General features: G+C 66.5%; 6 protein-coding genes and 1 pseudogene across 16 annotated transcripts in view; 5 read left to right on the forward strand and 2 right to left on the reverse strand.

Annotated features, from left to right (window-relative positions):
- Positions 1-10,621: 10,621 nt before the first annotated feature.
- Positions 10,622-20,412, reverse strand: RXRB (retinoid X receptor beta). Of its 7 annotated transcripts, none has more exons than XM_065563921.1 (10): positions 20,224-20,412; positions 18,699-18,916; positions 18,074-18,227; positions 16,973-17,152; positions 15,460-15,623; positions 15,076-15,205; positions 14,046-14,211; positions 13,728-13,819; positions 12,721-12,826; positions 10,622-12,144 (listed from the first exon to the last, which is right to left on the reverse strand). In XM_065563921.1, the coding sequence occupies exons 1-10, from the start codon at positions 20,240-20,242 to the stop codon at positions 11,997-11,999; spliced, it is 1,377 nt and encodes a 458-aa protein (XP_065419993.1). In that variant the 5' UTR covers positions 20,243-20,412; the 3' UTR covers positions 10,622-11,996. The 7 variants fall into 7 exon arrangements, with proteins under 7 accessions (XP_065419993.1, XP_065419995.1, XP_065419994.1 ...); XM_065563923.1 differs by having other exon boundaries at positions 14,079-14,211; positions 18,714-18,916; positions 20,224-20,411; XM_065563922.1 differs by having other exon boundaries at positions 14,079-14,211; positions 20,224-20,409.
- Positions 20,413-20,925: 513 nt separating this feature from the next.
- On the forward strand, positions 20,926-27,394 carry SLC39A7 (solute carrier family 39 member 7). Of its 3 annotated transcripts, none has more exons than XM_065563928.1 (8): positions 20,926-21,066; positions 22,377-22,899; positions 23,003-23,171; positions 23,411-23,494; positions 23,845-23,982; positions 24,739-24,891; positions 25,061-25,257; positions 25,559-27,394. In XM_065563928.1, the coding sequence occupies exons 2-8, from the start codon at positions 22,390-22,392 to the stop codon at positions 25,808-25,810; spliced, it is 1,503 nt and encodes a 500-aa protein (XP_065420000.1). In that variant the 5' UTR covers positions 20,926-21,066; positions 22,377-22,389; the 3' UTR covers positions 25,811-27,394. The 3 variants fall into 3 exon arrangements, with proteins under 3 accessions (XP_065420000.1, XP_065420001.1, XP_065420002.1); XM_065563929.1 differs by having other exon boundaries at positions 24,757-24,891; XM_065563930.1 differs by lacking the exon at positions 23,411-23,494.
- Positions 27,395-27,871: 477 nt separating this feature from the next.
- Positions 27,872-31,979, forward strand: HSD17B8 (hydroxysteroid 17-beta dehydrogenase 8). Of its 2 annotated transcripts, XM_065563948.1 has the most exons (9): positions 27,872-27,989; positions 28,594-28,796; positions 29,256-29,372; positions 29,457-29,552; positions 29,744-29,829; positions 30,201-30,285; positions 30,944-30,986; positions 31,216-31,290; positions 31,788-31,979. In XM_065563948.1, the coding sequence occupies exons 1-9, from the start codon at positions 27,944-27,946 to the stop codon at positions 31,802-31,804; spliced, it is 768 nt and encodes a 255-aa protein (XP_065420020.1). In that variant the 5' UTR covers positions 27,872-27,943; the 3' UTR covers positions 31,805-31,979. The 2 variants fall into 2 exon arrangements, with proteins under 2 accessions (XP_065420020.1, XP_065420021.1); XM_065563949.1 differs by lacking the exon at positions 30,944-30,986.
- Positions 31,980-39,146: 7,167 nt separating this feature from the next.
- On the forward strand, positions 39,147-45,994 carry RING1 (ring finger protein 1). Its single transcript, XM_065563933.1, has 7 exons — positions 39,147-39,291; positions 42,624-42,727; positions 43,073-43,233; positions 43,909-44,124; positions 44,536-44,841; positions 45,194-45,362; positions 45,555-45,994. The coding sequence occupies exons 1-7, from the start codon at positions 39,216-39,218 to the stop codon at positions 45,654-45,656; spliced, it is 1,134 nt and encodes a 377-aa protein (XP_065420005.1). The 5' UTR covers positions 39,147-39,215; the 3' UTR covers positions 45,657-45,994.
- Positions 45,995-46,442: 448 nt separating this feature from the next.
- On the reverse strand, positions 46,443-59,302 carry VPS52 (VPS52 subunit of GARP complex). The gene is made up of 20 exons (XM_065563914.1): positions 59,143-59,302; positions 57,380-57,464; positions 57,085-57,137; positions 56,926-57,001; positions 56,571-56,638; positions 56,200-56,375; positions 54,450-54,600; positions 54,057-54,157; positions 53,656-53,788; positions 53,311-53,368; positions 53,013-53,146; positions 52,584-52,739; positions 51,947-52,065; positions 51,260-51,383; positions 50,884-50,979; positions 50,538-50,645; positions 49,623-49,688; positions 48,101-48,212; positions 47,754-47,872; positions 46,443-46,987 (listed from the first exon to the last, which is right to left on the reverse strand). The coding sequence occupies exons 1-20, from the start codon at positions 59,209-59,211 to the stop codon at positions 46,841-46,843; spliced, it is 2,151 nt and encodes a 716-aa protein (XP_065419986.1). The 5' UTR covers positions 59,212-59,302; the 3' UTR covers positions 46,443-46,840.
- A 221-nt stretch (positions 59,303-59,523) lies between these two features.
- On the forward strand, positions 59,524-62,970 carry LOC135974863 (small ribosomal subunit protein uS13-like; annotated as a pseudogene).
- Positions 62,971-64,171: 1,201 nt separating this feature from the next.
- Positions 64,172-65,306, forward strand: part of LOC135974864 (WD repeat-containing protein 46-like) — a 2,574-nt gene continuing 1,439 nt past the window's right edge. Inside the window, exon 1 of one of the 2 annotated variants that reach the window (XM_065563953.1) lies at positions 64,172-64,329. In XM_065563953.1, the coding sequence (XP_065420025.1) occupies positions 64,273-64,329 (57 nt within the window). In that variant the 5' untranslated portion in view covers positions 64,172-64,272. The remainder of the gene's footprint in view (positions 64,330-65,306) is intronic. The other variant, XM_065563954.1, reaches the window with a different exon arrangement.

A 65,306-nucleotide genomic window follows, 5' to 3' on the forward strand; every position in this document is an offset into this window, starting at 1 on the left:
GGACTTGCTACCTCCCTTCCAGGCTGCTGCCCCCTCTCCGCACTCTGCTGGCTTTGGGTCCCCCCATGCTGCCACCCTAGGCCCCACCCAGCCCCCCGCCCTTCTCTTCCCCCACCCTGCTGCCCCCTCCTCCCCCACTCTCAGATGCCCCAACACCCCCCTGCTGCCATTCTCCTCCCCCCCCCTTTGTTGGGCAGGAGAGACGGGGGTGGGGGAACCACAGAAGGAAAAAATGTTTCTGAGAGGGAAAGTTCAGGCCTGGGGGGGGGGCTCCTTACAGCCCCCCCAACCAGGGCTGGGGGGGTGATATCCCTCCCTACAGCAACCCCATATCTGCCCCTCCCCCCAGCCATTCCCAGTGCCCCCTCACTATGTCTGTCCCCCCCAGCCAGTTACTACTCCCTCCGTCTGTCCCAAGGGACCCCCCCTTCCTGCCCCCCCCCCGGGTTAGGTGAAGGTGATGGGGGGAGGGAGATTAAAATGTTACACAGCGGGTGTGTGAAGAAACACAACTACACAATGGGCACAGAGAGACACCACTACACACTCACACCAACAACCCCACACACACACACCAGGGGGAGACACAACTATACAACTGTCTATACACACAACCTGGGGGGATGGACACAGATACACAACTATATGCACTCACACACACAACATACACACACACACCCCTTGTGGCAGGAAACACAAGTACACAACTGTATGCAACACACGGAGCTATACACCTGCACACGCACACACCCTACTGGGAGACACAACTGTACAACCCCCCGCCACACGCACACACACAACACAGGGCCAGAGCGGTGCGGACCAGGCACATGCACCCCCCGAGTCCACCCCTCCCATCCCGGAGTCAACCCTGTGAAGGGAGAAGGAGGGTGCAGGGGGGATGCAGGAGACACGGAATGAAGAATATGGGAACAAGGGGGGACAATGGGGGAGCAGGGGGGCACAGGGGGCTGAGCAGAGGAGGGGGGGTGCAGTGGGGAATGGAGGGGTGGGGGTGCAGTGGGGGGCACAGTGGGGGAACGGAGGGGTGGGGGTGCAGTGGGGGGCGCAGTGGGGGAACGGAGGGGTGGGAGTGCAGTGGGGGAACGGAGGAGTGGGGGTGCAGTGGGGGGTGCAGTGGGGGAACGGAGGGGTGGGGGTGCAGTGGGGGGCGCAGTGGGGCCCTGCACTCACTTCCCCCGGGGTTATAAATCCCCCCACACTCAGGAGAGGCGGCTCTGGCTCAGTGCAGGCCGGGCCAGGCAGGGGGTCGGGGGAAGCTGCAGCCCAAAGATAAATAAACCCCCGCGCCCAGCCCAGCGCACACTCCTGCCCTGTTCCCAGCACAAAGAGCCTGTGTTTGTGCAGGGCCCGGGGGGCGCAGGCCAACACGGGCAATGGGGGCTCTGGGGGGCACAGGCCAACATGGGCAATGGGAGGCCCCGGGGGGGCACAGGCCGACACGGGCAATGGGAGGCCCTGGGGGGCACAGGCCACACGGGCAATGGGGGCTCTGGGGGGCACAGGCCACACGGGCAATGGGGGCTCTGGGGGGCACAGGCCAACATGGGCAATGGGGGCTCTGGGGGGGCACAGGCCAACATGGGCAATGGGGGCTCTGGGGGGGCACAGGCCACAAGGGCAATGGGGGCTCTGGGGGGGCACAGGCCACAAGGGCAATGGAGGGTCTGGGGGGCGCAGGCCACACGGGCAATGGAGAGTCTGGGGGGCGCAGGCCACACGGGCAATGGGGAACCCTAGGGGCACAGGACACACGGGGCAATGGGGGCTCTGGGGGGCACAGGACACGCGGGCAATGGGAGGTCTGGGGGATGCAGGCCACATGGGCAATGGGGGTCCCTGGGGGCACAGGACACGCAGGCAATGGGGGACCCTGGGGGCCACAGGACACGCGGGCAATGGGGGACCCTGGGGGCGCAGGACACATGGGCAATGGGGGGCCCTGGGGGCCATAGGCCACGCGGGCAATGGGGGGCCCTGGGGGCGCAGGACATGCGGGCAATGGGGCAAACCCGGACAAGTCGAGGGGGCGGATCCCCCATTTTCAGTCCAAGCCAGTCCGGGCGGGGGGAGGCTGGATAAACAGGGTTGGATTTATTGCACCCGAGAACCCCCCTGTGCCCCCAAGCCAGCAATTCCCCCCTCCCAGAGCCCCCCAATACCTGAGACATCCCCACTCTGCCTCTGATGCCAGAGAAACCCCCACAGCCCCCCACTGCCAAAGATCCACCCCCAAGCCTGGGGGAGGCTCCCCCATAAGAAGTTGGGGGGAGCTAAAGTTGGGGGTGGAATAAAAAGGAAGGACTGCACCCCCCGAATTCCTGACCTCTCCCTGCCCCCCACTCCATGACCCCTTCATCCAGTTCTCGTTGCCCTAAAATCTCAGCTGTCCCTAAACCCCCAAATTCTGGCCCCTGTTTTCAGATCCCCTGAATTTCTGACCCTCCTGCACCCTTAACCCCCTGCTCCCCAGTGGCTGTCCCCTTGTCCCCCCATGGCCCCAGTGCCTGTCCCTAGGATCTGTCAGTGCCTGCGATGCCCAGGGGAGAAGATGCTGTCTCTGCCACATCACCCCAGCTGGCACCCCCAGCCCTCCCCGGCACCTGCTGGCAGCTCCGCAAAGCACAATGGGGGGGCTGGGTGACAGGCGGGGGACACCCCTCCCTGGGGCACCTGGCGCGGGCCTCAGCTGCCACAGCTGGGACCTGCCTTCCCAGTCCCCCACCCATCTCCCCTCCGGAAACCGGGCACCCACCCACCCCCGGCCTGCCCTGAGTCTCCACTCGGGCACCCAGACCCCGGACCCGGCACCCGCCTGCCCCCCACACCAAATCCGGGCTCCAGGGGACCGTGCCAGAGCCACAGCACCTCTGCCCCCCGGCGCTGATACCCCCCATGCCAGCCCTGGGCTGGGCACTGACCTCCTACCGCAGCCCCTGATCCCCCCCATCCAGGGCACGGACACCCCCCGCCACTGCGTCCCAGAGACAGACAGACACACACACAGCTCCCGGTCCCAAACACAGAGACCCCTGTGCCCTCCGTGCGTCCCCGACACAGACACCCCCCAGCACCCCCCTGCGCCCCAGACACCCCCAGCACCTCCCTGCGCCCCGACAGCCCCCCGAGCACCCCCCTGCGCCCCGACACAACCCCCCCGGACCCCCCTGCGCCCCGACAGCCCCCCGAGCACCTCCCTGCGCCCCGACACCCCCCCCGGACCTCCCTGCGCCCCCACACAACCCCCCCGGATCCCCCTGCGCCCCGACAGCCCCCCGAGCACCTCCCTGCGCCCCGACAGCCCCCCGAGCACCCCCCTGCGCCCCGACACACCCCCCCCGGACCTCCCTGCGCCCCCACACAACCCCCCCGGATCCCCCTGCGCCCCGACAGCCCCCCGAGCACCCCTGCGCCCCGACACAGACCCTCCCCCGCCCCACTCCCCCCCCCGTACCTGCCCGGGCGCACAGAGCGGGCAGCAGCAGGAGCAGGGGCAGCAGCCCGGGGGCCCGGGGGCGCCTGGCGCGGGCCATGGCCGAGGGGGGCTCTCCGGAGTCCGGCAGGCGCGGAGGGGGCAGCCCGGGGTCGGGGGCGCAGGGCGAGAGGGTCCCGGCTGCTCGGTAGCTCCGGCTGCCCCGTGTCCAGCCCCGGCTCTGTCTGCGAGCGCCCGGCTCCCCGGCACTGTCCCAGCCCGGCCAGCTCCCCCCCGGCCCGGCCCCCCTCCAGCCCTGCCCGGCCCCCCCGGCCCGCCCCACTGCCTGGCCCCCCCGGCCCGCCCCAGTGCCCGGCCCCCGTCCAGCCCTGCCCGCCCCAGGTCCCCCCACTGACCCCCCTCCAGCCCTGCCCGGCCCGCCCCACTGCCCGGCCCCGCTCCCAGCCCTGCCCGCCCCGGGCCCCCCCACTAACCCCCCCCAGCCCATCCCGGTCCCCCTCCAGCCCTGCCCGGCCCCCCCGGCCCGCTCCACTGCCCGGCCCCCGTCCAGCCCTGCCCGCCCCAGGTCCCCCCACTGACCCCCCCCCCAGCCCGGCCCGGCCCCCCTCCAGCCCTGCCCGGCCCGCCCCACTGCCCGGCCCCGCTCCCAGCCCGGCCCGCCCCGGGCCCCCCCACTGACCCCCCCCAGCCCGTCCCGGTCCCCCTCCAGCCCTGCCCTGCCCGGCCCCCCCGGCACGGGCCCCGTCCAGCCCTGCCCGCCCCGGGCCCCCCCAGCCCGTCCCGGTCCCCCTCCAGCCCTGGCCGGCCCCCTCCACTGCCCGGCCCCCGTCCAGCCCTGCCCGCCCCGGGTCCCCCCACTGACCCCCCCCCAGCCCGGCCCGGCCTCCCTCCAGCCCTGCCCGGCCGGCCCCACTGCCCGGCCACCGTCCAGCCCTGCCCGCCCCGGGCCCCCCCACTGCCCCCTCCAGCCCTGCCCGCCCCGCCCCACTGCCCGGCCCCCCCCCCAGCCCGGCCCGGTCCCCCTCCATCCCGCCCCGGCCCCCCCACTGCCCCCCCAGCCCTGCCCCCCCATCACGCCCCCCCCCACTGCCTCCTCCCTCCCGGCCCGGCCCCCCTCCAGCCTTGCCCCCCCACACTGCCCCGGACTCCCTCCAGCCCTGGCCACCCCGACCCCCATCATCCTTCCCTTCCCTCCCCTCCCCACCACACCCCAGTCTTGCCCTGCTCGCCCCAGCCCTGCCCTCCTCTCCCCTCCTCGGCCGGGAGACCCATCCCTTCCTACGCCCCTGCCCACTCCTCCCACCCTGAGATCTCAGCCCCCCACTCACACCTGCAGCCCCTCCCAGCTCCGCTCCACCCCCCTGCCTCGCTCCTTACCCAGCTGGGAGACCCCTCCCCTCTACCCCCCCACACTCCCACCCCTCCCTGGGAGACCCAGTTTCCTGCAGACTCTGCCCCTAACCGCCCCTCCCCCCACCTGACCCACAGCCTGATCTCTCCGCCCACTCAAAAAATCCCCTCCCCCCAGAGATGCCCTTCCTCCCTTCACCCCTCCCAAGCCCCCCCCCCCGACCCTTTCAAGGTGAGACCCACCCCAGTGCCACCTCCTTCTCCTGGCTCAGAGCCCCCCAACTCCTAGCAACCGCCCCACTAACCCAGGAACCCCCCCCCATCTCCTAGCAGTCCCCGCCCCCCGCTCATGCAGGGAACCCCCCAGCCCCTGGGGGATGCTGTAGGAAATGGGGCTCCCCCTGCTGGGTGTACTTGAAGGGAGGGGGAGCTAATTACACACACACACACACACACAGCCCTGGACTGCACCCATCCCTGCCCCCGAGCAGGGACACAGCCCCTGGGCTGCAAAATCCAGACTGGCTCAGGGGGGCGGGGAATGGGGCAGGGGCCTGTCCCCTCCAGGGGGTGCCGGCTCCCATCCGGCCCCAGGGCAGGGACTGGCCAGTTTGGGGGTGGGAGCCAGGAGGCCCCCATCTCCCCAGCACAGCCCATCGGTCAGGGTTGGGTGCTGCCTCCTGGCGGGGCAGAGGGGCCAGCGAGCCGAACTGCTGATTCCCCCCAGAGCCAATCAGCCAGGCCAGCCCCTGCGCCTTCCCCTCTCTCCCCATCAGCAGCTTCCCCAAAATAGCACCTGGGGGTCCCTGCCCAGGGCCCCTGCAGCATGGGGTGTGTGGAGGGGGTGCGTGGATGTGGGGGGCCCTGCCCAGGGCCCCTGCAGCACGGTTGGGGTCACGCACAAGCACAGATAATTTTGCATGAGTGACCCTATGCGTGCAGGTGCCCACAAATCCATGTGCTGCACTGGGAGCTGTGCTGGTGAGCCCGTGTGTGCGGCTAGAGGTGTGAGTGTGTCTGCTCACAGCCTGGGTGACAGCGCATGTGTGTGTGCACATGTGTGTGTTAGCATGCCCGAGGGTGTATGTCAGTGTGCACACGCGTGTCAGTGTGCATGTGGGCACTGGCAGCAATGGAGGGGTGGGGAAGGACACACTTCTGGACGAGGCCCTGGCCTGGCTGGTTTGATCCCTGGCTCCGCCGGGCCCCACAGCATATCACTGGGGCTCTCTGGGCCTCAGACACCACCCCCTCCCTCCGGGGCCCCACGCTTGGTCTGTGCAAGGGGGGGGGGGAAGGCACAATATGTGGGCGGGAGGCAGGAGGGTACCATCCCATCCCCCCTCAGCAGGGCTACGGGCTCCCCTGGAAATGGCCTACTGATCACGGCGGCCGTGTGCACTAGTGAGTATGTAACCATGCACGAGTGTGCATGTTGCAGGCATGTGTATGTGTGAGGCTGGGCACGTGTGTGTGACTGTGGGTGTGCGCGCATATGCCTGCCACCTGGAACACCCTCTTCATCACTGCCCAGGGCCTGTCCTGGCCCAGCCCCAGTCACCATCCAGCCCCCACTCAATGCCATCGCTCACTCGGTACCGTCATACACCAACCCCCCCCCGCCCGCTGGCTCCAAGCTGCCCCCACGCGGGAGGGGCAGATCCCCACAGACAGCCACAGAACTCCCCCCCCCCCCCCGCGCCCGAACCCGCCTCCCCACTCACCCGTACTGGGACGCCTGCCCCAGCCCCAGCCGCAGGGACAGACACTACGATCGCCCAGTTCTGCTCATGCCCTCGGCAGCTCCTGGCACCGGCCGGATGCTGGCCCCCGGGGCTGACCCAGCCCGGCCGCTCTCAGGCTGCCGGTGCGCCAGGCTCAGCCTGTCCCGCTGCCCCTGCAGCACGGCATCGGGGCCTAGTGCCCCCCGTCTGTCTCTGTCTGTCTCCGGGGGGCCCTTGGCCTGGCCTTACGCTGTAACCACTGGGGCTGGGGCTTCGCTCTGGGTTTGTGCCGCGCCTGGCGCAACGGAGCTGGAGTCCCCGCGCTACCATAATATAGCTAGCAAATACCAACAGCCAGCGGGGCACCCAGCACTGGGGGAGAACAGCCTGCCCTGCGGCTCCCCGTCCGCACACCGGAGACACCCCAGCTCCCTGGAAATCCATCGGTGCTGCCCCCTGAGGGAGACTAGAGCCCCCGGGACAAGCCCCTGCTGCCGCTAGCTCGCCCAGCTCCTGGACCCCAGCCCGGTGCTCCCGCCATGCCCTGCATGTGAGGGAAGGAGACACGGGGGGAAGACCCATGCGGGGAAGGCACGCGGGGGGGGGGGGGGGGTGGACAGGAAAGCCGCCGTGCCCAGGAGACTCCAGCCCAGCCCAGCCCGAGGTATATTTGGATCCAGAGCTCCGGCCCCAAGCTGTAATCACGGCTCTGTAATTAGCCAGCACTTCCCCTAGGAACCAGGGGCCCGGCCTTGAGGGTGGGAGGCTGGAACAGATGGAGACTGAGCCTGAAAATAGAAGGGGAAGGTTGGGATGAGGGGACCCCTGGGGGAGGGGCAGGCTGAGGGGGAGGGGAGCCCGGGGGGAGGGCCAGGCTGGGATGAGGGGACCCCGGGGGGGGGGAGTGGCAGGGGGAGGTTGGGGGAAGGCTGAGATGAGGGGACCCCGGGGGGAGGGGCAGGCTGAGGTTGGGGGAGAGGAAGATTGGGGGAAGGCTGGGATGAGGGGACCCCGGGGGGAGGGGCAGGCTGAGGTTGGGGGAGGGGAAGGGGGAAGTTGGGGGGATGGAAGGGGGGAGCAAGCTGGCTGGGAGGAGGAGACAGGAGGGAAAGGACAGGGGCCGGCAGGGAAGGGGGCCGGTTGGGAGGGGCAGGGGCAGGTGGGGGTCAGTGGGGGAGGCAGGGGGAGCCCCGTCTGAGGCCCAGGGCCAGGTCTCTGACTCAGGGCGGCCCCACCCCAGCGCCCGCAATGACAGGCTCCCCGGTAATTGCAGGCTGGCTCGGCCTGCCCCAGGGAGGCTCCCAGAGCCACCCACATCCGCCCAGGGCTACCCATATCCTCGGCCAGGGGGCGGGGGTCATGGCCCAGCGGGGACAGCGCTAGCTTCGGGGTGGGTGCATGGGGAACAGGCACGCGGAGAGGTGGGAGACTGAACCCCGGGTCAGGGGGATCCCACGGGGGAAGGCTGGACCCTGGTGTCCCGGGTCCCACCGGTCGGGCGCAGGGGGTGGTTGGTTCCTGAGCTGCCAAGGGTCAAAGCCCACCTGGCCTCTGCCAGGGGCTGTTTGAGGCCCTCGCCCCCTGGGATAGGGGGAGGGGGGTTGTGGTTCGTGGCTGGGCCCCGGCCCAGCAGCCAGACAGCCGGGCCGTTCATGCCCTGCACAGAGCTGCCTCTGTCTGCCCTGCGGATAAACACGGCACCGAGACGCTGCCCAGGTTCAAAGGGGCCCCCGCCCGGCCATCTCCCAGCCACAGGGTGGGGCTCTGCGCTGGGACAGGGGGTGCCACAGTAGCCTGGCTGGGAACAGGCCCCCCACTGTCCGTGAGGCAGGGAACGTCCTGCAGGGGGCGGGGCCTGTGTGGGAATCACACGGCCACCCCGTGTGCACCTGTGTGCGTTGCACTAGTGTGTGCGAGGGAGTCGTGTGTGTCTGGCGAGGCGCGTGTGCTTGGCATATGTTAGTGCATGTGCCATGTGTGTGCGTGTGTGTGTATGCATGTGTACCTGCATGCTGGCCAGTGAGTTTTAGAGGCCAGCTCGTCTGTGCACAAGTGTGCGTTTTGCACCAACGCCTGTTTCTCCGAGGGCACGTTGGGTTGTGCACGTCTGCACCTGTGGAGTGAGGTCTGCAGCACTGGATCTCCCATAACTGGGGGCCAGATGGGGTCCCTGAACGGGGGGCAACTACCTCTGCTGGAGCCATGTCTTGGGTCCCCCCCTGCCCTGCTCCAGCCCCCCAGGGGGACAAACACCAGTAACCCACAGACACCCCCCCTCTAACACTCACCCACACAGACGCTCCCCCCCACCGGCTATTTTGAGAGATGGGAGTTTGCTCTGGGCTGGGACCAGAAATCGACACTGTGGCTGGAGGGGAGGCACCATTCCCTGCACGCCCCCACCCCCACCCCCGCCTGCCTTGATCCAGCCCCAGGCCCGGGGACTGGCTGGCTGGGAGACCAGGGGGGGGGGGGGGAAGGGAAGAGGGACATGGGGCCTTTCCCCTCTAAGGGGCACCTGGGACCCAGTGTCACCCACTCCCGTAGGAGTCCTCTACCCCCAGTACCCCAGACCCTCCCCCAGCACAAGGGATCAACCCCACCTAATATCCCAGCCCCCTAACCTCCCCTAACCCTCCCCCACAGGCAATATCCCAACCCCCCCCCCACACACAGGGGGGCGGGGGCGAGAGTTTAGAGCCCCCAATCCTGCCTCCTCCCTCCAACAGCTAACAAGGCTGGGGTGGGGGGGCCCGATCCTGCCCCCAGCCGCTCTCTGGGCTGTGGGGGAACAGACCGAGGGACCCGATCCTGCCCCCAGCTGCTCTCTGGGCTGGGGGGGAACAGACCGAGGGGCCTGATCCTGCCCCCAGCTGCTCTCTGGGCTGGGGGGGAACAGACCGAGGGGCCCGATCCTGCCTCCAGCTGCTCTCTGGGCTGGGGAGGAACAGACCAAGGGGCCCGATCCTGCCCCCAGCCAGCCCACTGGCGCGAGGTCTGCACGGGGTCCCCGGCCTGGCAGGTGAGCTCCGCTCCGGGCACAGGGCAGCTTTGAGCGGGGCCCAGGCCGGCTGAACAAAGCCACCTTGTCCGCCCCCCCCACCCGGCTCAGACAAGCCCCATTGATGAGACACAGCGGGGTCACCTCAGGCCACGGGAAGGGGTGTTTCCTGGCGGGGGGAGGGACCCCACGGGGACTGGCCGGCTGCGACTCGGCTCTCCCTGCAGTGGGATCCCCCCCCCCCCATGTAAGGGCAGGGGATAGCTGGGGGGGAGGCTGTGTGCACAAGAGGGGGGAAGGATGGGTGGAAAGGACTTGGCTGTGCGGGGGGGGTCACATGTCCCTACAGCAGAGGGGAGGTGTCAGGGGACCCAGCTGTGCCAGGATGGGGGGGTGAGGTGTCCCTGCAGCAGGGGGGAAAGGGGGGTGCTGATTTCTTGTGGATAGAGATGGAGGCCACGGCTCGAGGCGGGGGGGTGTCCCTGCGGTCCAGGCAGACTGGAGAAGCAAGCGCGGCTGGGGGGGACAGGAGACTAGATAGAACCATCCCTGCCCCCGACATCCCTCCTGGATTGTCACCCTGGAGAAGGACCAACACCCCCCCCCCCGACAGTGTGAATCACCCCACAACTGTTCCCCCCATCCCAGCCAGGGGTCACAGCTCAGCCCCAGGCAATGGGACCATCCCGCCCCACCCTGATGAGCAGGGGAGTCACTCAGGCACCCCCCCCCATAGGCCCCCTGGGTCCCAGTTTGAACCATCCTTCCTCTCCCCCGCCCCCCAACCCGGGTCCAGTTATGGACCACGCCCCCTCCCCCTCCCCACGTCCTGGTCTCTTCCAGCCCCCCACCTCAGTCAAAGTTTGGACCATCTCCCCCCCCTGCCCCCAGGGTCCCAGTGCCCCCACCAGGTCCCTGTCCCCCCATGTCAGAGAAACATCCCTTCCCAGGGTCCCCGAGGAACACCCCCTGCCCCCCCACGGTCCCAGCCCCCCCTAGTCCCCGAGGAACACCCCCTGCCCCCCGCGGTCCCAGTCTGCACGGGACACCCCCCGGAGCCCCGGCATGTCACCACCAGGGGGAGGCGCTGTCTGTGGTTGAGAAGCAGCAGCTTTAATCACTGTAACTCCAAAGCAATGGGGGGGGTTAATAATAATAAAAGCGAAAATAACGGGGGGAGGGGCGTGCGGGGGGGAAGGGCCGAGCACAACGGGGGGCGCTGCTAAGGCAGGGCCCCCACCCGACACACCCCTACCCCCACAGCAACTCAAACAAAGTGTCCAAACAGGGGTGCCCCCCAGACCCTGCAAACGGGGGGGGGGGGGGGGGGAGTGACATTCCTGCCACCCCCGATTCACCAGGGGTCTGAGCTCTGGCTCACAGCCACACACACACCCCGAGGCTGTAGGGCCTACAATAACCCACACCCACACCCCCCCGGGAGAGCTCACGGTCAGTGTGGATGGGGAGGCTGAAGTCTGGACTCCGGAAGGGGGCGGGGGGGTCTGGTACCTGCTGCATAGTTTGAGGTGGGGGAGGGGCGCAGGGTGTCGATTCAAAGTGCTAACCGGGTGCCTGAGAAATGGGGGTTGGGGGGGCGAGCAGGGCATAAACCCCCAAGCCCCCCACCAGGGACTGCCCCTCCCCCAGCAGAATGGCAGGGAGGCTTGGGGGTGGGAGTTGAGAACTAATGACAGACATGAGCTGCCCCCCCCCCAAGAGTGACCCCCCCCCAAACAGGGCAGGTAACAGCCCCCATGGGCCTGGGTGGGGGGCGATCAGCACTGACACAGACCCCTCCCCCCCCCCCCCCCCCCCACCAACAGCACAGGAGTCACTCCACGCACACCCATTCCTCACAGGAGCACTCGAGGGGGATTTCGCCAGAAGACCCCCCCCAGACAGGGGAAGGGGACCATGCCAGGAACCCTTGAAGGGGGTGAAGCCAGAAGGTCCCCCCACAAGGTGAGGGGCTGGGCCAGGCTTCCCACGCCATGGGGGGTCCCACTGCCCTGCAGAGAGAAGGGGGAGATGGGGGATTATTTTACAGTGGGGAGTTTGGGGGGGCTCCTCTCACCCCCCTACCTGAAATCTCTAGCTTTGCTCCCCCCGGTACACCAATACTGGGGTGCCACAGCACTGAGGGAGCCTCGGAGGTCAGCCCGGGGTACCTCCAGGGGGTGCCAGCAACTGGGGGAACGAGGTACACCCCATGGCCCACCCCGGGGAGCGGTCTGGGGCCACCCCAGCTCTAGGCAGGCACACAGAGTACACCCTAGGGGGCTCCCAAACCCAGGATGGGGAAAGGGGGAACACCCAGGGGGCCCCCCAACACGACAACTGACAACACTACCCCCAGGGCCTTCTCCTGGCAGCCCCCCAAAAAGAGTCCACAGCCCCCCAGTCCAGCGGTGGGTGCCGGGGAGCCGCCGCAGATTGCGCCGCTCTCGTGTGGCCTGCTGGGGGCTCAGGACAGCTGGTGGGGGGCCTCCAGCATCTCCATGAGGAAGGTGTCGATGGGGGTGTCCCCGATGAGCTTGAAGAAGAAGAGATGCTCCAAGCACTTCAGACCGATGGAGCGCAGGGCCGGCAGGCGCAGCAGCAGCTTGGCGAACCTGGGGGGCAGGCAGGGGGTTAGATGGGGGGTGGGGAGACCCCTCAGCCACTGCCCCAGAACCCCCTGCGCTACCCGTACACATGGCACCCTGCACCCCCCAACATCCCCCCCCCCACTGCCCCAGAACCCCTCCCACACCCTGTACACCTGTGGGATCCCCCCGCCCCATTCTCACTGCCACTAACCCCCCCTCCCCCCGCACACACACCCCCCCCCCCATGCCAGACAAGCTATGGGTCAGACACAGTGAGCTGGCACCACCTTGTGGCCACCTGCAGCATCTATCGCTCCAGGAGCAGAGCTGGCCTCACCGACAGCAGCAACCCCTGTCCTGGGTGAGCGGCGGCTCCCGGGGCAGACACCCGGGCACTGGGGCAGTGGCCCCTGCCCCCAACACCATCCCAGGCCTCTCCTCCCTCCTGCCCCACCCCCATACCTGCCCCACTGCCCGGCGTACCCCCCCCGCACCTGCCCCACTGCCTGGGATACCCCCCCCACCACCACTGCCCAGCATACCCCCCCCGCTACCCAACTCCCGTACCTGCCCCACTGCCTGGGTGCCCCCCCCTCGTACCTGCCCTGCTGCTCGGGGTACTTCTGCTTGCAGTAGGACTCCAGAGACGCATAGACCTTCTCCCGCAGCAGCTCCACCTCCCCAGGGTTCGACAGGCCCTTGGCATCTGTGGGGAGTCAGCGCCCACACAGCCCCCCAGGGGTCAGCGCCAGCACAGCCCCCCTGCGGTCAGCACAGCCCCCCCGGGGTCAGCGCCTACACAGGCCCCCCGGGGTCAGCACAGCCCTGCCTGGGGTCAGCGCGCGCACACAGGTCCCCTGGGGTCAGCGTGCACATAGCCCTGCCTGGGGTCAGCGCACACACAGCACTGCCTGTCCCCTCCCCCAGGGCTCCACACCCCCCAGAGCAGGGGGGGGCTGCAAGGTCAGCAGGGTCAACAGAACCCAAGGTGAATACGGTGGAGGACAACTGGTGGGGCGGGGGGGGCACAGGGTTCCTTACTAGGATTGTAGAGGATGATGGGGGCAGAAGCCCATGGGGATGGGGGGGGGGTGTTTCTGGGGAGCTCCTTACCCAGGTTGAAGAGGATGACGAGGGGCAGGCAGCGCCGGGGGGGTTGGGGGAGGTCTCAGGGGGGTCCCTTACCCAGGTTGAAGAGGATGATGGCCCGGAGGCAGCGCTGGGGAGTTCGGGGGGGGTCTCTCTTACCTGGGTTGAAGAGGATGACGGGGAGGCAGCCCCGGGGAGTTGGGGGAGGTCTCAGGGGGGTCCCTTACCCGGGTTGAAGAGGATGACGGGGGGTGGGGGGCAGGCAGCGCCCGGGGGGTTGGGGGAGGTCTCAGGGGGGTCCCTTACCTGGGTTGAAGAGGATGACTGGGGGTGGTGGTGGCAGGCAGCGCCCGGGGGGTTGGGGGAGGTCTCAGGGGGGTCCCTTACCTGGGTTGAAGAGGATGACGGGGGGGGGGGGGGAGGCAGCACCCGGGGGATTGGGGGGTTCTGGTGGGGTCCCTTACCCGGGTTGAAGAGGATGACGGGGGGGTTGGGAGGATTCTAGGGTGGTCCCTTACCCGGGTTGAAGAGGATAATGGCCCGGAGGCAGCCGAGCTCCGTCTTGTCCATCCGCATGTCCCGCATCTTGGACACCAGCTCAGTCAGCACCCTGGAGGGGGAGGGGCACACATCAGTGGGCCCTGGGGCAGGGACACCGCCCCACTGAGCACTCAGCATGGGCTCCCCTGACCCCTCCTGACCCTCCACGCCATGCCCTGGAGACCCCGTCCCCACCCGTCAGCAATGGCCCCCTCGGACTCTCCCGTCGCTGTGCCCCATGGGAACCACAGCCTCCTTGCCAGCCCTGTGCCCCCCGGTAAGCGCAGCCCCCTTACCAGCGCTCTGCCCCCTGGGCCCCTGCCTCCCACCTGTCGAAGATGGCCCCCACGCCGGCGCTGTGGGCGCTGTTGCGATGCACGTGCAGCCCCGTGGCCAGCAGGATCCCGTCCTTCACCGAGATGGAGCGGTGCGAGAAGGACGCGATGAGCAGCTCGTTCCAGCCTGGGGGGCAGGGAGAGCGGCTGAGAGCTGGGCCAAGGACCCCAGATCCCCTGCACCCCCTGGAACCTCTGCCCTCCCCACAGCTTGTGCCCAGAGCCCCCCCATCCCCTGCCTTCCCCACAGCTTGTACCCAGGACTGCCCCCTTTGTGAGGGGCAAGAGGAATCCATCCCACCCGCCACATTACTTAAGGGCCCCACAGCAACAGGACCCGTCCCCAGGAGCCACAGACCAAAGGGGACAGTTTGGGGTCCCCTCTTTCTCTAGAGTCCAGCCTAAAACCATGTGCACCAAAGCCCCCTTGTCTCACTCCACCACCCTCTGCCTGAGGGCAGCCCCAGGGAGGCACCTGCCCGCCTCCCCCTGCTCCCCCAGCATGACCTCCTGTCCCCACCCGTCACTCACCCGCCTGCAGCAGGACGTCCCGTCCCCACCCGTCACTCACCCGCCCGCCTCCCCCAGCACGTCATTTCCCACCCACCTCCCATCACTCCCCCGCCCGCAGTGGGACGTCCCATCCCGCCCCTGCACCCCATGTCACTCCCCCGCCCGCAGCAAGACGTCCCGTTCCGCCCCTGCACCCCGCTTCACTCACCCGCCCGCAGCAGGATGTCCCGCCCCAGCACCCCGCATCACTCACCTGCCCGCAGCGGGACGTCCCGCCCCTGCACCCCGCATCACTCACCCGCCCGCAGCGGGACGTCCCACCCCTGCACCCCGCATCACTCACCCGCCCGCAGCGGGACGTCCCGCCCCGGCACCCCGCATCACTCACCCGCCCGCAGCGGGACGTCCCGCCCCTGCACCCCGAATCACTCACCTGCCCGCAGCGGGACGTCCCGCCCCTGCACCCCGCATCACTCACCTGCCCGCAGCAGGATGACCTGGTCGTCCAGAGGCAGCTCCGAGAAGTGGGGGATGCGCTTGGCCCACTCCACCAGCGTGAAGAGCTGCTTGTCAGCCGCCTGGCAGATGTTGGTCACCGGGTCGTTTGGCTGGGGGGGCGGTCAGAGACGGGGGGGGGGGGGGCGGTCAGACACAGCCTGCTCCCCCCCACCGCAGTCTCCGCTATCCCTCCTCCCTGCCCTGCCCCCCCCAGAACCCAGCCCGTGGACCCCCCCTTCCCCAGAGCCCCCCCCAGACCTGAAACCCCATCCCTCTGGAGCCCCCTGCCCTCCCTGGACATGCCCCTTGCCAGGGCCTGGCTCTGCCATCCACCTCCCAGCCCTGCCCGCCCCACCCTGCTCACCGAGCTGCCCCCGGTGCCAGAGCCGTCGACGCTTTGGTCCGATTTCTGCTCTACGGCCAGCTCTGCCTCCAGAATCTTCTCCACTGGCATCTCCTCATTCGCGCCGCCTACAAAATCCCCGTCGCCGTCCTTCTCCTTCCCCCGCTGCCGCTCCTCCTGCACCGCTGGGGGGGGGACATGGGTCAGACACAGCACAGACCCCCCCCGACAACGCCCTCCCCACTCCCGCTCCTCCTGCACCGCTGGGGGGGACACGGGTCAGACACAGCACAGACACACACCCCCGACAACGCCCTCCCCACTCCTGCTCCTCCTGCACCGCTGGGGGGTACACGGGTCAGACACAGCACAGACACACACACCCCGACAACGCCCTCCCCACTCCCGCTCCTCCTGCACCGCTGGGGGGGGGACACGGGTCAGACACAGCACAGACACACACACCCCGACAACGCCCTCCCCACTCCCGCTCCTCCTGCACCGCTGGGGGGGGGGGGACGGGGACACATGGGTCAGACACAGCACAGACACACACACCCCGACAACGCCCTCCCCACTCCCGCTCCTCCTGCACCGCTGGGGGGGGGGGACACGGGTCAGACACAGCACAGACACCCACCCCCCCCGACAACGCCCTCCCCACTCCCGCTCCTCCTGCACCGCTGGGGGGGGGGGGGACATGGGTCAGACACAGCACAGACCCCCCCGACAACGCCCTCCCCACTCCCGCTCCTCCTGCACCGCTGGGGGGTACACGGGTCAGACACAGCACAGACACACACCCCCGACAACGCCCTCCCCACTCCCTGCTGCCACTCCTTCTGCACTGCTGGGTGGGACAGGGATGGGTCAGACATGGCACAGACTCCCCCCCCCCCCGACAACGCCCTCCCCACTCCCACTCCTCCTGCACCGCTGGGGGGGGGACACAGGTCAGACACAGCACAGTCACCCTCCCCCCCCCGACAACGCCCTCCCCACTCCCTGCTGCCACTCCTCCTGCACTGCTGGGGGGGACGGGACGGGTCAGACACGGCACAGAACCCCCCACGACAAAGACTTCCCTGCCCCCTGCTGCCATCCCTCCTGCACCTCTGGGGGGGACGACAGGATCAAACACGGCATAGAAACACACACCCCCCCCCCCCGTCGCCAATGCCCTCCCCACCCCCACTGCTGCTCCTCCTACACCTCCCAGAGGGGGACCTTCCCCTCAGACATTTCTGGTAGCAGCAGTACCAGTACCGGCCCTGCCCCCTCTCTTGATGGCCCCGCCCCATTCCGCAGGCCCCACCCCCAGGTGGGCAATACCTTCCCTCTTCATGCCGGTGGCCAGGCATTTCTGGTACCATAGAATCACAGAATATCAGGGTTGGACTAGATGACCTCGTAAGGTCCCTTCTAACCCTGATATTCTATGATTCTATGGTAGTGGCAGTACCAGTACTGGCCCCACCCCCTCTCTCTATGGTCCCGCCCCATTCCACAGGCCCCGCCCCCAGGTGGGCAGTACCTTCCCTCTTCATGCCCGTGGCCAGGCATTTCTGGTAGCGGCAGTATTGGCAGCGGTTACGCTGGCGCTTGTCCACAATGCAGTCCTTGTTATCCCGGCACGTGTAGGTCAGGTCCTTGCGGATCGTGCGCTTGAAGAAACCCTTGCAGCCCTCGCAGCTGTACACCCCGTAGTGCTTCCCTAGGGGGAGGGGGAGAGTCAGGGAGAACCCAGGAGTCCCAGCTCCCAGCCCTCCGCAACCGGCTCCCCTCCCACAGCCAGGGACAGAACCCAGGAGTCCGGGCTCCCAGCCCTCTGCAACCGGCTCCCCTCCCACAGCCAGGGACAGAACCCAGGAGTCCCGACTCCCAGCCCTCCACAACCGGCTCCCCTCCCACAGCCAGGGACAGAACCCAGGAGTCCCGACTCCCAGCCCTCCACAACCGGCTCCCCTCCCACAGCCAGGGACAGAACCCAGGAGTCCGGGCTCCCAGCCCTCCGCAACCGGCTCCCCTCCCACAGCCAGGGACAGAACCCAGGATTCCGGGCTCCCAGCCCTCTGCAACCGGCTCCCCTCCCACAGCCAGGGACAGAACCCAGGAGTCCCGGCTCCCAGCCCTCCGCAACCGGCTCCCCTCCCACAGCCAGGGACAGAACCCAGGAGTCCCGGCTCCCAGCCCTCCGCAACCGGCTCCCCTCCCACAGCCAGGGACAGAACCCAGGAGTCCCGACTCCCAGCCCTCCACAACCGGCTCCCCTCCCACAGCCAGGGACAGAACCCAGGAGTCCGGGCTCCCAGCCCTCCGCAACCGGCTCCCCTCCCACAGCCAGGGACAGAACCCAGGATTCCGGGCTCCCAGCCCTCTGCAACCGGCTCCCCTCCCACAGCCAGGGACAGAACCCAGGAGTCCCGGCTCCCAGCCCTCCGCAACCGGCTCCCCTCCCACAGCCAGGGACAGAACCCAGGAGTCCCAGCTCCCAGCCCTCCGCAACTGGCTCCCCTCCCACAGCCAGGGACAGAACCCAGGAGTCCGGGCTCCCAGCCCCCCCCGCTCTAGCCCACTAGACCCCACTCCCCTTTCACAGCTGAGGATAGAACCCAGGTGCCCTGGCCCCCGGTACCTGATGATCTGTCCCCACAGATGGCACAGAGGCGCTTCCCCGGCATCATGCCACCGTGGGGGTGGCACGGGAGACCCCGCACGCCCAGGGGGGGCTTGACGTCTTCCGAGCTGCTGACGGAGTGCATGCCCGACAGGTTCACAGTGGAGTTAATCTGGGGGCACAGAGATGGGAGCTGACCTGGCTACCCTGCAGTGCTCCGGGGGAAGGGAGCATGCCCCACTCCCCAATCCCTCCCCTCATGGGTGTCAGCTCCCCAGAGGAGCATGTCCCGGTTCCCGCTAGGATTCAGCCTTTCCCTCCCCTTACCCCTGTGGCCCCCAGCCCAGCCCCACACACGCCCCTATCCCCATCATGTCTGTGACCCCTCAGCGCTCCCAACTGGGGCGCTGTCCCTATTTTATCCACTTCCCAGCTCACTGGCTGCCAGTCCCCCCACGTTGGATCCTGGCTCCCCTGGCTCCAAAGAGACCATCCCCCTAACTCCCAACCCTCTCCCCAGGGCTCGGCTCCATGGCGCTGCACCCCCTTGGGGAAGCCCCCAGGCCCCCTCACCATCTCTCAGCTCCCCACCTCCCACCAGATCTCCTCTGCCCCCCGGGGGAGGAGCCACCCTCCCCCTTACCTGGGGGCTGCTTACGGGGCCATAGCCGCTGGAGGGCGTGGCTGGGAGCCCAGGGGAGCCCAGGGACGAGCTGATGACAGGGAAGGGGGAGCCCAAACTGCTGACGGGCGAGTTGATGGAGGAGGTCATGGCCGAGCTGATCATGGAGGGGTGAAGTGGGGCCGAGAGCTCCGGTGGGGGTGATGAGCTCAGAGACGAACTGTCGGGGCTCCTGCAGTCTGGGGGGGGGGGAGAAGAGAAGGGGATTAGCTCATCAGCACAGCGGTCCCCAGTGCCTAGCAGGGGAGACGGGGCGGAGACAGGACACAACCAATACACACACACCCTGGCAATGTGGCGCCCCGAGCGCCCGGCTGGGGAGATGTGCCCCCCCTCCAGGGAGACGGGGGACAGCTGAGACAACACCCCTGATGCAGCATGGCACCCCTGGTGCCCGGCTGGGGAGACAGGGCACAGCCAGGACATCCCCCTCCCCCCCAGCAGTGTGGCACCCTGAGCGCCCGGCTGGGGAGATGTGCCCCCCCTCCAGGGAGATGGGGGACAGCTGGGATGACACTTCCCCCGCAGCATGGCACCCAGTTGGGGAGACAGGGCAGGGCCCCAATAACATGACGCCCCCTGGGGTGACGAGGCACAGCCGGGACCCTCCCCCCACAGTGTGTTGACCCCTGGGGAGATGGGATACCGAGAGCAGGGCCCCCAGCAGCATGGCACCTCACCCTGGGGTTACTGCAGGTCAGTGTGTGCCCAGATGCCTGCACTTCCCCCCCCAGCCCCACCCCCGCTATTGCACAAGAGCCCAGTGAGCACATGATCACCCTGTCAACACCCCGTCCACAACAGGCACCTTGGGGGAGGGAGGGGGATCAGGAGTGGGCCCCGGAAATGGGCCCTCTCCCAGTGAGGGCACCCCCTTGCCCCAATCCCCCAGCACTGGGAATGGCCCCCACACACTCATAACCCCCTTATTTCTCCTTCCACCTGCAATCCCTGTGCAGCTCTCAGCCTGCCAGCATGGGGGGTATGTGCTCTGGGGGGACAGGTCTCCCCAGAATCCCACAGAGAGGGACAGCAGCACCCCCCGGCCGGCCAGGGGTCTCTGGGACACGGGAGCCCCTCGGTGGAGGGCAGGCCCCTGAGAAGGGCTTGCCTAGGCCCCACCCCACCCCCTACTTTGCAACCTCCCAACCCCACTGCTTTTCATGCTGGGCCCCCCAAAAGCTGCCTGACCCCACTAGCACTAGGAGCCTCCTCTCCGCCCCGAGCACCCAGCACCCCCCCACACACACCCCCCACCCCCTCCGCCTCCCGGGCACCCAGCACCCCCCACACCCTCCCTCCAGGACCCAGCACCCCTCCGCCCCGAGTACACCCCCCCCACCCCCCGGCTCTCGACGGGGCCGGGCCCCCCGTTACGCCACGCCCCGGCCTCCACCCCCGGGTGCCCCGCAGCCCCCAGCCCCGCCCCCCGCGCAGGGCGGGTCCGGGCGGGGCCCCGCGGGGTGTCTCGCCCCCCCCCGCTCACCGCGGCCGCGGTCTCCCATCCCGGGGGTCCCCGCTCCGTGCCGGGGGGATCCGGGCCTCAGACCCCCCCGGGCTCCGGCCCGATCCAGGCTCCGCCACCGCCTCCTGCGGGAGCCGAGCGGACCCACAGTGCACCGCGGCCGGGCCCAGCCGACCCAGCATGCCCCGCGCGGGGGCCTCCCCGGCCCAGCATGCACCGCGGCCGGCCGCAGTATACCCCGCGCGGGGAGGGGGGATTCCGGCCCATCATGCACCGCGCGAGGGCTCGTTCAGCCCATAATGCACCGTGGCCGAGCCTCTAAACCAGCCCACAATGCACCACTGACCAGCCACGAGAAGCCGCCCCCTCCGCCTTCCCGGCATGCAATGCTGTGAATCATAGAGACGGGATTTGTTCCAGACAGTCACTGTGACGGCTGTATCTCGTGGACCCGGCTTTCCTCCACCCCACTTACACTAGAGACGGGAGGACATTCCAAACTGTCCCCTTTGGTTGCTACCAGACTGGCGGGGAGGTGAAAGCGCTCCGCCCTAAACAAAGATGGCGGCCGCTAGTCAGGCTTCACGCCGCCCCGCACAAAGATGGCGCCCCCATGGTAACTGTCTGGCTAAGTCTCGCCGCAGTCACCATCTTTGTGAGGGGCACACGGACGGCCTACTGCGGCCTCCATCTTTAAGAGGGGCGATGTTAAGATCTATGGTGGCCGCCATTTTTGTGAGGGGCACTGCCTGCTCGCGGGGGGAGGGGTGGACGGGTCTGGGGATTGTTCCCGCGAGATTTTGGAGGGGGAGGAGCCTGGCTGCCACGTCGGGTCTGAGCCGGAGCTAACGGATCCCAGTGACGGTGAGACCCCCCGGGGCATAGAGAGCAGGGAGGGGGCTAGAGGGGCCGCACGGCGCCCCGGGGCATAGAGCTGGGAAAGGGGGGCTAGAGGGGCCGCGTGGATCTGCGGTCAGGGAGCTGGGAGGACGAGGGGCCCCGTGGCCATAGAGAGGAAGGTGTTGGGGGCTAGAGCGCCCTTGGGTCGGGGGCTCGAGGGGCCCGGGGGTCACAGAGACAAGCCCAGGCTGGGGGGGCTGCGGGCCCTGGACACGGCGGGGGGGTAGAAAGGCCTGGTGGGCTGGCATGGCAGGTAGATGGGGGCCACTGGGAGGTATAATGACCATAGAGATGCTAGGCAAGGGGGGCCAGAAAGGGCCGCACAGACCCTAGAGACTATGGGAAGCCCCGGGCGATAAATACGTGGGGGGCAGAAGGAGCCACTGTATGATCCTAGGCCTGGGCAAACAGCGTAGGCAGGGCCGTGGCGCTGGGAAGGAGGGCACTGCGGGGTCATAGAGATGGCAAAGAGCCGTAGAGGGGACAGGGAAGGGAGTCTAGAGCGGCAGTTCTCAACCAGGGGGTTCACGTACCCATGGGGGTACGCGGGGTCTTCCGGGGGTACATCAGCTCAGCTCGATACTTACCTAGCTTTACAACAGGCTGCATGAAAAGCAGCAGCTGAGTCAGTGCAGACTAAAATGTCACACAGCCGATAAGAAAGCCAGCCATGGTTCAGTAACCGTGGTGTAGTGTTATGTCTGGTTTTGTAAGCAGGTAGTTTTTAAGTGAGGTGAAACTTGGGGTACGCAAGACAAATCAGCCCCCTGAACGGGGTGCAGTCGTCTGGAAAGGCTAAGGGCCGCGGGTATAGAGCGTGTACTACGTGAGTCCTAGTGATTGGGAGAAGGATCTTGCAGGGGTTCTTCGAGAGCGGCGTTTCTCACTCTTTCTGATACCCGGGTTGCTGCCCTTCCAACCTGTGTCAGGGAGATCTCTGAGACGGCGCCGGTCCCCAGACCGGTCGTTGAGAAACGCTGTTCTAGACCCTCCTCTTGTGATCCCCATGACCCAGCAGTGCCGCTCTAGACACTCCTCTCCATCACTATGGCCCCGCAGTGCTAGATCTGCTTTGGGTAGTTATGGTCGTGCAGGCTCTAGACTCTGCTGTGCCGCTATGATTTTACACTGGCCTCTCTAGAATTTCTTCCACTTTTCTGTGGCCTCTCTACCTCTGCTGGAGGGAACGGGGACTAGAGCGAGGGGATGTGTGAGTGTGACAGGAAAGGTCGTGGTGTGACAGGAAAGGTCGTGCTCACACTCCCGCTTTCCAGCCGTGACAGCAGGATGGTGGTGCCTGGACGGACGCAGGGCAGAGCGGGACTCTATGGCCCAGTCGCCGCCATGATGGTCTGTGCAGCGCTGATACAGATTACTTCTTCGCACGAAGATCTGCACCACGGGCATTCGCACGAGGATCTGCACCATGGGCACAGCCACGCTGGGCACAGCCACGAGGATCTGCACCATGGGCATTTGCACGAGGATCTGCACCATGGGCACAGCCACGAGGATCTGTACCATGGGCATTCGCACAAGGATCTGCACCACGGGCACAGCCATGCTGGGCACAGCCACGAGGATCTGCATCATGGGCATAGCCATGCTCACCACAGCCACTCGCATGGGGACTTCCACGGCCATGGGCATTCGCATGAGGACTTCCACGGCCCCAGCGAGGCCGACTTTAGCCACCAGCCCAAGGAGGTCCGTGTTCCGCACTCGGCTGAGGGGTCCCCAAGCCACCAGCAGTTGCCTGGGAAGGAGAGGCAGGACTTGGTCAAGCTATGGACACACGTGAGTTCCCGTGTCGAACGTGGAGGTGCTGCCTTGCACGTGCTTGCACTGGCGTAACCCCCTGACAGTCTCTCTCCTCCCCCCCTCCCCGTAACCTCTGCAGGCCATCGGGGCCACCTTGCTGATCAGCGCCGCCCCCTACTTCATCCTCTTCCTCATCCCCGTGGAGTCCAACACTTCCCAGCACCACGCCCTGCTCCGGCTACTGCTCAGCTTTGCCTCGGGGGGACTCCTGGGGGACGCCTTCCTGCACCTCATCCCCCACGCGCTGGGTGAGCAGCACACAGATGGACTGGGACACGGGGCCTCTCCCCTCTCAGGGTCCTAGCTCCAGTCCGGCCTGGGGCAGGGGGACTGGCTGGCTCGGGGGCAGGAAATGGGATACGGGGTGTTCCTCTCTTGGGAGGTACCTGGGGTGCGGCCGATCTGGCTCAGGGGGCAGGGAATGGGCCCTGGGGCCTCTTCCTTCTTGGGGGTCTGGTTACTCATCTCTGCCCCTTTCCCTCCCCAGTGCCCCATTCCCACCACGCAGAGGGCGGCCATGCCCATTCTCACTCCCCCACGGTGTCGGCTGGCCACGGTCACTCCCACCAAGGTGAGGCCGGGGGAAGTGGGGGCAGTGGGTGGGGGAGGGAAGGCCAGACAGACCAGGGAAAGGGGGCTGTGGTTGGAGGCTTGTGTGGGGCAGCGTGCAGGGGGGCCCAGAAGGGCTAGGGTTTCTACGGAGAGCTGGAGTGGCTCATGTCTGTGACTGGGACAGGGGATGGGGGTAATGGCTATAGGGGAGGTGTAGTGTGGGGCAGGTTCGTGGGTTAGCACTCTTTCCCCCCACCCTGGCAAGTGATGGCGGTGGGACTCTGGTCCTGGGAGGGGGCTGTACTGTGGTGGGGGAAGGGGGGCTGGCAGTCTCTTTCCCAGCCTGCCCCCATCATCTCTGCCCCCCAGGGCAGGATCACCAGCGGATGATGGCTGTGGGGCTCTGGGTCCTGGCTGGCATCGTAGCTTTCCTGGTGGTGGAAAAGTTTGTGAGACATGTGAAAGGGGGACATGGCCACGGGCACAGCCACGGCGGACACAGCCATGGTACGTACCACACGGGACACACACACACACCATGGTTCCCCCAGCCACGGGCACAGCTGGACCCCCCCACACACACACACGCATGTCCACCCGCCCCCATGGATCTCCCAGCCTTGGGCACAGCCATGGTACGTACCGTCCAGGACCTCCCCTCCCCATGTCCCCCCAGATCCCCTCCCCACATCCCAAACCACACACCCCCCAGATCCCCTACCCATCAGCAGAGCCACGGTGGCACAGCCACGGTACGTACCAGCTGGAACACCCTCCCCCATCTCCAGCACCCCCGGGAGCTCCGTCTGTTTCGCTGAACCAGGAGAAGGCGAAGGGGTGACGTGATCCCAGTCTCCATCCTGCCGGGCTCCCCGGTCTAGCCCAGGAAGGTCTAACGCCATCCACCGGCTGGGGAATGAACCAGTGGAACCATTTCCCAGGGTCCTGGCAGATTCTCCACCCAGCCGTATTTAACTCACGGTTGGCTGGTTCTCTCCTAGATCGGCTCTGGGGATTATCATGGGGCAGGTCTCTGGCCTATGCTGTACAGGGGGTCAGACCAGTCCCTTCTGGCCTGGAATCCATGGATTGGAGTGGGCTTGGAAAGGGGGGGCCCATATAAGGGCCCTGACGGTCTGCAGGTGACCCTAGGGATCAGTGGGAGGGGTGCTGGTGGTCCTGGACCCACATGAGTCCCCCTCCTGTCCATGGGCGGGCTCCCGGGAGAGGGACTCGAGCAGTCAGCCCTGACCCCACACCTAGCCCCTGGTCCACCCACAGCTCCCAAGGCGAAAAGCAGTTCTGGCGAGGAGGACAATGGGCCCCAGGAGAGGAAGGCCGGCAAGGCGCGTGCCCCTGACAAGGCAGCCCCCAAGAAGAGGGGCCAGGAGTCAGAGGAGCGGACTCAGGAGTCCAGTAAGTCGTTGGGGGTGGGGGGTGCTGGAGGGAGGGAGCTGGGTCTGTGGGGGGGCACCATGGCACAGAGAGCATCTGGGGAAGGATAAGGGAGGGGTGTGGGGGAGAGGGTTTGAGGGGGGCTGTGATCAGGTTGGGGGGGTTTCAACTCTTGTCGCCCTGCCCCCAGCAATGAAGGTCTCTGGGTACCTGAACCTGGCGGCCGACCTGACGCACAACTTCACAGACGGGCTGGCGATCGGGGCGTCGTTCCTGGCGGGGGCCGGGGTGGGGGCCGTCACCACCCTCACCGTGCTGCTGCACGAGGTGCCTCACGAAGTGGGCGACTTCGCCATTCTCGTCCAGTCGGGCTGCAGCAAACGCAAGGTACAGCCCCTGCTGCCCCCAACCCCCTTGCTAAACCCACCCGGACCCCCCGCTGCTGCCTGTCCCCGCCCTGGGACCCCTGCTGTCCCCGCCCCCTTGCTAACCCTGCCCCAGACACCCACTGCTGCCTGCCCCCGCCCCTATATTCCCCTACTCACCCTGCCCCAGAACTCCTGCTAAGGCCTGCCCCCGCTCCCCTGTATTCTCCTGCTGACCCTGCCCAAACCCCACTTGCCCCCCAGTCCCACCAAACCCCATAGCCCTCCACTGACACCCCCTGGTCCCTCTCTCTCCCCCGCAGGCGATGAAGCTGCAACTGCTGACGGCGCTGGGCGCCCTGGCGGGCACGGCCTGCTCACTGCTGGCCGAGGGCATCGGGGAGGCGGCCACGGCCTGGATCCTGCCCTTCACGGCGGGCGGGTTCATCTACGTGGGCACCGTGTCGGTGATCCCAGAGCTGCTGCGGGACGCGGCGCCCCTGCAGTCCCTGCTGGAGGTGCTGGGGCTGGTCTGCGGCGTCGCCATGATGGTGCTCATCGCGCACTACGAGTAGCAGGCCCAGCGGGGGCGCCTGGGGGGCAGTGGCGCGTGGACCCAGGCATCCGGGGTGGGACTCCGTGTGGACTCCAGGGGTGGGGGGTGTGGTGGACCCTGGCATCCAGGACACGGGGGGGGGGGGGAGCGGGGGCCAACTCTGCATGGACCCAGGTGTCCAGGGTGGGGGGTGCTATGTGGGCTGTGGAGGCGGAAGCCACATGAATCCTGGTGACCAGGGTGGAGGACCTGCGCCCTCCCACATCCCAGATGCTGGGTCCATCCAGAGCTTCCCCCCGGGGCGGGGGTGCTGCGTGAGCCCTGGGGGGCAGGGAGGATGCAGTGTTGTGCCGTGGGGAGGGGGTGGGACGGACACTGGTGTCCAGGTGCTGACACTCACTCTGGGATTGGGTGGTGGCGTGGACCCCGGTAGTGGGGCTGGCGCAGTGCAGGCTCCGGGGCTGGGTGAGACCTCGGGCAGGCACCATACAGACTGCAGGGGTGTGAGGTGCCCTGTAGATACAGACACCTCTGCTGGGGGGAGGGGGGCAGCCGCACAGCCCCAGCAGCCAGGGATAGAGGATGGCCCAGACACCGCCGTGGGCGGAATCTCATTGGCCCGGCCTCCGGGGGCATCATCTGACTTCCAGCTGAACAGGGGGGTGCGAATGTGGGGCAGGGGAGATAATGTGCTGCTGCTTGATTTGTTTTCTGGAGGGTCCAAAACCAAGTCCGTCCCCACCTCCCTGGCCTGTGTCCCCCCTAGGAGTGAAATGGGGGGCAGCCGGGCCGCCCCTTCCTTTGGAAGGGGGAGCTTATGGAAGTGAATCCTCCAGGCCACATCATGGGTTGGTTTGGAGAAGATGGGGAGAAAAGCCCTGCCCTCTGGACCACATGGGGGCTACATGGGGGGGTTACCCAGATCCTTTGCTTCTTGGACCAGGTTTTATTGGGCAGATTAACCAGAATTCTCTCCCACAACACACCCTGTGTGACCCAAAGCAGCTATCCAGGCTAGTTCCATATGGGGCGGCTGCCCTGACCCCCCCACCACACTGGGGACCAAAGGGACGCGGAGCGGGGCTAATCAAGACACTGCTAGGCAACAATGCCCTGACAGAGGTTATTTTGGAGGGGACTGGGGGTGATTCTGGGGTGCAGGGGCTTTGGTGATGGAGGGGACAAGCAGAGCCAGTCATCTGGGGCTGCTGGGGGAAGCGGGGGGGATTGCATGCGGACCTGGGGGAATTAGCACGAACTGCAGGTTCAAGGGGTACCATGCGGACCCAGGCATCCGGGGCCGGAAGGTGAATCACAAGCACGCAGCTCGATGGTGTCCCTATTGAATGGTATGTCCTGGGGGAGGGCTGTTAATTGGGGTGACTTTGGAACGTGGTGGGTGCGGGGTCAATTACTCCCCTGGGGGGGCAGGAAAGGTTTTATAAGGGGGGGTATATTTTTGTATATGATTTTGCTTTTGTATGGGTGGGCTGGGGAGTGGGGGCCAGGAGGGGATGGGGTGGGGCCATGCAGGACGACTATGTGGATGATTGTCGCAAAAATTGTGTCATTAATTAACGAATTAAACAATGATCTGAGGCGCTGTTGGTGCGAAGTCTGTATGTACTGGAGAGAGGGGCGGCAGTACCCCGTGGACAGCAGGGGGCATGGAGTAGGGTGACCAGTCAGCAACTGTGAAAAATCGGGACAGAGGGTGGGGGTAATAGGAGCCTATATTAGAAAAAAGACCCCAAGATCGGGACTGTCCCTATAAAATCGGGACATCTGGTCACCCTAGCATGGAGTGACCCCTTCACTGCCTGCTTCATCAGGGTCTGGTCCTGGCTCCCATCCCCCGAGCAGGGAGAGAACCCAGGAGTCCTGGCTCCCAATCCGCCCCCGCGGGGGTGAGAACCCAGGAGTCCTGGCTCCCAACCCCCGAGCAGGGAGAGAACCCAGGAGTCCTGGCTCCCAGCGTGCGCCCCCCGCCCCCAGAGAACCCAGGGGTCCTGCATCCCCCTCCCGCCTGCCCCCCCGCACCCCGATTCTGGGCCGGGAGGACTCTGACCATAGAGTTCCCGCCTAGCGCTGCCGTCCGTGGGGCCCGCCCCCGCTCTATGGTCCCCGCGCCGCCCCCCCCCCCCCCACTGTCATGGCGGCCCCGCTGCGGCTCCGCTCCACGCTGGCCCTGGTGACAGGTGCCCCCAGCAGGGGGCGCTCGGGGGCGGGGCCTGACCCCCCCCCCGGGGATCCAGCCCCCCTCCCCCATCCAGCATTTGAGGGGCTGGGGCAGGTTCCGGGGGGGCACTTGGGGGGGGGCTGTGTGGGGGGGCCCCCGAGGCGGGGGGGGGCAGGGGGCATTTGGGGGTTCTTGAGGAGTCCCTGAGGCTGGGGGAGGTTCGTGGGGGGGCTCGGTGGGGGGGTGTTTCTGGGTCCCCCCCCCCCCGTCTCTGACGCTGGTCCCCCCATGGCAGGCGGGGGCAGCGGGATTGGTACAGGTATCTGCCCGGGGGGGGGTTTCTGGGGGTCCCTAGAGGGGTTCTGGGTCCCCCCCACCCCCATCTCTGACGCTGGTCCCCCCATGGCAGGCAGGGGCAGCGGGATTGGTACAAGTATCTGCCGGGGGGGTTCCGGGGGTCCCTAGAGGGGTTCTGGGTCCCCCCCCATCTCTGACCCTGGTCCCCCCATGGCAGGCAGGGGCAGCGGGATTGGTACAGGTATCCGCCTGGGGGGGGTTTCTGGGGGTCCCTAGAGGGGATCTGGGTCCCCCCCCATCTCTGACGCTGGTCCCCCCATGGGCAGGCGGGGGCAGCGGCATTGGCCGCGCTGTCTGTGCCCGGCTGGCCGAGGAGGGGGCGCTGGTGGCCGTGGCCGACCAGAATGAAGCGGGGGCTGCGGAGACAGTGCGGGGGCTGCCACGGGGGGAGCCCGGCCAGGAGCATGAGGCGTTCGGGGTGGACGTCAGCTCAGCCCAGAGCGTGGGGGAGCTCATGGCTCGGATCCAGGTAACGGGGCTGGAGAGAACCCAGGAGTCTGGGCTCCCCCCACTGTAACCAATGGATTCCTCTCCCCTCCAGAGGACCCAGGAGTCCTGGCTGCCGCCCCATCACTCTAACCACTAGGCCCCACTGCCCTCCCTGGGAACCCAGGTGTCCTGACACCCCTCCTGGCCTCCGGGAGAACCAGGCTCCCTGATCCCGCCCCCCACCCCACTCTAAGCACAAGCCCCCACTGGTGTCCGGGAGAACCCAGGCCCGCTGACCCCTTCCCCCGCCCACTCTAAGCACAAGCCCCCACTGGCCTCAGGAGAACCCAGGCCCCCTGATCCCCCCCCCCCACTCTAAGCACAAGCCCCCACTGGCCTCAGGAGAACCCAGGCTCCCTGATCCCCCCGCCACACTCTAAGCACAAGCCCCCACTGGCCTCGGGAGAACCCAGGCCTCCTGACCCCCTGCTGTCCCCAGGCCCGGTTCTCCGCCCCGCCCCGGGTCTGCGTGAGCTGCGCCGGAATCACCATGGACGAGTTCCTGCTCAAGCAGACAGAGGCAGCGTTCGACAAGGTGCTCCAAGTCAACCTCAAGGTACGGGGTCTCCAGATGGGGGCAGGGCAGGGCCCCCCCAGCTGGCCCCCCCCCCCCAGGCTAACCTGGTCCCCCTCTCCCCAGGGAACCTTCCTGGTCACCCAGGCTGTGGCGCGTGGGCTGGTGGAGAGCGGAGCCCCAGGGGGGTCCATCATCAACATGGGCAGCATCGTGGGCAAGGTGAGAGCTGCGAGCTTCCTCGGAGCAGTGTCCTGGGGGGGATAGTGGGGGCTGTGAGCTTCCTCAGGACAGTGTCCTGGCGGGATAATAGGAGCTGTGAACTTCCCTAGAGCAGTGCTATGGGGGGATAATAGGGGCTGTCAGCTTCCCTGGAGCAGTGCCCTGTACTCACATGTCCCTCTCCCTGACAGGTGGGGAACCTGGGGCAGGTGAGCTACGCAGCATCCAAGGCTGGCGTGGAGGGGCTGACCAAGACCGCTGCCAAAGAGCTGGCCAGGTGGGGCTGGGGGGGGACTGCAGGGTGGCAAGGGGGCAGGCTGAAGTGAGGAGGGCGGGGCAGGCTGAGGGGGAGGACTGCAGGGCAAGGGGGCAGGCTGCGGGGTGGGCTGGGAAGGCTGTGGGTACAGGCTGGGCAGTGCAGCTGGGGGGCAGGCCGAGGAGGCCTGGGAAAAGTAGGGCAAATCATGGGCAGGGGGGCAGGGGGATGATGTGGGGGGCTATTCTGGGAAGATGGGGGGCTGGAGCTTAGGCTGGGGTGGAGGTTTGGGAGACATAGTTGGGGGCAGCTGGCGGTTGGGGGGAAGCAGGTCAGGGGGAGCTGTGGTGACCAGGCAGGGGGGCTGCCCTCTCCCTCATGGTCCCCCCCAGGTTCGGGATCCGCTGTAACGTGGTGCTTCCCGGGTTCATCGCCACCCCCATGACGGACAAGGTGCCTCCCAAAGTGCTGCAGAAGGTAACACCGGAGGGTCTGGGCCCCGTAACTCCCCCGCCCCCTCCCTTCAGAGAACCTGCCCTGTATTACCCTGAGCCCCACAACCCCCTCTGCCTCGTATCTGCCTCCCCCTGAGCCTCACAACCCCTCTCTGCCCCATATCTACCCACCCCACAACCCCCCTGCCCCATGTTCCCCTCAGCCCCATAGTGCCCCTCTACCCCGTTATCCACATGCCCAGCCCACGTTTCCCTCTGAAGAACCTGCCCCATATTCCCCCATCACCCTGGCCCCCTCAGCCCCCTCTGTTCCATACTTCCCCCAGTGCACTCCTCCCCACGGAGCCCGACAATCCCTCAGCACCCCTTATTCCTGCCCAGTACCCCCCATTGCTCCACAACCTAGGGGATGGGGGATATTGGGGCTGTGAGCTTCCTCAGAGCAGTGCCCTGGACGGAGCTATGAGCTTCCTCGGAGTGGTGCATGGGGCGGGGGAGTGGGGGCACTATCTCCCCTGAGGCACCCAGCCCATAACCCTTTATTACCCCCTCCCCCCTGCAACTCCTCTCCTTCCCCTGCAGATCCGTGCCCTGCCCCCTGGTTCCCCCCCTTTCCCCTGGGGTGCAGGGGGGCTCCATGCTCACCAGCCATCTCTGACCCCTCCTCTCCCGCTGCTCAGTTTGCAGGGATGGTGCCGTTGGGACGACTCGGGGACCCCAAAGGTGAGACCCCCGACTCAGGGTGCCCTGTGCAGTGGGGCTGGATCTGCTGGGCGTGGGGAGGAGGGGTGTGGGGCACAGTTCTGGGGGGTGCATGTATAGATTGGGGTACGGCGGGGTTGGGGCTGTGCACACTGATTTGGGGTGTTGCACAGAAGACTCCCCACTAGGGAAGGGGCCGTGGCTCCCACACGTGTGGCTGTTACTGACCCACCCCCCCTTCTGCCCTCAGAGGTCGCTGACGTCTGCGTCTTCCTGGCCTCAGACGAGAGTCGCTACATAACAGGGGCCAGTGTGGAGGTGACAGGTATGGGGCGGGAGTCAGGAGCCAGGACTCCTGGGTTCTCTCCCTGGCTCGGGGAGGGGAGTGGGGGCTGCTGGGTTAGAGCGGGGGGGGGGGCTGGGAGCCAGGACTCCTGGGTTCTATCCCCAGCTCTGGGAGGGAAGTGGGGGTTGGAGAGTTAGAGCAGGGGGGCTGGGAGCCAGGATTCCTGGGTTCTCTCCCTGGCTTGGGGAGGGGAGTGGGGGCTGCTGGGTTAAAGCAGGCGGGGCTGGGAGCCAGGACTCCTGGGTTCTCTCCCAGTTCTGGGAGGGGAGTGGGGTCTAGTGAGGTAGAGACCAGCCAGGATGGATGGGAGGATGGGGTGAGAGACAGAGATATGGGGAGGGGCAGGGATACGGGGTGCTTGGGAGTAGGGGCAGGGGTGGGGGAAAGCGGGAGGAACAGAGAGACGAGGGAGTGGGGGGAGACAGTTGGGGGCTCCCTCCTCCATCAGGGGCTCCCTCATTCTCTCTCTGTTGCAGGGGGTCTCTTTCTCTGATGGATCTGCCTCCAGCCTCTGGACACAGCCCACCGCTGGGAGAAGCAGCAATTGCCAAGTGTCTCCATGAGCTGCCCCCCGGGAAGCCCCCAGCCCTGCAGGATCTGGGGAGCGGAACTGAGTTGGAGGGTCCGGGGCGGCATATTAAAATAAAACACTGATTGTATCAGGGTGATTCCGTCTCCCATTGATTTCTTCCCTGATGCTGCCGGACTCCTGGGTTCTATCCCCAGCTCTGGGAAAGGAGGGGGATCTAGTGAGTTAGAGCAGGCAGGGGGCTCTGGGAGCCCGGACTCCTGGGTTCACCTCCTGGCTCTATGCACTCCGTTCCTCTCGTTGTGCCTCAGTTTCTCCTCTGTAACCCAACGACAAATCCCTGGAGGAGGCTGCGTGTGGGGCTGCATTCATGAGTGTTTGCAGCCGCGGGGGGTGGGGGGAGCCTGGGACTGGGGAAAAGGGGAGGGACTGGCACAGGTGGGGGGCAGGGATTTGGGGCCTGGGGGTATAAGAACTGGGGCGAGGGGAGGAGTGGGGATATTGGGGAGGGGCTGTGGGATTAGAGTACTATGGGGTGGTGGAGGCAGGGAGTGGGGGGCTGTGGGGAGGGGAAGAGGTTTGGGGAAAAGTGGATTGGGGGCTGTGGAGAGGAGGGGCAGGGAGTGGCGGGGCTGTGGGAAGGGAAGGAGAGGGTGGGGGGAAGAGGGGATTAAGGGACTGTAGGGAGGAGGGGCAGGGGGTTGGGGGGCTGTAGGGAGGGGATGGGGCTGTGGGGAGGAGGGGCAGGGGGATTGGGGGGCTGTAGGGAGGGGATGGGGCTGTGGGGAGGAGGGGCAGGGGGATTGGGGGCTGTAGGGAAGGGATGGGGCTGTGGGGAGGAGGGGCAGGGGGAGTGGAGGGCTGTGGGGAGGAGGAGCAGGGGGATTAGGGGGCTGGATGTGGAGAGGGGAGGGGGCTCTGTCCGTCCCACACGCTTCCCTCCTGTTTGAAGCCGCCGCCCCCTTGTCCCGGCGGGGCGGGCGGTGGGGGGGGGGGTCGGTGGGGGGAGATGCCTCCTATTCACAGCCCCATCTCTCAGGGCAACGGCCGGGGGCGGGGGAGCCGCGCACAAAGGGGGCAGAGGGGAGGGAGGGACCCTCGTGTGTCAGAGCCAGGATGGGGGGGGCCCTTTGGGGGGCTGAGCCCTTCTCCCCCTGTGTAAGCCCTAATCTCGGGGGCTGAGCCCCTCGCCCTGCCCCCCAAGTAAGCTGGGGGGGTTGAGCCCCCCTCCCTGCCCCCCAAGAGCTGGGAGCTGGTGGTCTGGGCCCCTCTGGGGTGGTCTGAGCCCCTCCCCCACCGCCCTGGGTGGCTGCCGGGCGGGGGGCGGCGGGGGGACACACACCGCGCCCCATAGTGGAGGGGGCGGACCCATCCCCATTCAGGCAGCTTCCCCCGAGCCTATTCAGCGGCCGGAGGGTCCCCCGCCCCCTCCCCCTCCTGCCTATTGTGGCCCAGCTGCCCGGCCCCTCGAGGAGGTTGTGGGGGGGGTCCGGCCGGAGCCTGTCCCAGCTCACACACCCGGGACGGAGCCGGCGCACAGAGCCCAGGACGGGGTTCGGGGAGGGGTGGGGGGATCCGTGCGCCCCCCATGGGAAATGGGGGGGAGGGAGATGGGGGGGCAGCACCCCCTCTTAGCTGCTGTGGGGAGGGGGCGGAGGGAGGAAACCAGACACCCCATCTCATGCGGGGGGCTCGGCCGGAGCCCCCAGGGGCGAGGGAGCCGGTGGGCAGGGGCTGGGGGGTTCAGAGGGGGCAGGAATAGGGGGTGGGATGGGTGCTGGGGGGGATTTGGGGTGGAGGTCTGGGGCTATGTGGGGAGGGGACTGGATTTGGGGCTGGGAGCGGGAATGGGGCTGCAGGGGGTTGTGGGGGGATTTGGGGGGGATTTCCCCAGCGTGGGTGGGGGGTAGGAATGGGGCTGGGAGCGGGCCGGTTGTGTGGGGGCTGGGACACAGGATGGGGGAGATGGGGGTGGTCAGGGTGGGGTGTAGGGATGGGGGAGCAGGGTGGGGGTAGTGAGCAGGGAAGTGGGGGAAGGAATAGGGGGCTGGATTGGGAGGGATTGGGGGGCAGGAAGGGGAGCAGGAATTAACCCCTTTTCTCCCTCCCCATGAGGGGGAATTTAGGACGGCAACAGGTGGAGTTCCCCCCCATCACATACTGACCCCAATGGGGGGAACTGGTGTCAAACCTCCCCCCCCCCCCACAGCTGGCCTGGGACGGATGGACAGCCGGACAGCCAGGGACTTTGCAAACCCTTCCTCTTTGTGTCTGATGGGGGAACACCCCCAGCTCCTGAGGGGCGGGAGTCGGGGGGCTGGGGGAGGTCTGTCCAGCCGTCTCTCCCCACCTGTTTCTAGGCGGGAGTTGCTGCGGGGGAGGGGGCTGGAGAAGCTTGTGTTAGCTTGTGGGCTTGTTAGCTCCTGTATGTTCTGGGTTGTGTCAGCCGGGGTTGGGGGGTGTCCTGCATGTTAACATGTGTGGCAGTCCAGGGCTGGCTGGGTTAATGTGTGGGAGGATGCGTCGCCATATGTGTTTAGCAGACAGGCTGTTGGGCGTCCCACGTGTGTTAGTGTGTCTCTGCGTGTGTACATGTGTATGGGCTAGTGTGAGGGCTGGTGGGGGTCCCCGTGTGTATGGGTGTGCGCTAGCTTGTGCATTAGCATGTAGGATTTTGGGTGTCCTTTGTGTTATTGGGAGGGCTGCAAGGTGTCCCATGTGTCTCATGTGTACATGCCTGTGTTATTGTGTAGGAGTCAGGTCTCTGGCACGCTGAGAGCTTTGCGGTGTCTGTGGCCATGCGTGTTGCGTGAGGGTTGTGACGTGCACTGCACGCTAGTGTGTAGGATTTACAGTGTCTGTGTTAGCGTGTTGCTTGAGGGTATCCTGTGTGTTACCATGTCTTGAGGGGTGTTAGTGTGTGTCAGGCATGTGGGATGGAGGGGTTCTGCATGTTAGCGTGTGGGCTGTAAGGTGTCCTGGGTGCTAGCATGTGACATGCATTATCCAGGGGAATCTCCATGGGACCTCTCAGCACTCGGTGGGGGGAGAACTGACCCTCTAGGACCACCCTGTCCTGGGACCATCCTGAGGGACTATTCCGGGCTGGGCTGTCTCAGACCCATCCCCCCCAGTCCATGTCCCATGCCTAGGTTCCAGGGATCGGGGTCCACAGGGTGAGTTCCCTGCTTTCGTTAATTGACTGATTGTGTGTGTGTGTGTGTGTGTTAGGAGGTAAAGGGTGAGCTCCTGAGGTCACACACATGTGAATTCCTGGGATTATCCATGTGTGCTCTCAAGATATCTGGGTTCATATGTGGGACCCAGGTCTCAGTGGTCATTGAGTTCAGGCAGGCATGTGTCAGACGTGTGTGTGTATGTGTGTGCACGCACCTCCACATTTACTTCCATGTGTGTAGAGGATCATGTATGTGGGATTACATGTACTGACATCACAGCTCACACTTGGGTGAAGCCACGTGTAGATCACGTGTGAAGCAGATGCCATGTTTAATGGTGAGCTCGTGTGTTTGCAAGAACATAAGAATTGATGTTTATTTCTGATTAGACAATGTTGGATCACATTTATCTGTGAGTTCATGCATGTCTGCATTCAAGTTCTTGTGAAGTCACATTGACACTTGTGCAATTCCATGTGTACGCCTGTCACACCCTGTGCTGCTTGTGAGTGCGGGTGTGTCAGAGGTCATGGGAGCTCAGTGTTGTGCCAGACGATTGATGTGAGTTTGTGTGTGTTAATTAGCCTTGCTCATAAGTCTGTGAGCTCAGCTGTGGTCAGTTTGTATCACATGCATATGTGAACTCATGTGAATGAGCTCACGTGTTTGAAGAGCTCCTACATGTAAGAGTATGTTTGAGTTCATGTGTGTTTGTGGTTATGTATGCACATGCAGGTGGGTGGTGAGCTCACATGTGTTTACATCATGGTTCACGTTTTTTTTACTACATGTCTGTGCCACACAAGGTCACTTTTTTTTTTTTTTTGGTTCATGGATGGCATGAGGGCATATATGTGAGTTAACAAAGATTTGCATCAGAGTTCATACATGTGTGAGTTCATGTTACCCATGATTCCATGTGTGTTTGGACCAGATCCCATGTGTCAGTTCCTATGTTTGAGTTTACACGTCTGACAGCTCACGTGTATAGCTGTGAGTTAACATCTGTTTGCATAACAGCTCATGACTGCCATGTTCAAATGGACACATGTTCATGCCAGGGATCACACGTGTGTGAGTGTGCGGGTTTATGTGCATTTGTAGCCAATCATGTATATGAGGTCACATGACCAGATTCACGTGTGTTGGTTGCCCTGTTTGCACGTGTAGATTCATATGTTTAGACAACTCTATTGACAACAGAGTTCACTTTTGTAGCAGACTCATTTATTGTGGGTTCATGTATGTTTGCATCAGGCACTGTGTGTGTGTTCACATATATGCTTGTGTATGGTGTGTGATGCGTGTGTGTGATTGTGTGTGATAACGTGTATGATTGTATAGTGTGTCTGAATTCACGTGTTTGCATCACAGCTCACCCATGTGCAAGCCTATGGGTTTCCAGTTCAGTTCAGACGTGTAATGTGACACATGTGAGCTGGACATGTTTGCATAATGGCTTATACATGTGATATCGTGCCTGTGAGTTCACACTGATCTGAACCCCAGTCCACAGCTGTTCCAGCCCAAATGCTTATCAGCATGTTGCCGTCCTGTGTTGGTCTCACTGCTCATGGGAGGTGACGTGTGTGAATCGTCCCCCTCACGCTGTCATTCATACCCCTCCCTGCACCGTGGCTGCCCCCACATATCCCCCAGCCCCCAACTCTGCCCACGGCCTGCACTGAACACCGGCTCCTGATTGTCCAAACGCAATTCTTGTGTCTGCGCCCAAGAATTGAGTGTGGACGTCGTGAGCCGGGGTTTCCTATCGACGCCTGGCGGAGACGGGGGGGGGGGGACGACCCCCACAGCACCCCACACAGCCTGGGGGAATGGGGCCTGTCCCCTCTACGGGGTGCCGGCTCCCATCCGGCCCCAGGGCGGGGACTGGCTGGCTCAGGGGGCGGGGGGAGAGGGCGGGTGACTGTCCCCTTCCAACCTCCCTCATCCATCACCCCAAACTTGTCAGCCCCTATGACCTCTGCCCTTTGACCCCCCCATCTCATTATCTCTATGGAGACCAGTGGCCAACCTTGGCAGGTGGCAACCCATAACCTGGGGATTATCCCGCCCCACCTTCACCATGTGAAAACTGATTGGCCAACGGGTGGGGGTGCAAATATAGGTGCAAATGATTGGTCGACAGATGGCAGGGAATATAGACAGCGCCCTCTGATTGGCTGCTAGGGAAGGTCACAAACCCAATTGGCTGAATGTACTTGCCAGCTCCCTCCCCCTGCCCATTCTGGTTGGACAAGAGGTGGGGAGATATGGATTTGTCATGACCTGATTGGCCAACGGTGTGAAGGCGACACTCTCTGATTGAAGAACAGGAGGACTTGTGGCACCTTAGAGACTAACAAATTTATTAGAGCATAAGCTTTCGTGGACTACAGCCCACTTCTTCGGATGCATATAGAATGGAACATATATTGAGGAGATATATATGCTCTCTGTATGTGTGTATATATATCTCCTCAATATATGTTCCATTCTATATGCATCCGAAGAAGTGGTCTGTAGCCCACGAAAGCTTATGCTCTAATAAATTTGTTAGTCTCTAAGGTGCCACAAGTACTCCTGTTCTTCTTTTTGCGGATACAGACTAACACGGCTGCTACTCTGAAAACTCTCTGATTGGCTGACAGGTGGGGGGCATGCAGGTGGCTCAGGGTTTAGGGTACAGTGCCCCCCGAAGTGTTAAGGGGCCATTTCCAGGGCGGCAGGGCCTGACAGCAGAGCCCGGGGCAGAGGGAGGCGAGGGGAGACCCTGGTTGGGGTGACGGGGCAGTGAGGAGAGGGGGGTGGGGCTCTGCCTGTGTCTGGTGTGAGCCCCTCCCAACTCCAACCCTAGCGCTAACTACCCCACCCCCACTCCCGCCCCATAATCCTCTGGGCCCTTTCACTGGGCACAATGGGCAGGGGGGGGGGGCGAGGGGAGGGGGGCAGCCTGTGTGGTCCCAGCCCCATACAAAGGCCCGGCAGAGACACCCAGAGCAGCTACTGCTCCCCGCCCACCCCCCTTCTTAGCTTTACCCCACCCCACCCCCTTTCCTAGCCAGCCCCTCCCCCCCCCAGCAAACACCGAGCCCCTGTCCCCAAGGGGGCGAATGGGGGGGGTCAGGTCAGGAGGCTGGGGGAGAGAGAGAGAGAGGAAGGGGGCACTGGCAGGCAGCCCACCCGCCCTCTTTCACCCCATCTGCACCCCCAACCCCTCCAGTCTCCTTCAATTCCAACCCGGCCCCCTGCTAGCTCAGCCCTGGGCTCCCCCCGCCCCCCAGCGCTGCCAGTGCCCCTCACTCCTGACCTGCAGCCCCCCCCCAGTTCCCAAGTTCTGGGGTCACCCTGATGGAGGTGTTGTGGGGGGTAATGGCAGGTAAATCAGACGTGGGGGGGGGTCCCGCAGCTACGGGGAATAGACTCTGGGGTCTCTGTCTCGGGGGGCTGGGGGTCCCGGTCTAGGGGGTTAAGCTCCGCCTAGTGTGAGGGATCGGGGGGGGGCAGGGGAGGGACAGGGTGGGTGGTTAAATCCCTTCAGAAATGGGTCTGGGGGAGTCTGTTGGGGCCAGGACCTCCCTGTGGGCAGGGCTGGGGGTCGCTGTGGGAGGGGGCATTGGGGAAGGTCTCTGTTGGGGGGCTTGGGGGGGTCTCTCGGGGGGGAGACTCTCTGGGGGAAGGGCCGTGGGGGTCTCATTAAAGGGGGCTGGGGGGGTCTCAGTCTCAGGGGTCTCTCCAGAGGGGAGGGGGGATTCTCTGGGTGAGGGGCCATGGGGGTCTCATTGAGGGGGGCTGGGGGTCTCTCCAGAGGGGAGGGGGGTCTCTCTGGGGAGGGGCCGGGGGGTCTCATTGAGGGGGGCCGGGGGGTCTCTCCAGAGGGGAGGGGGGACTCTCTGGGTGAGGGGCCATGGGGGTCTCATTGAGGGGGGCCGGGGGGTCTCTCCAGAGGGGAGGGGGGTCTGTCTGGGGGAGGGGCCGGGGGGTCTCATTGAGGGGGGCCGGGGGGTCTCTCCAGAGGGGAGGGGGTCTCTCTGGGGGAGGGGCCGGGGGGTCTCTGTCTCGGGGGAATTCCCCGGGATCCCCGCCCGCCCCGTTCCGCTTCGGGAGGGGGCGTGGCCGGGCGGGTGACATCACCGGCGGTGGAGGGGGGGAGTACCTGGCGTCACGGGGAGGGAAGGGAGGAAGTGACGTCTCTGATGGAGGGGAGGCCCCGCCCCCCCGAAAGTGAAGGAGGAAAAAAAACCTTGTTTGTGTGTCGGACCCGGAGAGTCGGTGAGGGGGGGCCCTGCAGCTGGGGGGATCCTGGGGGGCTGGGAATGGGGGGGCCCTGCAGCTGGGGGGACCCTGGGGGGCTGGGAATGGGGGGGCCTGCAGCTGGGGGGCCCTGGGGGGCTGGGAATGGGGGGGGCTACAGCTGGGGCGACCCTGGGGGGCTGGGAATGGGGGGGCTGGGAATGGGGGGGCCTGCAGCTGGGGGGACCCTGGGGGGCTGGGAATGGGGGGGCCTGCAGCTGGGGGGCCCTGGGGGGCTGGGAATGGGGGGGCCCTGCAGCTGGGGGGACCCTGGGGGGCTGGGAATGGGGGGGCCTGCAGCTGGGGGGCCCTGGGGGGCTGGGAATGGGGGGGCTACAGCTGGGGCGACCCTGGGGGGCTGGGAATGGGGGGACCCTGGGGGCTGGGAATGGGGGGGGCCCTGCAGCTGGGGGGCCCTGGGGGGCTGGGAATGGGGGGGGCCTTGCAGCTGGGGGGCCCTGGGGGGCTGGGAATGGGGGGGCCCTGCAGCTGGGGGGACCCTGGGGGGCTGGGAATGGGGGGGCCTGCAGCTGGGGGGCCCTGGGGGGCTGGGAATGGGGGGGGGCTACAGCTGGGGCGACCCTGGGGGGCTGGGAATGGGGGGGCCCTGGGGGCTGGGAATGGGGGGGCCCTGCAGCTGGGGGGCCCTGGGGGGCTGGGAATGGGGGGGCCCTGCAGCTGGGGGGACCCTGGGGGGCTGGGAATGGGGGGGCCTGCAGCTGGGGGGCCCTGGGGGGCTGGGAATGGGGGGGGGCTACAGCTGGGGCGACCCTGGGGGGCTGGGAATGGGGGGCGCCCTGCAGCTGGGGGGACCCTGGGGGCTGGGAATGGGGGGACCCTGCAGCTGGGGGGACCCTGGGGGGCTGGGAATGGGGGGGGGCCTACAGCTGGGGCGACCCTGGGGGGCTGGGAATGGGGGGCGCCCTGCAGCTGGGGGGACCCTGGGGGGCTGGGAATGGGGGGCACCCTGCAGCTGGGGGGACCCTGGGGGCTGGGAATGGGGGGACCCTGGGGGCTGGGGGGACCCTGGCGGCTGGGAATGGGGGGACCCTGGGGGCTGGGGGAGCCTGGGGGGCTGGGAATGGGGGGACCCTGGGGGCTGGGGGAGCCTGGGGGGCTGGGAATGGGGGGGCCCTGCAGCTGGGGGAGCCTAGGGGGCTGGGAATGGGGGTACCCTGGGGGCTGGGGGGAGCCTGGGAATGGGGGTACCCTGGGGGCTGGGGGAGCCTGGGGGGCTGGGAATGGGGGGTACCCTGGGGGCTGGGGGAGCCTGGGGGGCTGGGAATGGGGGGGCCCTGCAGCTGGGGGGACCCTGGGGGCTGGGAATGGGGGGGCCCTGCAGTTGGGGGGACCCTGGGGGCTGGGAATGGGGGGGGCCCTGCAGCTGGGGGAGCCTGGGGGGCTGGGAATGGGGGGATCCTGCAGCTGGGGGAGCCTGGGGGCTGGGAATGGGGGGGGCACTGCAGCTGGGGAGACCCTGGGGGGCTGGGAATGGGGGGGCTGGGAATGGGGGGGCCCTGGGGGCTGGGAATGGGGGGGGCCTGCAGCTGGGGGGCCCTGGGGGGCTGGGAATGGGGGGGCCCTGCAGCTGGGGGGACCCTGGGGGGCTGGGAATGGGGGGGCCTGCAGCTGGGGGGCCCTGGGGGGCTGGGAATGGGGGGGGCTACAGCTGGGGCGACCCTGGGGGGCTGGGAATGGGGGGGCTGGGAATGGGGGGGCCCTGGGGGCTGGGAATGGGGGGGCCCTGCAGCTGGGGGGCCCTGGGGGGCTGGGAATGGGGGGGACCTGCAGCTGGGGGGACCCTGGGGGGCTGGGAATGGGGGGGCCTGCAGCTGGGGGGCCCTGGGGGGCTGGGAATGGGGGGGGCTACAGCTGGGGCGACCCTGGGGGGCTGGGAATGGGGGGCGCCCTGCAGCTGGGGGGACCCTGGGGGCTGGGAATGGGGGGGACCCTGCAGCTGGGGGGACCCTGGGGGGCTGGGAATGGGGGGGGGCCTACAGCTGGGGCGACCCTGGGGGGCTGGGAATGGGGGGCGCCCTGCAGCTGGGGGGACCCTGGGGGGCTGGGAATGGGGGGGCCCTGCAGCTGGGGGGCCCTGGGGGGCTGGGAATGGGGGGGCCCTGCAGCTGGGGGGCCCTGGGGGGCTGGGAATGGGGGGGCCCTGCAGCTGGGGGGACCCTGGGGGGCTGGGAATGGGGGGGCCTGCAGCTGGGGGGCCCTGGGGGGCTGGGAATGGGGGGGGCTACAGCTGGGGCGACCCTGGGGGGCTGGGAATGGGGGGGCTGGGAATGGGGGGGCCCTGGGGGGCTGGGAATGGGGGGGCCCTGCAGCTGGGGGGCCCTGGGGGGCTGGGAATGGGGGGGCCCTGCAGCTGGGGGGACCCTGGGGGGCTGGGAATGGGGGGGCCTGCAGCTGGGGGGCCCTGGGGGGCTGGGAATGGGGGGGGCTACAGCTGGGGTGACCCTGGGGGGCTGGGAATGGGGGGCGCCCTGCAGCTGGGGGGACCCTGGGGGCTGGGAATGGGGGGACCCTGCAGCTGGGGGGACCCTGGGGGGCTGGGAATGGGGGGGGCCCTACAGCTGGGGCGACCCTGGGGGGCTGGGAATGGGGGGCGCCCTGCAGCTGGGGGGACCCTGGGGGGCTGGGAATGGGGGGCACCCTGCAGCTGGGGGGACCCTGGGGGCTGGGAATGGGGGGACCCTGGGGGCTGGGGGGACCCTGGGGGCTGGGAATGGGGGGACCCTGGGGGCTGGGGGGCTGGGAATGGGGGGACCCTGGGGGCTGGGGGAGCCTGGGGGGCTGGGAATGGGGGGGCCCTGCAGCTGGGGGAGCCTAGGGGGCTGGGAATGGGGGTACCCTGGGGGCTGGGGGGAGCCTGGGAATGGGGGTACCCTGGGGGCTGGGGGAGCCTGGGGGGCTGGGAATGGGGGGGCCCTGCAGCTGGGGGGACCCTGGGGGCTGGGAATGGGGGGGCCCTGCAGTTGGGGGGACCCTGGGGGCTGGGAATGGGGGGGGCCCTGCAGCTGGGGGAGCCTGGGGGGCTGGGAATGGGGGGATCCTGCAGCTGGGGGAGCCTGGGGGGCTGGGAATGGGGGGGCACTGCAGCTGGGGAGACCCTGGGGGGCTGGGAAGGGGGCGAAAATCCTGTGACTCGAGGAGGGACAGTTCTGGCTCGGGGGACCCTGGGGGCTGGGAGATGGGGGAAGAGTGGGAGGCTCAAGGGGCAGCCCCTGGGGAGTTCGGTGTATGTGGGGAGCTTCCTGGGTAACCCCAGCTTTGGCTGCTCCCCATTAATCTGTCTCCCCCCCCAGCTCCCCTCCCCTCGGCCCCCACCACCATGGCGACCCCGGCCAACGCTCAGAGCGCCAGCAAGACCTGGGAGCTGAGTCTGTATGAACTGCACCGAACCCCCCAGGTGAGACACGTGACGGGAGGGTGGGGCCAGAGACGGGGGAGACTTGGCTGGGGGACGGGGCCGGGGGATAACAGGCTCAGAGGGAGGGGGTTGGATGGACCCATTGCTCTGATTTGGTGGGGTAGGGGGGTGAGGACACAGGACTGGGCTGGCTGGGGGAACACCAAAGTGGGAGGTGGGGCTGGGGGAGACCAGGCTGGAAGTGGCTATGGGGGCACTAGGCTGGGGGAGGCATGGGGAGACCAGGCTGTAAGTGGGGGATGCTGGTCTGTGTGTGTGTGTGCGGGGGGGGGCTGGTCTGTGTGTGCCTGGGCTCTGATACCCCCCCCCCCCCCCCCCCGGCAGGAGGCCATCATGGACAGCACGGAGATCGCCGTGTCCCCGCGCAGCCTGCACAGCGAGCTGATGTGCCCCATCTGCCTGGACATGCTGAAGAACACCATGACCACCAAGGAGTGTCTGCACCGCTTCTGCTCCGACTGCATCGTCACCGCCCTGCGCAGCGGGTATGGGGGGGGCAGGGCATGGAGGGGCAGCGGGGAAAGGCGGAAGGGAAGGGGGTGCCTTGGGGAAGGGACGGGGCCGCCTGGAAGCATGTCAGAGAAGGCCCGGGTTTGTGGGGGGTTGCTGGAGGGCGCATTGAGTGGGGGTGGCTGGGGAATGGCTGGGTGGGTCACTGAGGGGTGTATTGGGTGGGGGGTGGCTGCAGAGGGCGGATGGGAAGGGCTTGGTGGATCAGGGGGTTCCTGGGGGGTGGCTGTGGGGGGCAGACAGGGAATGGCTGGGTGGGTCGGGGGGTCACTGAGGGGTGTATTGGGTGGGGGGTGGCTGCAGAGGGCGGATGGGAAGGGCTTGTCGGATCAGGGGGTTCCTGGGGGGTGGCTGTGGGGGGCAGACAGGGAAGGGCCGGGCGGGTTGGGGGTTCACTGAGGGGTGTATTGGGTGGGGGGTGGCTGCAGAGGGTGGATGGGGAAGGGCTGGGTGGATCAGGGGTTCCTGGGGGGTGGCTGTGGGGGGCAGACAGGCAAGGGCCGGGCGGGTCGGGGGGTCACTGAGGGGTGTATTGGGTGGGGGGTGGCTACAGAGGGCAGATGGGGAAGGGCTGGGCGGATCAGGGAGTTCCTGGGGGTGGCTGTGGGGGGCAGACAGGGAAGGGTCGGGATAACCCCCCCTCGGTGCAGGAACAAGGAGTGCCCCACCTGCCGGAAGAAGCTGGTCTCCAAGCGCTCGCTCCGCCCTGACCCCAACTTCGACGCCCTCATCTCCAAGATCTACCCGAGCCGGGACGAGTACGAGGCGCACCAGGACCGCGTGCTGGCCAAGCTCAGCCGGCTGCACAACCAGCAGGCGCTCAGCAGCAGCATCGAGGAGGGGCTCCGCATGCAGGCCATGCACAGGTGGGGGGCAGGGCCGAGGCGCCCGGGGGGGGACGGGGGGGGACAGGGGTCTCCCCAGGATCACGGCTGCATTCACACAGTTGGTGGCAGGGAATTTCCTGGGTTTTTACCGCCGTTTTTTTTGTGCAGAGGAACCAGGGCGTCGCTATAGCCGTGCCCCCTCCCCGCCCCGTCCCTCAGGACCCTCCCTAAATCCCACCCGTTAGCTCTGCCCTCAACGCCCTGCTCTGGGGGGCTGGGGCCGGCTGAGGGGTCCAGCCCAAAGCGAGTGCTGCGTCTATTGCCTCAGTTCGGCATTTCACGCAGGGTTTGCAGGGACTTTCCTAGTGTTCCCCCCCCCCCCGCCCCCCCGGTCGGTCTCCCTCTGCTGCTCCTCCCCCAGATAACCCCCCTCTGCTGCCCCCACCCCAGGGCGCAGCGGGTGCGGAAGCTGCACCAGGAGTCCGACAATACCACGTTCAGCGGGGGGGAGGACAACTGCGACAGCCGCTCCCACCTGAGCAACGCCTCGGCCCCCAGCCACCCCGAGGCTGGCCCGAGCCGCAAGCGCTCCCGCGCCTCCGACGACTCGGGGCCCGAGCCCGACCCTGAGACCTCGCACGACGGGGGGGGCTGCGGGACCCCTGAGCCGGGCGCCGAGCCGGGCAGCAGCGAGATCGAACTCGTCTTCCGCCCCCACCCCGTGCTGGTGGAGAAAGGGGAATACTCCCAGACCAGGTGAGAGCAGCCCGGGGCTGATCCATTCCCTGAGCCCCAGCGTCCCCCTTCGAGAACCCAGGCTCCGGGGGCCCCTCCATGCCACGATCCCCCTGAGCCAGCTGCAGCAGAGGGGAGAGCCTGGGGACCCCAAAAGTCCAGCACCCCATTGTCACACATGCCCCCTAGAGCTCTGCCCGCTCCCATCCCATTGCGCCTCTCCCACGTGCAGCCTCTAAAGTGACCTGCCCCGCTGTCCCCTCCCCCGGCACTCATACCCCCCCCCCCAGGGCCCCCCCAGCCCTCTCCCCCCCAACACCCATACCTCCCCCCGGGCCTGGCAATCCCCCTCACCCTGCCCCATGCCCAGCAGATACGTGAAGACGACGGCTAACGCCACGGTGGACCACCTCTCCAAGTACCTGGCCCTGCGCATCGCGCTGGAGGAGGCACCGGCGCCCGGCCCCGAGGCCCCCGGCCTGGAGGACGTGAGCGAGAAGCAGTACACGATCTACATCACCACCTCCGGGGGGCCCTTCACGGTACGGGGGCTGGGAGGCAGCGCTGGCCCCGGGGCAGTGCTAGGGGCCTGTGCTGCAGGGCGGGGGTCAGCAAGGGGGTGCTCTCCCCTGGCAGCCAGGGATGGCCCCATTGCAGTAGTAGGGGGGGCGGAGGCTGTGGGGGGGTGGGGGCAGCAGAGGGCGCTCCCCCCCACTAACCCCGTCTCCCCACAGACCCTGAACGGCTCCCTCACCCTGGAGCTGGTGAACGAGAAGTTCTGGAAGGTCACCAAGCCGCTGGAGCTGTACTATGCCCCCACCAAGGAGCAGAAGTAGGGGGGCCCCTCTGACCAGGACTAACCTGTCCCCCTATGGAATTCAGCCCGGCGATCGCCTTGCTGCTGCGCCCCCGTGTACAGCTGCTGGAGCCGGCAGGGCTGGGGTCCAAGCAGGGCCCCCCAAAAGCTGGAAACATCCCAAGGACGGGGTGCTGCTCCCAGGACAGATGCCTGCCCCTAAGGGGCTGTGTAGGGGCACCCCTAGATTCTGCTTTGTCCCCTCTGCACAGGGGTGCCGCCTGCTGCTTCCCCCCATGCTGGGGGTGGGATTCGCTTTGGGGGCTTTTCAAAGTGGTTCTGCTGTTTGTGGCTCATTAAGCAATTTGGGTCTTTGAAGCATCAGCGTCTGAGTCTCTTGGGGTGCGGGGGCAAGGTGGAGGAGCCTGGGCTCCATTTTCACAGAACTGGGCTCCCAGACCCCCCTGCTCTAACTCACCAGCCCCCACTCCCCTCCCAGAGCCAGGGAGAGAACCCAGGAATCCTGGCTCCCAGACCCCCCTGCTCTAACCCACCAGCCCCCACTCCCCTCCCAGAGCTGGGATAGAACCCAGGAGTCCTGGCTCCCCCTCGTGTTGTGGAGGGGAGGTACTGGGTGAACTGGACACGCTGGTCGGAGCTGGGGGAGTTCAGGCCACCAGAGCACGTGTCTGAGCCGGGTACCAGACGCAGGCCCTGATTCCCACCCCATCTCCCCTCCCTGTGCTAGGGTGGGGACGGGGGAGGAGGGTCCTCCTTGCTGTTCTGCCCCTCCCCCATCCCATGCCAGGGGTCCCAGACAAGCTGGTGAGTAGCAGGGAGTTTATTGTCACTGTACAAAGCCAGATACACAAACACACAAGCCACCTGGAAGGGAGGGGAGAGCCCCCCTGACACCCACCTGCAGGTCCCTCACCTTCCCCCTCCCTCGTGGGGAGCCACCGCAGGGTAGAGAGGGGTGCTGACAGCCTGGGGCTGCCCCCCAACCATAGGGGCCCCACAGGTTGGTGGGGAGCACTGGGGTTGGACTGGTCCCGGGGGGTTACAGCAGCAGGGGGAGAAGGGAAGAGTGGGACAAGGATCTTCCACTCCCCCCAATGCATTGGGGAGAGGGGGCACAGACCCCCCTGTGCCCACGCAGGGAAGGGGGCTGTGCCGATCCCGCCCAGGCCGGGGGCAGGGTTGGGGGCCGCGGGTTCCCCTCTCCTAGAAGTTGGGCTTGTGTTTTTTCAGCTCCACCATGAGGTGGTGGATGTTGATGAGCTCGGCGCGGGCCGGCAGGGCGCGCAGGGGTGGCTGCGCTAGCACCTTGTGGAAGCGGTGGTAGTACTGGATCAGCTGGGTCAGTGCCCCCTGCAGGGGAGAGAGTGGGGGAGTCAGAGCCCCCCAATGCCCCCTGTGTCTGTCCCCCACCGGGCAGTGCCGCCTCCCCCCAAACCTCGGAGCTCCCTGCACTCCAGTCCCCACCTGGCAGGACCTGGCTCTCAGGCCGACCCCCCCCCCCCCATACATAACATCAATACCAGTACAGCTGCTGTACCCTGTGCTTAGCCCCTCACTGGGGGAGCAGCTGCAGGGTAACGGGGCTCTAAGGAACATCCCAGCCCCCCTCACGTCCGTCCCTGCCCGGGGGGCTCCATGGTATAGCTATAAGGGGGACAAGTGGGAGAGTCCAGAGGAGAACACCACAAGTGACACAGGGTTAGGGACCCCGACCGGTGAGGACAGGTTAAAACCACCTGGGGGGGGGGGTGCTCAGAGCAGCCTTCAGCTCTGCCCCGGGCTGTTCTAGCGAGGACGGGGGTCGCTTGCTCTCCGTGGCCCCAGCAGGCAGGACACGGAGCAAGGGGTGAGTCTGGCTGGAGATGAGGAAACGTTTTCTAACTCCCCAGGCAGCAAAGACCCGGACCAGGCGCCGGGGGAGGCTGGGGTCCCAGCCCAGCCCCCACACCCGGGAATCTCTGTCCCTGGAGGTTTTTCAGGCCAGGTTGGACAAGCTCCCGGGGGGGCAGGGGGGGGCTGGCTTTACTTGGCCCGGCCTCAGCACAGGGGCTGGACTCGGTGGCCTCTGGGGTCCCTGCCAGCCTCCCGGCTCCATGATTCGCTGCCAACGTCTCACCTGGATGATGCTGGTCCCGTTTTTGAAGTTGCTGAAGGATCTCATGACGTCCTGGCTCAGCGATTCCACCGAGGCCTTCCACGTGGTAGAGAATCCGCGCACCAGCTGGGTCACCCGGGCTGGGGAGAGACGGGGGGGTCAGTGCCACCGGCGTGGGGGCAGAGCCTAGAACCTCCCCCCACTCTGGGGACCCCCTGTATAGAGAACCCAGCACTGGGGACAGGCTCACGCTGCCAGCCGAGGGACCCCTGCAGCTCCCTTGCTGGTGTAGCCGGGGGGGGGGGTAGAAACGGGATCCCTGTTTGTCACCCTCCTCGTGGGGGGGCGGGTGGGTCCCCGTGTCTCACCCTCCTCCCCACGCAGCCGGTCGAGCTGCCCCTTCTCAATGAGGGACTCCGACTCCTTGACGAAGGCGATCATCCCCCCGAACGGGGGCGACAGGATCTCCTCGATGAACTCCTGGGGGGGGGGGGGGGGAGAGAGTCAGCGCCGGCCCTGCCCCACATCCTCCCCCCACAACCACCCCCGTCCCAGCGCCGGCCCTGCCCCCCATCCTCCCCCCACAACCACCCCCGTCCCAGCGCCGGCCCTGCCCCCCCATCCTCCCCCCACAACCACCCCCGTCCCAGTGCCGGCCCTGCCCCCCCATCCTCCCCACTCCCACTTCCAGCCCAGCGCCCTGCCTCCCCATCCTCCCCACACTCCCACCTCTGGCACTGCACCTTCCCCCCCCCCCCCACCTCCATCTCCTACCCCTGGGTCCCAGGCCTGGATCAGGGCACCCCAGGAAGCTTCCTGCTGGGTGGGGAGACCCCATGTGTGTGTGGGGGGGCCTTGTGGTGGTCAGACTCCTCCACACACACCCCTAAGGGCCACGTGACGTTTTCTTCGATTCCAAGGCCAGAAAGGACAATTGTGACCCCAGGATGGAGCTTGGGCTCAGCTGATTCCTCACCGTGCCCCCCCACATCTGTTCCAGACCCCCACCCTGCCCCCCCTCTGTTCCAGAGCCCCGCACCCCACCGCACCCACCACCCTGCCTCCCCTCTGTTCCAGAGCCCCGCACCCCCCACCCCACCTCATCTGTTCCAGACCCCCACCCCCCACTGTGCCCCCCACCCTGCCCCCCTTCTGTTCCAGAGCCCTGCACCCCCCACCCCACCTCATCTGTTCCAGACCCCCGCACCCCACTGTGCCCCCCCCACCCTGCCCCCCTTCTGTTCCAGAGCCCCGCACTCCCTAACCCCCACCCCACACCTCATCTGTTCCAGACCCCCACCCTGCCCCCCTTCTGTTCCAGAGCCCCGCACCCACCACCCCACCTCATCTGTTCCAGACCCCCACCCCCCACTGCGCCCCCCACCCTGCCTCCCCTCTGTTCCAGAGCCCTGCACCCCCCACCCCACACCTCATCTGTTCCAGAGCCCCACACCCCACTGCGCCCCCTCACCGTGCCTCCCCTCTATTCCAGAGCCCTGCACCCCACCCCACCCACCTCATCTGTTCGACCCCTACCCCCCACTGCACCCCCCACCCTGCCTCCCCTCTGTTCCAGAGCCCCACACCCCACCTCATCTGTTCCAGACCCCCACCCCCACTGTGCCCCCCATCTGTTCCAGAGCCCCGCACCCCACCGCACCCCCCACCCCACCTCATCTGTTCCAGACCCCCACCCCCCACTGCGCCCCCCACCCTGCCCCCCCCCGTTCGAGCCCTGCACCCCACCCACCACCCCACCTCATCTGTTCCAGACCGCCACCCCCTACTGCGCCCCCAGTCTGTTCCAGAGCCCCGCCCCCCAGGTCAGTGCCCACCGCCTGGACCCACAGCCACGCTCTGGCCCTAGCTGCGCGGCGCGTGGGAACTCACCTGGGACCGGGCTGAAAGCAGCTGCTGGAAGCCCTCCACCTCCTTGCTTTCCTCCACCGCCCGCTCCTGGGGAGGGAACAGGGCAGGGGGCGTTACCTGTCACCCCAGGGCCGTCAGCACCAAGGTGCAGGGGCTGCCTGGCTCAGGGGATGGGGGGTGGAAGGAGGCAGGGAAAGGGACACGAGGCCTCTCCCCTCTATGGGGCACTGGCCGTCAGCCAGCCCCAGGGCAGGGGGGTAAATGGCTGGGGGAGATTGGAATGGGACACGGGGCCTGTCTCCTCTGGGGGGCACCAATTCCCCAGGGCAGGGGGGACAGGCTGGCTCAGCGGGGCAGGGAATGGGACACGGAGCCTGTCCCCTCTGGGGGGCGCCAGTTCCCCAGGGCAGGGGGGACAGGCTGGCTCTGGGGGATGGGGAATGGGACACGGAGCCTGTCCCCTCTGGGGGGCACCAGTTCCCCAGGGCAGGGGGGACTGGCTGGCTCAGGGGGCGGGGAATGGGACACGGAGCCTGTCCCCTCTGGGGGGCACCAGTTCCCCAGGGCAGGGGGGACTGGCTGGTTCTGGGGGGCAGGGAATGGGACATGGAGCCTGTCCCCTCTGGGGGGTGCCAGTTCCCCAGGGCAGGGGGGACTGGCTGGCTTTGGGGGGCAGGGAATGGGACACGGAGCCTGTCCCCTCTGGGGGGCGCCAGTTCCCCAGGGCAGGGGACACAGGCTGGCTCTGGGGGGCGGGGAATGGGACACGGAGCCTGTCCCCTCTGGGGGGCGCCAGTTCCCCAGGGCAGGGGGGACTGGCTGGCTCTGGGGGGCAGGGAATGGGACACGGAGCCTGTCCCCTCTGGGGGGCGCCAGTTCCCCAGGGCAGGGGGCACCGGCTGGCTCAGGGGGATGGAGCACGTGGGGGGCCGTTACCATGAGGACGCTCAGCATCATGTCGTAGTTGTTGATGAGGAAGATGAGCTGCTCCTTCCGCGAGGAGAACTCAGCCGCCACCCGCAGCACGAAGTTCTCCACCTCCACCTGGGGCAGAGCCAGAGCTGAGGGGCCGAGCCAGTCACCCCTGTGCCCCAGGACTCCTGGGTCCCCTGGCTGGGTGTGCCCCACCCCCAGGGGCCTGAGGGAGCCCAGCTCCCCCCAGCTGCAGGACTCCCTTCCCCTGGTACCCATAGCCCTCTGGCAGCATAGGGCCCACCCTGGTATCCACTGCACCCCCCATTGTGCTGTGTCCCCCCCCCCAGCAGGGCAGGGCCCCCCGTACCTGCAGCTGCCCCAGCAGCGTGTGGGTTCGCTCGTTGGGGAAGGTCTGGTTGATGCTGACAATGGCAGAGGAGAACTCCGCATAGCGCCGCGTGATCTGGGGGGATACAGGGGGTGTGTGTGAGGGCACAGCAGGGTTCCCAGGGACCCCCAGACACTGCTCCCCTGGAGTTCCCTGACCTCCACCCGACACCTCAACCCCCCCAAACTACTCACCCTGCCCTAGGCCAGCCCCCCCACTCCTCCGACAGCCCTAGCCCCCCTCGCCCCATATGAGCGCCCACTAACTCCCCACACCCTGCAAAGCCCCCCCCAACACTACCCCCCCTTCCCAGGGTGAGCCCCACCCCCCTCCCCCCAGCGCCCCTCCCCCCTACGTAGTGGGGGCGCGTGTCCAGGAAGCCCAGTTTCTGGGGGTCCGTGTTCTGGATGCTCTGGATGTTCAGCTCCAGGATGTACTCGAACCGTGGCCACAGGATCTCCAGCAGCGTGTCCCAGTACCTGGGGGGAGCCGGAGGCCTGGGTTCTCTCCTGGCTCTGGGCGGGCAGTGGGGCCCAGTGGTCAGAGCAGGGGGCTGGGAGCTGGGACTCCTGGGTTCTAGCCCCAGCTCTGGGAGGGGAGTGGGGTCTAGTGGGGTAGGGGGGGGGCTCTCCCAGCCCCAGATGGGCTGTGGGGCCCAGCAGCAGAGCGGGGGGCTGGGAGCCAGGACTCCGGGTCTCTCCCAGCGCCGGGCGGGCTGTGGGGCCCAGCGGTCAGACCAGGGGGCTGGGAGCCGGGACTCCGGGGGGCTCTCCCAGCCCCAGACGGGCTGTGGGGCCCAGCAGCAGAGCGGGGGGCTGGGAGCCGGGACTCCGGGGGGCTCTCCCAGCCCCAGACGTGCTGTGGGGCCCAGCGGTCAGACCAGGGGGCTGGGAACCGGGACTCCGGGGGGCTCTCCCAGCCCCAGACGGGCTGTGGGGCCCAGCGGTCAGACCAGGGGGCTGGGAGCCGGGACTCCGGGGGGCTCTCCCAGCCCCAGACGGGCTGTGGGGCCCAGCGGCAGAGCGGGGGGTACCACACTCACTTGTCGATGGCGGGGACGTTGCGCTTGGCCGTGATGGCTCGGAAGCGCAGGACGATGTGGATGCAGAGGAAGACAGCGATGCTGTCGTAGCAGTCGCACACGTACGCGTCCATGTGTTTCTGGGGGGCACACACACGGGGTTAAAGGGGCCGAGAGCCCCCAGCAGCCGCCCCCTCCCCGCAGCAACACCCCAGCATCTCCGCCCCCCGGGCCTGGCCCCCACCGAGCCCCCCCTCCCCTAGGCTCAAAAGGAACATGGCCAGCGCCTTGCCCATCTCCGCCCCCCCGGCCTGCCCCCCGCTGAGCCCCCCCTCCCCTACGCTCACCAGGAACATGGCCAGCGCCTTGCCCATCTCCGCCCCCCCGGCCCGCCCCCCGCCGAGCCCCCCCTCCCCTACGCTCACCAGGAACATGGCCAGCGTCTTGCCCATCTCCGCCCCCCCGGCCCGCCCCCCGCCGAGCCCCCCCTCCCCTAGGCTCAAAAGGAACATGGCCAGCGCCTTGCCCATCTCCGCCCCCCCGGCCCGCCCCCCGCCGAGCCCCCCCTCCCCTAGGCTCAAAAGGAACATGGCCAGCGTCTTGCCCATCTCCGCCCCCCCGGCCCGCCCCCCGCCAAGCCCCCCTCCCCCAGGCTCACCAGGAACATGGCCAGCGTCTTGCCCATGACCGCGTTGAAGAGCTCCTGGGCGCTGGGCCCCGTCACCAGGAAGAAGTCACAGAGGAAGAGATACTCGCGGCAGCTGTTGTCCAGCAGGGCGTAGTGCTGGCTGCGGAACAGCGACTCGAAGGGGTACTGCTGGGGGGGGGGGCGGCGTGTTAGCTGGGGGGGGGATGGACACAGCCCCCCCCCCCCCCCCCCGGCTGCAGGACAGCAACTCGAAGGGGTACTGCTGGGGGGGGGAGGGGAGGGACACACACCCAGCCCCGCCCCCAACCTGCTTCCCCAGTGACCCCCCTAATCCACTGGCCCTAAGAGGTCACAGCCTTCCGCCCCTCCCCCCCAGCCAGGTCAATCCTCCTGTCCCTGTCATCTCCTTCCCCCCCCCCCGAATCCCCACTTGCTCACGCGGACGTCGCTCTTCTGGGCAGCGTGGGGCACAATGATGGGCCCCTCCAGCTCGGCCCCCACGATAACACTGCCCCGGTTCCCCAGCGTGAAGATCGTGTTGCGGTTCTTCAGGGACGGCTTTGAGAAAAACCGTGGGGGGCGGGGGTCAAGGGAAAGAGCAGGGAGATGCTGCCCCCCCCAGCCCCACCCCCCGTCACCTTCCCAGCCAGCCCCCCCCCACTCAGCCCCACACCCTTTCCCTGCCCCGCAGGGTGCCTGGGAATGCGACTGTCCAGGCACAGGGGAGCCAGGATATCTTTCTTGGCCGTGTCCTCCACTCCCATCAGGTCATCCTTCTCTGCCACCTCCTCGTACTGCAGGACAGACAGACAAATGGGGGGGGTCAGTGTGGGGTCCCCAGCCCCTCCCCTCAACACTGACGGACAGACGGGGGTCAGTGTGGGGTTCCCAGCCCCTCCTCCCAGTACTGCAGGACAGACGGGGGGGGCATAGCGTGGGGTTCCCCATCCCGATCCCGTCATTCACATGGGGGGGAAACCAGAGCACTCTGTGTGGGAATCCCCACCCCCACACGCCTGCCCCATGAGGCTCCCTACACCACCACCCTGAGGGCTGCCCCACTCTCCCCGGCTCCCCTCACCTGGATCTTCATGAGACGGCTGGTGTAGGATTTGAAATAGGACAGGTAGATCTTGCTCATGGTCTCCACGTACTGCTCCCGCAGCTCCTGTGCCACCGACCGCTCGTTCCCGAGCAGGAACTGGTAGAAGAACCTGCCAAGGCGCGTCAGTCTGGGGAACTGCCTGCTACTGGAGCGGGGCGTTCTGGGAGAGCCCCATAGCCCCTGCTGCCCACTGGCTAACTTGTAGTGGAGCAGGGCATTCTGGGAGATTCTCATTGATTGACCCCCCCACCCCATGGCTGACCTGTACTGGAGCAGTGCATTCTGGGGAATCCCCATTAACCTCCCCCCCATGGCTGACCTGTGCTGGAGCAGGGCATTCTGGGAGATTCTCGTTTACCCCCCACCCCATGGCTGACCTGTACTTGAGCAGGGCATTCTGGGGGATCTGGTAGTTGGTCATGGGTTTGCGGAACGAGTAGATTTTCTGTAGGACGAACTCCCGGATCTTGGTCACAGCCTGCAGAGGGTCGAGGGGGAGTGGATCACGGACCACAGGGCAGGCTGAGCCCACGCGGACACCCTCCCCTTCCCCCCAGCGCCTCCCCACCCCCTCAGCTCCACACCCCCCACACCTCCATCCCACAACACCCCTGTGACCAGCAGGGCCACCCCATGTACACAGAGATTCCCCAGGGGGGCTGATGCAGCCTGACCAGTGACCCCTGACCGCTGGGGCCTGGGGGAGACGGAGCCCAGCTGGCCTGGCTCTGGGGGAGGGGCCGAGCCTGGACTCCCTGGGCGGGGCTCACCTTGACCTTCAGCCGGTCCAGCACGTGGTGCACATCGGTGCAGGCCATGGTCTCGCGGAAGGCCTGCTCCTTCACGTAGTTCATCTTGTTGTTCAGCTCATGCAGCTGCTCCAGGAAGTCCTGCTCGGTCACCGGGGCCTCCAGGATGGTGCTGGGGGGGCAGGGACAAAGGCATCCCAGGGTCACACCTCACAGCCTGCGCATCCAGCCCAGAGGTGGTGGCCAGCACCCCAAACCCCCCTACCCACCAGCACCTTCCTCCACCTCTCTGCAGCCTGTCCCCACACGGTGCCCTCCCCACACCTCCCATCCCCCTGCCTGGCAGCAGGCCCTCAGCTCAGCCCAGCCTCCCACCTGATCATGGTGGCCAGCCCCCAGCCTGTCCCCCCATAGTGCCCTCCTCACATCTCCCATCCCCCTGCCTGGCAGCAGGCCCTCAGCTCAGCCCAGCCCCCTACCTGATCATGGCGGCCGGCCCCCAGCCCAGCCCCCCACCTGACCATGGCAGCCAGCCCCCAGCCCAGCCCCCCACCTGATCATGGCAGCCAGCCCTCAGCCCAGCCCCCCACCTGACCATGGCAGCCAGCCCCCGGCCCAGCTCCCTACCTGACCATGGCGGGCAGCCCCCAGCCTAGCCCCCCACCTGACCATGGCGGGCAGCCCCCAGCCTAGCCCCCCACCTGATCATGGCGGCCGGCTCCCAGCCCAGCCCCCCACCTGATCATGGCAGCCAGCCCCGAACCTGTCCCCCCATGGTGCCTTCCCCACACCTCCCATCCCCCTGCCTGGCAGCCAGCCCAGCCCCCCACCTGACCATGGCAGCCAACCCCCAGCCCAGCCCCCTACCTGATCATGGCGGCCGGCCCCCAGCCCAGCCCCCCACCTTACCATTGCAGTCGGCCCCCAACCTGATCATGGCAGCCAACCCCCAGCCCAGCCCCCCACCTGACCATGGCAGCCAGCCCCCAGCCCAGCCCCCCACCTGACCATGGCAGCCAGCCCTCAGCCCAGCCCCCTACCTGACCATGGCAGCCAGCCCTCAGCCCAGCCCCCCACCTGACCATGGCAGCCAGCCCCCGGCCCAGCCCCCCACCTGACCATGGCGGGCGGCCCCCAGCCTAGCCCCCCACCTGACCATGGCGGGCGGCCCCCAGCCCAGCCCCCCACCTGATCATGGCGGCCAGCCCCGAACCTGTCCCCCCATGGTGCCTTCCCCACACCTCCCATCCCCCTGCCTGGCAGCCAGCCCAGCCCCCCACCTGACCATGGCAGCCAACCCCCAGCCCAGCCCCCCACCTGACCATGGCAGCCGGCCCCCAGCCCAGCCCCCCACCTGATCATGGCAGCCGGCCCCCAGCCCAGCCCCCCACCTGACCATGGCAGCCGGCCCCCAGCCCAGCCCCCCACCTGACCATGGCAGCCGGCCCCCAGCCTGTCCCCCCACGGTGCCTTCCCCACACCTCCCATCCCCCTGCCTGGCAGCCAGCCCAGCCCCCCACCTGACCATGGCAGCCAACCCCCAGCCTGTCCCCCCATAGTGCCCTCCTCACATCTCCCATCCCCCTGCCTGGCAGCAGGCCCTCAGCTCAGCCCAGCCCCCTACCTGATCATGGCAGCCAACCCCCAGCCCAGCCCCCCACCTGACCATGGCAGCCAGCCCCCGGCCCAGCCCCCCACCTGACCATGGCAGCCAGCCCCGGCCCAGCCCCCCACCTGACCATGGCGGCCAGCCCCCGGCCCAGCCCCCCACCTGATCATGGCGGCCGGCACCACAAGCTCGTCCACCAGCTGGCTGAGCTGGCTACGCACGGCCTGGCGGTTCTTGAGCCGCAGGTTCATGGCCACCGACTGCTCCTGTAGCGTCTGGATCTCGCAGCTGATGCTGCTTAGGTCACACTGGAAGGAGCTCAGCATCTGCTCCATGCGCTGCGGGGGGGGGGGGGGGGGGGAACAGTCAGAGACATGGACTGCAGACAGTGCTCTGGGGAGAGTTTGGGGGCATCAGGAGGTTGTGGGGGGCCCCATGGGGTTCCAGGTCTCACCTCCAGGATGGTAACCCAGGCAGTGACCTAAGGGTGGGGGGCTGGAGGGGTGGGGGCCCCAGGGGGTTCAGAGGCTCACCTCCAGGATGGCGTCACAGGCGGTGATCTGGTTGTGCAGGGAGGTGATGTTCTTGCTCTCCTTGATGTCTGCAGGGCAGGCAGGCTGCTAAGGAAATGGGCATGGGGGGCCCAGCCAGCCAGGCAGTGGGGGGAATGCTTGGGAGAGGCCCTGGGAGGGCCACTTTCCTCTTTCTCCTGGGGAGGGGTTTGGCCCTTGACACCCCCTCTGCCAGTGTGGAGGGAGACACCCCAGGGTATGAAGCAGTACAGCCAGGGTGCAAGGACCTCCCCCTGACACTGAGATCTCCCCCCACCTGCCCCCTCCCCCCACCCACACTGTGTGGGCTCTTGGGGGACTCCGCGGGGCAGGATACAGTCCCGGATGGAGGCGTGCTCAATGTGCTGCAGCTCCAGTTCCACCTGCTTGGAGTACTGCCGCAGATCCACACCCTGGGGAGAGAGGGGAGAGTCACCTGGGCAGGGGGGGCTCCGCTGGGCCCTGCCCCAGGAGAGGGAGGAGGGGGACAACTTACTGTCTTCAGCGCCTCCTGAACCAGGGAGTCCTCCAGGTTGGCTTGGATGTGAACTGGGGGAGGGGAGACCGGGTCAGTTCCCATAACAGTGGTCCCCCAAACCCACCTCCCCACAGTACCCCCACCCCACAGTGCTCCCCCACCTGCCTACATCCACCCAAACTACTCCTGGCCTCCCCCACCTCACGGCCTTCCCCCCACTTTCCCAGATCACTGTCTGCCCCCCACTGGTTGCTGTGCAGGGGTAAGCCCGCCCACCCGCCCCACACACACACATACACATACACACACTTACTGTCCACTTCATCCAGGATGAACTCATCTGAGGTGAGGTCCAGGTCCCCCAAGTTCAGCTGCAGCGACTGCTCCTCTCCACGGCCCTAGGGAGTGCAGGTCAGGCTGTTACGGGGGACTGCGGGGGAGCAGTGAGCTCCAGCAGGCTCTGGTGAAGGGGTCTTGGAGGTACACCCAGTGACCAGGCTAGGCAGGCCAGAGGCTGGGGGGTATAAGTGCTATAGAGGTTCAGGGACTAGAACTCAGGGTTACGGGGGGTGGGCTAGGAACAGAGGGACAAGTGGGGGGTCAAGGAGGGAGCACAGAACGTAGGGCTCACTGCAGAGATCAAAGACTACGGGGACACGGAATAGGAGCTATATGGTGTGGGGCACAAAAAGGGGCCAGTGGGGTTCTATCACCCATGAAACAGGAGGTCCCAGGGTCATGGGGGGCAGTGTGGGGTCAAAGATGGCAGCTGAGGGTGGATTCAGGGGATATGTACCAAGGGTGGATGGATGGGGATAGGAGAATCTGAGGTTATGGGGGGGTCAGGGCACCGCAGGGGGTGAAAGATCTTGGCTAACACATGGAGACAGACGATAAATAGCACTCGTGAGGGGCAGTGCCTAAGTTCCCTGTAAGCTGTGCAGCCACACAGCAGCCTATTTAGCGCCGCGCAGGTGCTCAGGGAACCCACCTGGGGACCTACCGCGGCTGGGGCGTCCCTCCCACAGCCCCAACTCTGCCGCGGCCCGGACCTGCTGCGGCACCCCTTCCCCAGCCCGAACCCAGCCCCGGCTCAGACCTGCTGGGGCCGGGGCACTTATCTTGCGGCCCCAACCCCAGAGCTGCCATGGTGGGGAGAGGTGCCTCTCCCCCATCAGCCCAGGTGCTGCTGTGTGGAGAGAGCTGGGGGGAGTCCTCTCTCCCCACCGTAGCCCTGGGGCAGCCTGCACCCCAAAACCCTCATCCCCGGCCCCACACCACAGCCCCAGCCAGAGCCCTCACCCCCCCTACACTCCAAACCCCTCGGCTCCACCCCCACCACATGAATTTTGTTATGTGCGCCAATATGAAGGTGATGTGTCACACGTCACCTCCATATTGGGGCACATAACAAAATTCATTCCGCACATGGGTGGGAAAATGAGAGGGACACTGATCTGCGCGCAGCGAGGGTCGCTAACGTCACACGGTGTTTAGGAAGTTCAGGACGTTGCATGACGGAGGCCCGGCCACCAGGTGCTGCAGCCCCACGCGCCAGGCCAGCAACCCCATGCGCCGGCTGAGACACAGGACGGACGCCACCGGGTCCGGACGGGAGGGGCAACATGGGGCCCTTGCCCTGAGTCGGGGGGGGGGGGGGGTGCAGAGAGAGGGAACAGAGCGGGGGAGGGGCAGAGGTCGGGGCATGGGGGGAGAAGATTCAGGGTGGGGTCAGAGATTACAAGGATCAGGGGTCACATGAACAGGCATGGGGGTGACAGGGTGGGATGGGGTCATGTTGGGGTCAGGGTGAGGCAAGCAAGGGCCTGGGGTCACTGGGGTCAGGGTCAAAGGTCGCAGAACCTTCAGGCTCCCACATTTCACACAACAGTTAACGGGGTCACATGCAAACCCTTCCCAGACCCAGAACCGCCCCTCAGCACGCGGGGGGGGGGGGTAGATGACAAGTGGGGGCCAATTTGGGCAGCAGGGGGCGACTCCCCATTACGGGCCTATTTTGAACGGGACCGGAAGTGGGGTGCCTGGGGACCGGAAGTAGGGCTGGGGGAACCTCACCATGCCCTCCTCTTCTTCCATCTCAGTCGCCCGCAGTCCTAGCTCCTCATCGGGCCTGAACACCGCCATTATCCCCGCCCCGCTCCTTCTTTCGCTCCCGCCGCATCCGGGCCTCCAAGGCTCACTTCCGGCCGTGCGCCTTTAAAAACTACAACTCCCATGATGCACCGGGTGGGCGGGGGTCTACCGGAAATGGGGTAACAAAGCCCCCTTTAGGGAACGTGAGGGGGTGACTGGCATGAAAATGCCCCCCGGAGTCGAAGGGGGTCAGTCCCTATCCAATAGGGGGGATTTATTCCCATAGGAACCTTCTGTCATGGGGCAGGTTTCATACCCGGACCGCATATATTGTTGCCCACCCCGGTAGCGGTGTCCCTAGTGGAACTCTGCGGGAAGATGACCGGAAAGACTCCGGGGAGAAGCGGAAGTCTGTCTGCTCTGCCGGAAGGTGAACTGCCCTGACCGGAAGTTTATCTGCCTGTAGGGGGAGTGTCTATAAGAGGCAGCGCGTCACTTCCTCTCTCTCTTCCGGACGGGGTGAGACTGGAGCGCGGAGTAGCCGCCATGGTGAGAGCGGGGGGGGGGAAATCTGGGTTCATCCGCCCCGGGGAGGGGGGTAGCGGGGCCGGCGGGGGCTTGTCCGAGAGGGCGGAGCCGGGGCTTTACGGGGCGCCCCCCATTTCCCGCTGGGGGCTCCCTGGGGAGCCGATAGGGGGCCGGAAGGGGCCTGGGGGGAGCAGCTGCGATCAGACCTGGGGGGGGGAATGGAGGGGGTGGAGCGGGGTCTATCCGCCCCCAACAGGAGGCAGCGGGGCCGCCAGCCCACCCTGGGAAGGATGGAAGCGGGGCTTTGCGGGGAGAGGAGTAGGGGGCTCCCGGGGAACTGGCCCGGCGGCGGGGGGAGGCTGGGACCTGCTGGGGGGTAGGAGGGGGTTGCTGGGGTGGGGGGGGGCGGGGAGGCTGGCTGCTGGGGGGTAGGAGGGGGTTGCTGGGGGGGGGGCGCGGGGAGGCTGGCTGGCTGCTGGGGGGGATTTGGGGGCTTCGGGGGACTTGCACTGGATCCAAGGCTGGTATGTGGGGAGGCGGGGGGCTGGCCGCTATATGTAACAACCAGGTCTGGGGGGTGCTGCATCCTGGAGGAGAGGGTTGGGGCTGACCCCTGCCTTGTGGGGAGTGTGTCCCCGGGGGGGGGGCATTGATAGGGGACAGTTCTCCTGTGCTGACACACACCCCCTGCTCCTTTTCTCCGCAGTCTCTTGTGATCCCTGAGAAATTCCAGCACATCCTGCGAGTGCTCAACACCAACATAGATGGGCGACGGAAAATCGCCTTCGCCATCACCGCTATCAAGGTGAGGGGGCTGTGGGGTGAAACCCCCCCCCCCCCCAATGGGGCATGGCTGGGTGTCCCTGCCGTCAGCCCTGGGATTTCTGTACCAGAGAGAGAACGTCAAAAACATCCCAGTGCCTCTGTGTGCATCCATGGGGCGCCCTCCCTGGGGAGATGGGGTGCTGGTGTGGGTGCCCCATCTAGGACTTAGGGGTCAGGGCTGACCCTGTGTGGTGGAGCGGGCAGGCCGGCAGAAGGAGAGGTGCTGCACAGCTGGGATGGAGAAGGGGGTCAGGCTCCCAAAGGTTCTCACGCCTGCAGTTAGCCTGGGGAACTCCCTGTCACAAGGTCTCACTGAGAGGGGTGCGGGTGTAACCCACGCACCTCTGGGGTGTGGTGTCTGTCCCATCTAGTGGCACCGAGACCACTCAGAGAGCGAGATTAACGAGTCTACAGCCGTGGCTAACAGCCCAGTGGCGTTTAGCTCATGCGGTAGAGGCCCCAGGTTCGATCCCGCGGTTTGTCTGTCTTACATGGGCAAGGTGGGGGGTATATGGAGACATGTATGGGGGGGTGTTAAAGCTGGGCTGTACCATGGGTGTCTCTTGAAGCAGGTTCTTCTGTCCTGGGGGCGGGGGGGGCGGGGTCTTGCTCTCAGCATCAGAGACTGAGCTTCCCGGGAACTTTATGTGGTGGGGGGTACGGCTTTCTTAATGTTTCTTCCCCCTTCCAGGGTGTGGGTCGGCGCTATGCCCATGTGGTGCTGAGGAAAGCGGACATTGACCTGACCAAGAGGGCTGGGGAGCTGACAGAGGATGAGGTGAGCAAGGGGAGGGCAGGGGTGGTCTCTCTGGGACCATGGGGGGGTGGCACTTGTCTCAGATGGGGTGGGGGGTCTAAGGGAAGCTGGGGTCCCTGGGATGAAGCTGGTATGGCTCTCACTTGGGGACCTGGGTGGGGGGGCTGAGGCTTGGGGTGTATCTGGGAGCCAGCTGAGGGGTGTCTGTGGTGGGGGTGGGTTTCTTGTGGTATCTAGGTGGAGGTTGGCGTCGAGCGTGGGAATGTCTCGGAGGGGGGATGTCTGGGGTGAAGGAGGGAGGTTTCTCTGGGGTGAGGGGAGCCCCCTGCCTGACCTCATCTCTGTGCCCCCCACAGGTGGAGCGTGTCATCACTATCATGCAGAACCCCCGGCAGTACAAGATCCCCGACTGGTTCCTCAACAGGCAGAAGGACGTCAAAGATGGCAAATACAGCCAGGTGAGAGTGGGGTGCAGAGCCCATCGCTGGGTGTGTGTTTCGGGGGGCTTTGATGTTCAGAGCAGTGTGGGGCTGGGCTCGTTCCTCCCCGCACTGCAGGGGCTGCTCTGGGGTCCCATAGGCAGCAGGGGACTTTGTCACCCCAATGCGTTGGGGGGGCACCAGCCCATTGGCTGTCACTGCAGAGTTAACAAGAATCCTGACCCAGCATGCATGCCCTCTGCACTCAAGAGGGGCGGATCAGGGGCTTCTGGCCTCCCTGACTCCGGTCGTGAGGATGAGGGGAGATGCCATGGAATTGAAAGGGGACAAGTTCAAACCTGCTACAAGAAAAGACTTTTTCATATGTGCCCTGTACTTAGCCTGTGGAACTCACTGCCACAGGATGTCGCTGAGCCAGGTTCACAGAGGGACTGGCCGTTTCTGTGGCTCACAGACTATCCAGGGCTGGACCAGTTCATGCTGACGACGGGCAGAGATCTCAAACCTCGTGCTGCAGGGCCTGAGCCGATCTCTGACGATCCCAGATCAGGACGAGCCCTGACTTGGGGTAGATTGTCCCACAGCTGCTCCTGTGGGGCTCTGCCCCAGCTGGCGCTGGCCCCTATTGCAGAGGGAAGCTGGGCTGGGTGTCTCTGAGCCAGTCCAGCTGTGCCTGACCTCCCCTGCCCCATGTCTCTCTCCTCAGGTTCTGGCCAACGGGCTGGACAACAAACTGCGTGAGGACCTGGAGCGGCTAAAGAAAATCCGGGCCCATCGGGGCCTGCGCCACTTCTGGGGGTACGAGAGGAGCGAGAGCTGTGGGAGGGGTGAATGGTGGGGCCTAATGAACTGGGGGGGGGGGGCTTTTGCCTACTCCCTGGGAGATGGGGGGGTCCCCTTCATCCTTTGCTGTGCAGTGGGGACAGGTGGGTGAAGATAAAGGGGGTCATTGGGCTGGATAAGGGGTGGGGGAACTGGGCACAGAGCCTTTGCATGTGGGTGTAGCAGGGGATTATGGGATGATGCAGAGCTGGGGGTGCAGGGCCATTGGGGGGTGGATTCAGAGTTGGGGGGCAGGTCTGGAACCGGGGAGCAGCAGCAGGGTGGGCCGGGGTCTGGTCCCACCTCACTCCCCTCTCTCCCCAGGCTGCGCGTGCGGGGCCAGCACACCAAGACGACCGGGCGCCGGGGCAGAACCGTCGGTGTGTCCAAGAAGAAGTAGTGTCTGCCCTGTGTCTGCAATAAAGTGCTGTTCTCAGAGCTGCCTCCTCGCTCACTGTGTGTGTGGGGGATCTTGCGACTAGGGAGCGACACCCAATGGGGAGAGATTAGGGGGTTCTCATCGCCTCAGTGGAAGGGCAATGGGGAGGAGTAAACTTGGGCCCAGGGCCCAGCTGGGCAATCATCATTCTGGCCTGGGCCCCAAAGATTCTGTAGGGTGGAGGGGGTTGGTGTGGGGCTGGGTCTCAGGGGGCCCTTTCCCCCTGTGAACAGGGTAAGGGTGGTCAGTGCAGGCCCCCAGCGGTGTTGGGGCAGCAGTGCGGGGTTCCATTCTGCATCCTGCTCTACCCCCAATTGGGGGAGGGGTACAGGAGGCTTCTTTGTGGCCTGTGTGCAGTGCTTCAGACCCTGCACCTCGCCCCACCCATAGCTGTGCCCCTCCAGGGCTCCCTGCATAAACAGCCCCCATGCCCCACCTCGGGCAGCTGCAGGTGAGGTGGGTCCCTGCGTCCAAATTAGGGGAGTGGGAACATGCCATGGGGGACTGTCCTGGGACAAGGGGGCTCTGAAAAAGATGTGGGGGTCATGGTGGATAATCAGCTGCACATGGGTTGCCCGTGTGATGCTGGCCAGAAGCGCTCACGGGATGCCGAGATGCAGAAAGGGGAGTTGTGAACAGAGAGGTTATTTTCCCTCTGGAGGGGGGCCTGGCACAGCCGCGGCTGGAAGGGGGTGTCCAGTTCTGCCGCCTGCAATTCCAGAAGGCTGTTGATAAGCTGAAGAAGTCAGAGAAGAGCCGTGAGAACGAAGAGAGGAATGAAAAAGGCCGTCCAGTGCTAGGCTGCGGGAGGTCAACGGTGGGGTTTTAAATGAGGATTGGCTGCTTCTCTAAAACGAATTCTGTGCTAGGGGTTATGGTGGGGCCCCTCGCTGCCCTGGGGTCAGACTAGATAGGCACAAATATCCTTTTTGGAATCTGAAACCTGCCCCTCCCCAGAGGTGGCTGCATCTCTGTGACCCTGGTGAGTTCCCCCCTATCACGTGGGCTGTGCTGAATTCACTGGCCTCCCTGCTCATGGGTCTGTATGGGATAGTTTAGGCCTGTGCCCTCATCCAACATGGCCGCCGCTTGACTTCGCCCTTTCGTCCAGCCCCGCGTCTCAGCGGCCGGATAGTTGCCCTCACCCATGATGTCACCTGTACGGCTTCACTACCGGGCAGGTTGTCGCCGCGTTGATTGGCCGCGGGCTTAGTCGCCTCGCTCCGTGATTGGATGCGGCGGCCGGGACCGGAAGAGCCTGGCCCGCAGCTGGAGGCTGCACGTGGTTCCAGGCGCTGAGGATGGAGGCGGTGGCTGGGAGCGGGGCGCAGGGGGGGCCAGCCGGGGGGGGCAAGAAGGTGAGTGCCGGGGAAGTGAGCCCCTCCCCTCGGGAGTGGGGCAGTTCCCCCCCCGTGTCGGTGGGGCGGGGATTCCCCGTGGAGGGGGTGGAGGTTACCTCTTCCCCCCGTGTCTGTGGGGCGGGGATTCCCCCGGGGGGGGCTGTTCCCCCCCCGCCGTGTCGGTGGGGCGGGGATTCCCCGTGGAGGGGGTGGAGGTTACCTCTCCCCCGCGTGTCTGTGGGGCGGGGATTCCCCCGGGGGGGGCAGTTCCCCCCCGTGTCGGTGGGGCGGGGATTCCCCGTGGAGGGGGTGGTGGTTACCTCTCCCCCCCCCCGTGTCTGTGGGGCGGGGATTCCCCCGGGGGTGCGGTGGTTACCTCTCCCCCCCCCGTGTCTGTGGGGCGGGGATTCCCCCGGGGGGGACGGTGGTTACCCCGTGTCATGAGCAGGGAGGGGGCAGGTCACTAACTCGAGTCGGGTGCATCCAGGGGGCGAACACCCAATTACAGGGGTTTGAGGGGGAGTTTATTGCCCCCATGTCTGTGGGGCGGCGGGGTCTCTACGACAACTCTAGTAACTTGAGGACACGGGGGAGGGGCTGGCTGTATCCGTGGGGTGTCCCGCGAGGAGTGATCTGGGGGGCAGGGCTGGCAGCCCTGGGGACACGTCTGGGGCACCTAGTCCTTTGCTGGGTTAGGGGTGCAAGTCTTTCCCTGGGGGGGGTTGGAGGGCAGTTCCCCCCCCCCCGACTATGTGTTGTGGCTGGTGGTTCTGCCCCTAGTTGTGGTGGGGGGCACTCCCCATCAGACCAGTGGGAGTGGCTGGCTATTCTGCCCTGTGGGGCAGGTATCTCCCCACAAGTTGGGGGGCAGTTTTTAGTCTCTGTCCTCTGTGCCCCCCCCTCCCAGCTGGAGGAACTGATTCCCCCCATGTCTCACCCCCTCACCAATCTCCCCACCTCCCGAGCTGGGGGTAACTGATTCTCCCCCACGATTC

Source organism: Chrysemys picta, chromosome 12 (genome assembly GCF_011386835.1).
Source record: "Chrysemys picta bellii isolate R12L10 chromosome 12, ASM1138683v2, whole genome shotgun sequence".
NCBI classification, from domain to species: domain Eukaryota; kingdom Metazoa; phylum Chordata; order Testudines; family Emydidae; genus Chrysemys; species Chrysemys picta.

Coding starts and splice junctions, on each gene's coding strand:
- VPS52 (XM_065563914.1), bottom strand. CDS start 59,211: ATGGCGGTGTTCAGGCCCGATGAGGAGCTAGGACTGCGGGCGACTGAG. Junction 56,639..56,925: donor GCACGCCTCCATCCGGGACT/GTATCCTGCCCC, acceptor CCTGCCCTGCAG/ACATCAAGGAGAGCAAGAAC. Junction 49,689..50,537: donor TGATGCTGAGCGTCCTCATG/GTAACGGCCCCC, acceptor TTCCCTCCCCAG/GAGCGGGCGGTGGAGGAAAG.
- SLC39A7 (XM_065563928.1), top strand. CDS start 22,390: ATGGTGGTGCCTGGACGGACGCAGGGCAGAGCGGGACTCTATGGCCCA. Junction 23,495..23,844: donor CCACGGTCACTCCCACCAAG/GTGAGGCCGGGG, acceptor TCTGCCCCCCAG/GGCAGGATCACCAGCGGATG. Junction 23,983..24,738: donor CCACGGCGGACACAGCCATG/GTACGTACCACA, acceptor CCCCACACCTAG/CCCCTGGTCCACCCACAGCT.
- RING1 (XM_065563933.1), top strand. CDS start 39,216: ATGGAGGGGAGGCCCCGCCCCCCCGAAAGTGAAGGAGGAAAAAAAACC. Junction 43,234..43,908: donor GTCACCGCCCTGCGCAGCGG/GTATGGGGGGGG, acceptor CCCTCGGTGCAG/GAACAAGGAGTGCCCCACCT. Junction 45,363..45,554: donor CCTCCGGGGGGCCCTTCACG/GTACGGGGGCTG, acceptor GTCTCCCCACAG/ACCCTGAACGGCTCCCTCAC.
- HSD17B8 (XM_065563948.1), top strand. CDS start 27,944: ATGGCGGCCCCGCTGCGGCTCCGCTCCACGCTGGCCCTGGTGACAG. Junction 29,830..30,200: donor GCTGCCAAAGAGCTGGCCAG/GTGGGGCTGGGG, acceptor GGTCCCCCCCAG/GTTCGGGATCCGCTGTAACG. Junction 30,987..31,215: donor ACGACTCGGGGACCCCAAAG/GTGAGACCCCCG, acceptor TTCTGCCCTCAG/AGGTCGCTGACGTCTGCGTC.
- RXRB (XM_065563917.1), bottom strand. CDS start 19,308: ATGTTATTGGGGCCCTGCCCTGTCTCCCCAACTGGGTGCCATGCTGCG. Junction 15,206..15,459: donor CTGGCACCGGGGGCAGCTCG/GTGAGCAGGGTG, acceptor CCGCCCCCCCAG/CCAAACGACCCGGTGACCAA. Junction 14,212..15,075: donor GGTCATCCTGCTGCGGGCAG/GTGAGTGATGCG, acceptor CCTGCCCCCCAG/GCTGGAACGAGCTGCTCATC.